This window comes from Miscanthus floridulus, chromosome 2, assembly GCF_019320115.1.
Source record: "Miscanthus floridulus cultivar M001 chromosome 2, ASM1932011v1, whole genome shotgun sequence".
NCBI lineage: Eukaryota > Viridiplantae > Streptophyta > Magnoliopsida > Poales > Poaceae > Miscanthus > Miscanthus floridulus.
Window position 1 is genome coordinate 72953897 of NC_089581.1, and position 72089 is coordinate 73025985.

General features: G+C 46.1%; 1 protein-coding gene and 1 long non-coding RNA gene across 2 annotated transcripts; both read left to right on the forward strand.

Annotated features, from left to right (window-relative positions):
* The first annotated feature begins 5288 nt into the window (after window positions 1-5288).
* LOC136539116 (uncharacterized) lies at window positions 5289-42327 on the forward strand. Its single transcript, XR_010779550.1, has 3 exons — window positions 5289-5495; window positions 6046-6122; window positions 42080-42327. It is a non-coding gene; the product is annotated as an uncharacterized lncRNA (long non-coding RNA).
* An 18230-nt stretch (window positions 42328-60557) lies between these two features.
* Window positions 60558-61611, forward strand: LOC136539117 (pathogenesis-related thaumatin-like protein 3.5). The gene has a single exon (XM_066531051.1). The coding sequence runs from the start codon at window positions 60605-60607 to the stop codon at window positions 61472-61474; it is 870 nt and encodes a 289-aa protein (XP_066387148.1). The 5' UTR covers window positions 60558-60604; the 3' UTR covers window positions 61475-61611.
* Window positions 61612-72089: the final 10478 nt, after the last annotated feature.

The following is a 72089-nucleotide window of genomic DNA, read 5'->3' on the forward strand; positions in this document are numbered from 1 at the left end:
ATATATATATGTATTCGCTTGGGCGCGCTGGTTGCTCCAAGTTGGTGCGCTCGTCGGCCTGGGTGCATTCTATATACAGGATGCACCCAGGTGTATTATAGCAAAACAGTATATATATATATATATATATATATATATATATATATATATATATATATATATATATATATATATATATATATATATATATATACTGTTTTGCTATAATACACCTGGGTGCATCCTGTATATAGAATGCACCCATACTATTTTGCTATAATACACCTGGGTGCATCCTGTATATAGAATGCACCCATACTGTTTTGCTATAATACACCTGGGTGCATCCTGTATATAGAATGCACCCAGGCCGGCGGGCGCACCAACTTGGAGCAACCAGCGCGCCCAAGCGAATACATGCATGCATGAAATTTTTTGTTGGTTTAAATCTTTGAAATAAATTTTCTCCTAAACCGTAACCCCGATTGACAAACCGTTTGTTGCATCCGACTCAAAAAAATATTCTGAGCAAAACTAGATCCAATATGGATATATTTTTTTATCCTTTAAGCGAGTTGTATGTCAATGTACTACCGATTGTAACTCTGTCTACCACCTAGTTGCAACTAGTTATAACACTGTGTATTATATGCATCTGGTCACTATAATCATGTCAAGTTGCAATTCTGAGTTACAATCATATCTGAGTAGCAACTGTGTTGCAATTGAGTAGTAACTAGTTACAATCAGTAGTAATTGGTTTTGCAATCGGGTAGTAACTTTATTGCAACCAGTAGTAATTGTGTAGTAACGAGTTTGCAACCAGTGCTAAATACATTATAGCTAAGTTGTAATTGTGTTGTAGAAATGCTTGTAACTCATAATACAACATATTGTAATTACGTATTTGAAAAAAAACTTCATCAAATACAACCTTCATTGTAACCAGTGCTAAATACGCTACAGCCAAGTTGCAATTATGTTGTAGAAGTGCTTACAACTCATAGTACAATATATTGCAATTACGTATTTGAAAAAGAAAACTTCATCAAATACAGCCTTCATTGCAACCAGTGCTAAATACGCTACAGCCAAGTTGTAATTGTGTTGTAGAAGTGCTTGCAACTTATAGTACAACATATTGCAATTACGTATTTGAAAAAGAAAACTTCATCAAATACAGCCTTCATTGCAACCAGTGCTAAATACGCTATAGCCAAGTTATAATTGTGTTGTAGAAGTGCTTGCAACTCATAGTACAACATATTGCAACTACGTATTTAAAAAAAACTTCATCAAATATAGCCTTCATGGATCTCGTTTTGTTAAGCATATTTTTTTCAACAACCTACTTCAAACAGAACTAAAATCGGATATATGATTTAGAAGACATCACATTTTTTCGTTTGGAATCAACAAAAGATTCCCTATATGCAGGAGCGTGTTAGGTGGCATCACGTAAGAATGGCTGGCTTGTTGTTTGCATGCAGGAGCGTGGACTCATCTTGTGCTTGCCGCTCGCGCTCACGTGTCGGATGCACTCGCCTCACAGAATGCACCCAGATGCATTTTAGCCTCGTCCTCTCTCTCTCTCTCTCTATATATATATATATATATATATATATATATATATATATAATTGATCTTTTTCTAGTCACACACTCACACATGACGGTTTTTTTATTACCATCCATAGAACTAACGTTTCTTTATTTCACTACCTATCCCTATCCTCTGTCACTAGAAGAGCCTTTTCGCACACATGTTAGCTGTGGGCGTTCACAAGAAAAACATGCCAGATGTTGGTATTCGCTAAAATGCAAGGACATGTTAGAGGTAGATGTTGCTGTTATTAGCTTAAATGCAAGAACATGTGAAATTTATGGTTTGTTAATTAGTGGACAAGGGAATCAAAGAATTCTATGGTCAAACATGAAGCTAAGTTTCTGTGATTGATCCTAAAACAATTTATGGTTGGAATAAATGAAATTTTATGGACAACAATTAATTTTGATATAAAGATTTGTGATCTAATTTTGGATTTTTACAATATTTATTCTAGCACTATTGTGCAGTGGTAGGGTCCGGTGGGCTGGTGGCTTGTGGCCCAGACCTTGGTGCCGCACCATTTAGCGCCAAGGTCGACGCCAAGACTCACGACATCGAGCTATGCCACGTAGCTGCCACGCTATAACCTGGCCACAAAGATTGGCGCCAAAGGCTGTGATGTTGAGACATGCAATCTCGACTGAGTAGTTGTGTCTGATCCGCCTTCCATCACGTGGTCTAATTAGTGTTTAGTGGACTAGATGCGTCACACACATATAGTGACGCTGCTGGATTCTAGATTCGGGAGGCTTCAAATTCTCATTTATTGTGGAGGAGGCACTTGACTCCATAGGATCTACTCCCTCTATCCCTTTATATTTGTCTCTATGGAAAACAGGCGGATCAAACTTTATCAACTTTGACTAGATTTGTATAAATATTAACAATATTTGTATTTTCAAATAAATTTATTATAAAAATATTCAACGATCTATCTAGTGATACTAATTATGTACCATAAATGTTAATATTTTTTATGTATATTTGGTTAAAGTTGAGTATATTTAACTTCTCGGTATATGAGAACGACAGATAAAAAGGAACGGATGCAATATGACATATCTCTAGTGCAATATCAACAAAGTCTTTATAACGTACCGTTAGCGAGTACTAGTAGCAAAGTTGCAGGCTGCAGGATATGGTTCAGCTGATGGAGCCAAGAACGCGCAATGTTTGGGAGCAATCAATTTGCATCCGGTCGAACCACTCCACTGAAAACTGCTGCTTATGCTCCCAATTTACTCAAGCTAGCCACAAATAAGTGGGCATTTTCCGTATAAAATGTGGTCTACAAATACAACTTTGTTGGCTTGTTATTCTTTTACAAAATATCAAGTGCAAGCAATGAATCGAAATTGTGGAGAAAGTGTGGATGCAGCACCTTAATTGTTTACACTCAACAAAAATTAGTCCGTCCCTAGCTGGTCTAGTTTTTCTCATATATCAATAAAAATAAAATTTGTAGCAAAGTTTTTGTTGTCTACTTGTAAAAATAAGTCATAAAAGAAATCTATATATCCATTATGGCCTACGAGATGAGAATGCATGCCACCTTCTAATTTGTTCTAAGGAGCCGGAGACGAGACGATCATCCGAGAGAGTGTTGTGTCTATGATGCATGGGAGCAGGGGTGGATCTAGCCTAATTTCGGGTAGTCCGGGTATTACCCTAGATTTTACCCAAAACTAGATTTAGAGAGTCCAAAAGTCTAGCATTCTTAAGTATTTCAATCCCCAGACTATCTCTCCTCTCGACTAGTGCTCCATTATGCTTGGTATCCGCTACGTTCAGATTATATCTTAGATTATACACCATATTAATTGAGAGGTATTTTTTTTGTTAGCCATACCGTAGGCACAAATTCTGGTTCTGCCGCTGCACTCCATCAGAGACGCGCGCATTTCCTCCTTTGGTTGCTTCATTCAGTCTGCAAGCTATCACGCCAGTCACCATGGATGACGCTTCTATCTCTTGGACTTGGTAGATTGATGGTTGCAATGAATGCAAGCGTGTAGCCAAAACGATGGCTTAGTGTCTCGGTCGTTTAGATCCTGTGGAACGAGCACCGGATCACCCGTGGCTCCGCCGCCCGGTTGCCCTCTCACACAAACTCAGCGTACTATTCCTAGTAGAGGAGAAAGAAACAGGTTAGTTGGTACTAACTATAACCAACCAACTGACTAACCAGCACTGGTGCCCTGGTGGTCGCTGGGAAAATATCAGTTCAAACTGCACATCAAGTCAACGGATCAGGAGGAGAAGAAGCAGCAGCAGCAGCATTGAGACGCTTCTTGTTCCGTTTGATTGATTTGATGAAAGAGGAGGAGGCAACTAGCTAGCGGCCATGCCGGTGGTTCAACTCCCGGTCTGGATGAGGGCACACCAACTCAGCGGCCTGTTCGCTGGTTGGTTTCCGAGCTGGTTTGGACTGGCTGGTGCTGATTTATTGTGAGAGAAAAACACTGTTGGCTGGCTGGTTTGGGCTGACTGAAACCAACAATCCAACGGGCTGCAGATGACGCCCGGGATTCCGACCGATTCCTTTCCATTCCATTCCTCTTTTGCTGTGCCCAGCATCCATCACGTCTCCTCACGTCCGGCCCGAATCCGACTCCCCTCTCCCTCTCCTCCGATCAGGCTTCAGGCCCTTGGCTCTCCGCTCTCGAACCTCAGCCAGCCATCCGTGAATTGAATTGAATGCACCGCCTCGGCCGGCCCTCCTTGGAGTCCTTGTCCTTTTGCTTCTGGCTTCTGGCTTCTGAGACGCACAGCACAGCACAGCCACACGCACGCATCATTTCTTTGGCGGCCTGGCGCTCTGCTGCCGTGCAGGTGCTCCTCTGCATCTGCGTGGATATGGAACCAGCTGCATCTGCATATGCCTTGCATGCATTCATCAGAGAGACCAGTAAACAAACGCTGGAAACGAGACACCAAATTACAGTACAACAGGGTAGGTACGGTTCCTCTGCAACTCGCTTGTTGGTTTCGGCCAGAGCTTATCAGTCAGTCAATAATATTTTTCTCTTATAACAAATCAATACCAACCAGGCTTATTAGCTCATAAACCAACCAGCGAATAACCTTCTCCCTCAGTCTCGGGTCGCCATCACCATGTCGTGCCTTAAATTCAGCCGCAAATATGTCTCCTCTACCTGTATGGGCGGGCAATGGCCAATTGGCCACAGCCCACAGGATATCCATCCACCCATCGCTTTTTCCAAGGATCACCGGTGATACCAGCGTTATGCCATGGACTATAGTATAGTATAACCCACAAACACACGACCGACTTATTATGGTCAATACATTGTCTATTTCAATCTATTTAATGCTTATGTTATAAAAAAAAAATCTATGTAATGCTTCCAAGCAATCATACTAATAAGTACGAATATGATTTCTATGAACCATTTTATTATTTTTTGATATAAAAACAGAGCAGACATAAATAATTTGAACTTAATTACAATATTTTTAGAACCATCAGCATAAATAAGTTTAATCTGAATTTTGTTCAGAGTTTTCAAAGTCTTCTGAAATTATTATAAACCAATAAAGATGACTTTTCCTCGGCTTTTCTTTGCAATCTCGTTTCTGGCCTGTCCCTCTGTTTCCCAGGCTCCAAGCCCAGTTTGCTCACGGGCAATATGTCCCTAACAGTGCAAGCAGAAGCACTAGACAGCCAGCCCAAGGCCCAAGCAACCGGCGGCCAGCTCTGCGGTCTGCAGCAGACAGACGACCTCGATCTGGAGTTCGAGTTGTTTCCGCCGCCGCTGCGCTTTGTCCCTAGCCGCCGTCCCGCGCCCTACTTTTGCAACTGCATCGGCCGAGCTCGCGACCCGCCGACGTCGATCCCGCCCGTCAGCACCGCTTCTTCGCCAACGACCTGCAGCCGCATACCGCCGGTGATTTTCTTAACTGGAACACCGACTGTTCTAACTCAGCTAGTTCAACTCTTTTGATATCAAGTTCATCCAGTGATATAGAACCCTTCGGTACCCGTGTTTATTTTGTATATAAGCCACCACAATTACTATGTACAGCTGCAAAATTAGTAAGATGTTTTTAGCTCTTAATAACTTCATATTGTTGCCAAAACATACACATTTAGTAATACTACTATTATTCTAAAGTCTAAACCAATATAGCACATCGTAGAGTTCAATGATTAAATTAAATTGAAATATTAATTTGAACAGTATACATGTTAGTTTTTCCTTTTATTTGAAAATACCTTCTTGCCATGCTAAATATATAACCTTGGAATAGTTTTACCTTTTATTAAGCCGTTACTTGGATTTTAATGATTCTTGTGCTCACACGATTGTAGCGAAGTGTTATGCAGTTTAGTATCCCTTTTGTGTTCTGTTTATACTACTTGGTATATATACCGTTCTAAATTTATGTTGTTTACTTCCTTGTATGTATTGCTTTGGACCATTGTTGTGCATGTAGACGGGGAGAGCAGTACTTGAATTTGCAAGGCCGAGAATTCAAATTCTTTGAGCATCAGCAGCAGAACTTGGAGGAAGGCAAGTGTTCTTTGATCATATTGGAATCCCGTTCACACTAATAATTCATTTATAAGCATGCATGTGTCATAACTTGAGAAAAATATAAGGATTTCCTAGGTTGTACAATCTTCCTTGTTACCTAGGATTTTTGAAAGGGTAGTAAACGCCTGTCTGCTTTACCTTTTTTATGATATATGATGACCTTATAACATGTTCAACACATTATTAATGTATATGGAATTGTTCTTGATAGCACATGATGAGTTTAATTTAAAAAACATGGAGTGACAACACAGAAAAACAGTGCAACCACAAGATTTTTTTTTGTCTTAGCTGATTAATTAGGGAATGACATTAGTCTCATAGTGACATGCGTACATAAGAAGGCTTTATGCAAGATAGGCTTGGTACGGGAGTTGTTCCTAGGCTTGCCTAGTCCTCCGTAATGGGATATTGTTTCTGTTGGGTTCATAAACCACCTGCTTCCCAATAAAAGCTTGGCCTAACAGACGATGTTACGAACGACGCACAACTCCTGAGCCTGCCCAAAAACCTAACGACAGGCTAGAAGGGTGATCCAATCTCCGATCGGAAGGCCTGGCCAGGGAGGAACGTCGCCCGCTTCCGACTCTGGCCTGCCTCTCCGACCGGAAGGCCTCGCTTCCGACTCTGGCCCGCCTCTCCAACCGGAAGGACTGGCCAACAACGCTTCCGACTTCGACCCGCGTCTTCGACCGGGGTTACACCGAACCTCTACTTACAGCTCTTCTCCGACTGGCACAGTCGGAGCCGACTGGAACCAACTGACTATGGACGCCCACTCGGTGAGGACCAGGAAACGGACGGAGCAAGTAAGGTAGGACGCTCAAGTCAAACCGTAAAACCAAGGACCATACCCTGTATACCTGCAAGACAGTACCGATAGGACATGTTAGAATGGTGCCCTGTAACCTTCCAGGCATGTCAGAACCCAAGCAGTGTTGTGGGCGCCGACGATTTGCCTTACAGTGTTGTGGGCGCCATCAATTCCCATACCAGGCAAACACGGTAAAAACCCCCACATGCCTCTGGGCATCGACAATGTTATGGGCGCCGTCTTTTGCCATACACAGTGAATACGGTAAAACCTCTCACATGCGCCTGACACAAACAGTGTTATGGGCGCCTACCATCATCCTATACCCGACGACGTGGGCAACAAGACTTAGTAGCATACGTACTCTCTCTCTCTCACTTGTAAAGGCCGTCCCCTTTATCTATAAAAGGGGATGCGCTCTCTCCCAACAGGGAGATCGATCAGTTCACAACTCAAGCAACACACACACGATCCGAACGACCTAAGGATCCCAATGAACAATAAATGTTCGAACACTTTACGCACAGCGAAGCTCCCGTCACTCTCGGCCCTTCAGACGGAAGTCCAACTAGACCTCTTGCACCCCCCATCTTTCTCCCTTCCGTTTATAACCCCATGGCAAACTTTGAGCACCTGGGCTCAGGAATAAAGTCACCGACCGACTCAAACTGGACATAGGGCACGTTGCCTGAACTAGTATAAACCCTATGTCATTGAGTGCTAGGCCACATCCGATCACAACATACGACAAAACTACAAATATTTATGTGTTGGTCACTTTCTGCACCGATAGTTGGCGCCGTCCATGGGGAAGACGATGTACGTTCATACTTTTGGTCATCGGATGGCCCACTTTTTCGCCACCTTCGCCATGGCGGGCTCGAGCGATACAACTCGCTTTGGCTCATTGTAGTTTCCCACATTCCCACCTGTTGGGATGTAGGTTCCACCCGTCTTCAAGCCGTCCCAGGCCTTCCTCTTTGGAAGCCTGGACTTCATCGCCGACCGGCTCGACATGCTGCACCTCCACGAGGAGGCACTTGTTCCGGCACCCGTCGGAGGAGACGCGTCCTCCATCGGCTCCGGGACACCCGACGACTTCAATAGCGAGGCACCTGCGCTTCGTTCCAAGCATATGCTCTGCTCAAACCCCACTGTAAGTAATGTACGCTTTGTTATTTACTCGCTATTTACTGTCTTTCGCCGATTCTCCGGAGGGACCCCGTTGTCCCTACCGCGACCGCCATGCAACCGGTTCCCCTATGGCCTGACATCCCCCGCGGACGCATACACTCGGGGGCTTCGAAGAATGCTGGCACCGCCCCCTCTCACATTTGAATTCGTGGGGATGGCGAGCTATGCTCCCGCCTCTTTTCACGACCTCCTGGATGACGATGTTGAGAGCGACGGCTCCAGCATCGGCGACGTCGTGGTGCATAGCCACCCTCTGTCCCGGGAGTGCGCTATGTCGGACGCCTCGGGATAGCTGCCTATGATAGTGGAGTCTCTTCAGACCCACACCCCTCCAGACCCTCGCACGGATGCCCTCGCATGTGCCTAGGCGAATGGCGAGGAGCTACGACAAAGGCGGTAGAACCAACCGCCACCTACGCCAGCGCGCTCGGCGCATCATGATGCGCCCCGTGCGTGTAACCCAACGAGCGGCGCCTAGGGTCATGCCCGCTAGATCTAGCGCGACATCATCCATGGGGGGGGGACGATCCCCCACAGTTCGCTCGGGCAAGCTAGAACATTGTTGTGGTGGTGATGCTCCTGCGTGGCCTCCCCGAGCCGGACAACCCCCTAGAACAGGCGATCCACCAGAACCTTCGGGCACTAGTGGAGACCGTCACCATTCAACAGGCGGAGAGCTCCGTGTTGTGACACAGACTCATGGCCTCTCCCCACTAGGGGGGTGGGGCCGCACCAAACGCATCGCTCCATCCGCTCGCCACTATAGCCACCAGGCGCAGAATAGGAGGGCGTAGCTGCGCCATAGCCTGATTCGGTACCCGCTCCATACCGACCGCCTGTGTGCAAATGCCTTGGGCCAAACCAAGATGCTCGTAGCATCATCAGCAACTGGTGTCGGGCCTGACATGATGATGACGTCCATTGAGCGGTAGTGAGAGCAGACGACATGGGCTCTGACCAGACCATCGAGGAGACTGAGGAGATGCACCCCTGGCATGGTCACCGATCAAATGACCAGAGTCCTAGCCCAGATGGCCTAGGACCACGGGCCTTTGGCCGACGCATCCAGAGAGCGTCGTTCCCACAGTGCTTCCGACCGCTGACCAACATCGCCAAATATACCAAGGAGACAAATCCCGGTATATGGCTCGAAGACTTTCGGCTCACCTATCGAGCTAGGGGAGTGGATGATGATCACTTCATTATTTAGTACCTCCCCATCTATGTGGGGGGACATGTTCAAGCTTTGCTCGAATTCTTCCCGCATGATAGCATCTGTGACTGGGCGGATCTCAAGAGGATCTTTGTCGGGAACTTATAGGGCTTATAGGGGACGTATGTTCACCCTAGGAACTCCTGGGACCTTAAGAGCTGCCTGTAGGAGCCCAACAAGTCCCTGTGGGATTACATCCACAAGTTCTCAAAGTGGTGCAACTCCCTTCCTGATGTCGTCGATGCGGACATCATTAGCACATTCCTCTCTGGGATGACCTGCGAGTCCCTAATCCATAAGCTTGGTTGCCTGAAGCCCCGAACCACCCATGACCTGCTTGACATCATCACGAACCACGCCTTCAGCAAGGTCTTCAATGGTGGCCGAAACAAGGGCAAGGCCAAGTGTGAGGACCAAGACAAGGGCCCCTCCACATAGAGGGGCAAGAAGAATAAGGAGGATCGGCGCCAACTGACCAACTCCATGTTGGTCACCGCAGCTGATCACGAGGGCAAGCAACCCTAGCAGGGCCTGCCTGACCACTTCGGCAAGCTCATGGATAGCCCCTACTCCAACCACGCTTACCCTATCAAACACCTCTATAAGGACTGCGAACTCCTCAAGCGCTTCCTACAATAGGCTGGCGGGCTGAAAGAAGGAAAGGGCAAGGAGGCAGCAGCCAAGAAGGGAGGCACAGCGGGCAAGGATGGGGACAACTTCCCTGACCCTAAGGAACACATCATGATCTTTGGGGGATCCGATGCTGTCTACTCCAAGCACCAGCACAAAGTGCGCTACCGAGAGGCGTGCGTCGCCAAAACGGTCGTCCCCTCCTTCCTTCACTGGTTGGAATCTCCGATCACTTTTGATCGGAGGGACCATCCATCCCACGTCGCCAGACCAGGACACTACCCACTTGTCGTCAACCCCATCGTCCACAAAAAGCACCTCACCAAGGTGCTGATGGACGGAGGCAGCGGCCTCAACATCCTCTACGTCGACACCCTCGACGCCATACGCATCCCTCGGTCAGAACTCTGACCAGCGAGCTCTTCCTTCCACGGCATGATCCTAGGAGCGCAGGCATACCTACTTGGGCGGATTGACTTGCCCGTCATGTTTGGCGACTGAGCCAACTTCCGCTCAGAGGTGCTTATCTTTGAGGTGGTGGACTTCCCGGGGTCTTACCATGCCATCTTGGGGCGGCCATGCTACACCAAGTTCATGGCGGTCCCCAACTACACCTACCTAAAGCTGAAGATGCCAGGACCGAACGGCGTCATCACTGTGGGTAGCACCTTCTCGCATGCCTTCACGTGCGACCATGATCATTATGAGCTCGCCACTACCGTCATCAACTCTTCCGAGCTCCCATGGCTCAGGGAGTTGCCAACCCTAGCAGTCCTGGACTGCAACAAGCCAACCCCTTCAACTGCCTTCTGCCCACTTGAGGAAACTGAGGCGGTGGGGATCGACCCTATACGGTGACCGAAGTGATCCGACCGGATGTCCGGACGCCTATCGACTGAAGGACGACAATGGCGACATTCTCACCAACACTTGGAACATTGAACAATTACGTCATTTCTTCCCTTAAAAATTTGGTCTTACTATTTTTTCATTCAACGTTCGCTCCTACAGAGCACCCCGGCCCAAACACTTTTGGCCCGGATCGCTCGGGGGCTCCATGGAGGTGCGTTACCACCTCTCTTCTTGTTTACTATCATATGGTAAATACATTTTTACCCGAACGAAAGGGTAGTCCGTTCCTTTAATCATCTTACGTAACTTTGCTTCAACATTCCGACCGCTCACACCCTGCCTCTACCTACGGTTATGAGCAGCTGAGCCTCATAGGCCATGCTCAGGCTCTTAAGGTTGCAACCTATGGGATGAACGGGCAGGTGTGAAAAAGAAAGAATAAAAACAAAGCTATGCTAAGGTAAAAATAAGGAACAGATGGGACAAGCTTCCTCGAACGAAGTAAATTCATCACAAAACAAAAATTGATGTATTCGTCAAAATGAACCGTTCACACGGGGGCTCCCCCATGAACTTAACTTTTACATTTTGTAACCTACTTTTACTCTAATTCCTACTGTGGCTACCTAGCAACATCGTCTGACGGCACGACCAGCGAAGGCAGGGGCTGCTCACTCTTCGGCTGGACGACACTCGGCTCGGTCGAAGGCAGGGCGACATATGCTTCCGACTCGGGCTCCACTCCATCCGTAGGCTGGGCGACGTCCTCCTAGTGCATGCCTTCAGCCATGTTTGCACAACAAGAATCCATCACCCACTACATGGAGATTTGCTCAATCACCAACTGTGCATGTGGCAGCAAGCTTTCCCCAAGTGAATGGATGGCCTCTAAGCTCCAACTGTCGGCGTACACGCTGTAGATGGTAGTGAAGTCTAGCTCTAGGGGGTGTGTCACCACCGATGTCAGCACCCCTAACGTTCCATAGAACATCCCATCGGTGATGAGCGCCCATACTTCGTCTGGGACCTTCACTAGTTGGACGACGGGCGTGTTGGTGCTAGGCGCTGACCCGAAGACCTCTGAGACGACGACCTTGGCGATGGTGCGAAGCTGGTTGAGCTCCCCCTTGAGAGCACATCACTTTTCAAGGGACTTGGCCAGTGCCTCTACATTCCAGCCAATCATCACCCTGACTATCTCTAGGTTCTGCTCCAGCGACCCAACCTTTCCACCCAGCTCTGAAAGAAGGATGACAAGCTTAGAAGCAGGCTAAAGGAAAAAACCAAGACACCAAAAGAAGAATGGTTACATACCGAGGTGGGTGTTCTAGAGGATGGAGAGTCCCTCCTCCCACCGAGTCACCTGCTCGTGCAACTGGGCGTTCAACTCCTCCATCGCAAGCACCCAGCCCTAGAGCGCGAGCACTTCCCGACCGACCTCCAACCAGGCCTTCTGCTTCATCTCTAGGGTCTCTAGGGTACTTTGGAGCACCACCTGGGTCTCTACTAGGGACTTCTACAACGCTGCCTCGGTCTTCGCCTAGCGGACCTTCGCCGCCTCAAGCCCCTGCTCGGCAGTGATCGCCCACTCCACCACGAGCAGCTCCGCTACCCACACCTTGGTCACCTCCACCGCCCAGTCTTAGGACTTACGGTGGGCAGACTCTAGCTCATGCTCGAGCTCGGTGATCCCTCGAGCTCGGTGATCCATCATGACATCTCGGCCTCCCAAGCATGCTCCATCTAGAGGAAATGAGACTTGCGGCTCGACATCTCTAGACCCTGCAAAACAAGAAGCAAGCATGCTAAGGCAACTGAGGAAAGACCAAGGAGTCAAGGACGAACACAGAAAACTCACCTCTGTGACACGGGGCAGGTCGACCACGACCGCCTATTGGATGGACTTGACCCGCTCCAGGGCCTCCTCTAGCTTCACCCTAGTCTGGGTGAGATCGGGCTCCATCGCATGTCCTCTCCCCCCAAGCATGTCCCAAAGCTGCTCATCCCAAAGGATGAACCGAACCTTCCTCGGATCCTTAGGGCAGGGCCACACTAGGTCGGTCACCCCCAGCCCACTAGAAGGCCCAGCCGACGATTGGACCACTACTAGCCCCTGCGATGGCACCGCCGACTCTACCCCATCACCCACTTTGCCATCAGAGGAGACCTCCACTACCTCCAGCTCTGGCCTAGCCACATCCCCTGACACCTCTAGCTCCAACCAGGAGGGTGAGCCGTGCGGCCCTCCGCCGGGCGAGGCAGGGAGCCCTGTCTCCCTCTCCTCTTCCACCGTAGCCAGTGTAGGAGGTCACAAGGGTCACCTCTGATGTGGCCTCTGCTATCACCACTGGGATCGCCGCCAACACCGTCGTCGCCGCTGCCGCTGTACTAGCAATTAACCTGGGGGGCGCCGCCCCCAGAAGGGAAGGTTGTACCGCCACCACCTTGCTCTCCCCATCGCTCATTGCGAAATTGATGCAAGGTGGGCCTCCACTCCTCTTGTCACAGAACCGACCAATTTATAAGAGCACAAGTACAAAAACAATCGCCGAAACGATCAAATTCTCGAACTTAAGCCCATATAAACCCGGTAGTCAACTAAAATCTCAAAGGATTTCAAACCAACTTGCATACAACCAAGATCACAGTAATTCAACATAACATATCGTACGTTACAACATTTTGCAGACATTTGCAAATAGATTACATCATCACAGAGTCGTCATTATTATAAAACAAGTCTTGTAAAGTACGCGAAAGCAAATAGTTTAACTTACACTCCTGAGTTCAAATACAAATACTAGTTCACTGATCACAACCCGCAAAAGCATTTAGATAAGAGAAACAGAGATCATGCCCATGATCTAGTCTTCGTCACCCGTCGGGTGGAGACAATACTTACAGAATCCCTGATATAGAAGGTCATCTGCAACAAGAGGGAAATAAACCCTGAGTATGAGAATGTACTCAGCTAGACTTACCCGTCGGAAACCAAAACCAATGACACCAAGGATTATGCATAGCTTAATTTAGTGGATCTGGCTGACACTTTCTTTTTGCAGAAAAGCATAAGTAATAAGATCAACTCTTAACCTGAACTAGCATTGACTTTTAGCCATTAACCTGTCATCTAGATTTGCACCTGTACTAAGCAATCATTTTATTAGTGTGCAAACATTAATAACCATATTAGGTATACTTTGTGGCAACCTTATCATCATCATCCATTTAACCATGTCGTTAAATTAATTGAATCTATGTTGCCGCTGCTCAGTCAAGTTCTCACTATCCGGGAGAGACGACGATTCGAATCGATTCCTATCTAGCTGGAGGGGTATTCCTAACACAAACCCTGCTTCCCCCGTCAGGGTCGCAAACAAGTCACCTTTGGTACAATTCAGGAGTCGCGAGTCCGAACAGATCGACATTCTCAGAGAACCACTCTGCCAAGGTTGTTCGGGACTCTAACCCGCCTTGGACTTATGCCAATGGCTCTCCGCACATCCTTACTACCTCTAGAATGCACGCCACTGCTCACGTCCCTAGCCTGAGTCGAGCTACTAGGCTTCACGGTCGGAATGACTTATCCAGCCAACTAAGTGTTAGGCTGCGTTCAACATGACATAAGGACGTACAGCGTATCAGTCCTTAAATGACTCAGACAGAGTCACTATGTCCAAACCTACACAAGACTCCGCCCGGTCTTAATTCATTATTAACATGGTTCTTTTCCATGATAGCAAATATAGCCAACTGTGATCCACCTCATCCTAAAGCTCGCAGGTGACAGGAAATCACCTGACTTCTACCGCACTAAGCATGACTAAGCATTTAACCCGTTCCTGAACTTAAATAGGATTCCAATGCGATATCTGGACAAGGAGGGATATATAATGCAGCAATTGGTTCCAACCAATTCCTATACTTAATGCATCATCAACGAATAAAAGATACTCAATGTATTTGTAAAAACATGGGAGGCTTAATATGCTCCAGGGCTTGCCTTTCAGGAAAGAGGAAGGCTGGTTGTCAGGGCACTCGGGCAACTCCTCCGTGGCGGCTACTTCATCGGTTTCCTGCACCTCGGGCTCCTCCTTATGGTTGGCTCCCTCGAACTCCAGCAACATCACTCCCTCCAGCACACCTATTGCATGAATGTGCAAGATAAATATCATGGATGCACATGAACAAAGTCAAGGATGCTCGGGGAATGCACATGTTCACTGTAGTCTGCATATTCCACTTAAGCTCTATTCAAATCACTTTACTTACCAAGTTTATACAACCTAATGTATAATTGCTCATCTTCTGTTAATGACCTAGCACCTGCATCTAAGCATGTTCTCAAGTTAGGCTAGCCCTTAAACAATCAACGAGGGCGTGGCAACGAAGCATACACTAAAGCATTTGTATTTCAGCAAAATGGAGACTATATAGCAGCACAGTAAACTGGCCATAACTAGAGATTTATAAATCCAAATGACATGCAACAAGACAATTTGGAAAGCTTATAAAATTGTCTACAGTTCATTTTCAGACCTCTAAGCATGATTCCAACCTTTACCAGGTCGAATTCCTCAATCAACAGAACTCTGTCTTCACAAGACAGAGAGTAGGCAAAACAGGAACCTAACTTTAAACAGCTGTAGTTCCTAAACTACTGGGCCAAATGCCATCAAATTTTGATAGGAGCTAGATACATAAATGATCTATAACTTTTGTATTCATCACATTCACAACAAACCAAACTATCATGGGGAACTTTATAAAGTCCCCAGATCTATCCAGAAAGACATAATGCCAACAAAATAATTATTAACTTATGATGTAAACACATAATTGAACAAAACTAATTCTACTCACTTATTACACATGCCACAAGAACACTAGAAAGTAGGGTGTTCCTCACCAAAACATTTCTTTTCATATCTTTCATAATTTATTTAATTAATTAGAGGAAATGGTAAACATATATGAAAACTACACCATTAAATCTACAAAAGTTACAGTAGATACTACATGCTCTAAGTAGACCCCATAAAAATTTCACACCATTTGAGCAAGTATCACAGCCTACACAAAAATGATAAGACATAACTTAAAATGACATAATTAGGAAACCTTAGTGAAAAGTGTCAAGCAACATATTTCATATTTTTTCTAGCATCCATAAGGTACTAGGATACTACCCACAAAGTTTCATGGTCATAGGATTCCTAGATAATTTACAAAAATTTACACAAGTATCCATCAATGATAAAAGAAAAATCTATAACTCAAAAACCATATATGCAATGATTCTCAAATTTTTACCAGAGCTTCTACTAAGCAAGAATAACTTACCCACAAAATTTCATAATTTTTGGATCACAGAAACTCAAGATATAATTTAAACAAATTTGCATGCATTTAAAAACACATTTCAAGTTCCTATTTAATTCATCCAAAATTTCTACATCATGTGCTCATGTCATATTTTTCTTACATACTAGACTTCACTGTGAGTCTACCAAAATTTGAATCACACCATTTGGATCTATACATTTAGAGTTACAAAATTCATAAAATAGCATCCAAACAGGAATTAAATGAACTAGCTTTTGAATCTGCAGTCACTGATGCGTGGGACCCGTGTGTCAGCTGACCCCACTCGTTAGTGACACAGAATAGGGGAGACGGCGTGCGACGGCGTGGCGGTGGTCTAGCTCGCCGACGTCGAGGACTCCGGCAACACCGAGGACACCTACGTGCTCTACGTGATGAGGTGAGTCGATTGGTGCTTCTGGCAAGACCTATGGTTCAACGGAGGTGGCTCGTCGCCGGTGAAGGCGGCACGGCAAAGCTCCGGCGTGAGGCGCCGATGATGGTGAGCCTTGGCTGCCTCATCCGAGCTCGGTATGAGCTCCACGAGGTCACTATGGTGCTACCCAAGCAGAGAGAGGAGGACGAGAAGGCCTCGGTGGTGGTTGGCCATGGTGAGCTCCACTCCGACGATGCACGGCCATGGAGATGGCGGCGAAAAAACAGCCAATGGCCCTCACCTAGGGCACGGACGGCTCGGCTAAGCGGCCGACGAGGTAGAGGACACGGCAGAGCTGTGGTCGAGCTGGGGTTCGCATTTTTGCGGCGGTGAGCGAGCTAGGCGACGACAGAGCTTGCTCGGCAATGGCGGAGTCGGCGCTGCTCTGTTGCTGCTTGCGGTGGAGGCGAAGGAAGTGAAAAATTGGACTGTGAGCCGGTCGGGTAGGCGCGTGGGAGGTTCAAGTCATGGCCTACGACGCTAGGATGGCCGCGGCACATGGCTGCATGGTTAGGCGGCCGGCGACGGGTGGCGCCACGCGGCGGTGGTTTTCTGAAATCGGACAGTCACTGTAGCTACATTTCAGATTTCCAATCAAGTCTGAGAGTGTTATTTGATGGTGCTTGATCTCTTAAACCGTGACGAATCAGCGAAAACCATATACATGAAAGTTGTAAAGCTATGATAGGGCTACAACTATGCTTTAGAAATCACCAGCTAAAACTCAAAGGATCATGAGTTATATCAAGCCAAAGTTAGCTCGATCAAACTGACATTGCAACTAAGACTTAGAAATTTTTCCAAGTTTTGAATCAGCCTTCAATGCTGACTTGTGGGACCTTTTTGAGCATGTTGTGCACATTTTCATGACTTGTCTTCTAAATAAAGTTTATTCCTTATAAAATTTGCTACAACATTGCTTTAGGTTGCTCAGACATGCAAACACTCTAAGCTACACTTTTTAAATAGTTAAACAAAAGGGTTTAGGAGTCAAAACAAGTCAAACCACTATTTGAAATCATAATTAGGCAACATGATCAATATGAACAATGTTCCAAATGACATTCTAGGTGTAACTAAGTTACTTAAGAGAATTATTAGCCACACCACACATTGGTCACACAAGAATCAAGCATTGTATGTACTAAAACAATGAAAACCAATGAAATGTTACATTTGTTTCATAGTCATGTTTCACATGTTTCATGGTCTTGTTGCATAATACTAACTAACCATGTTTCACTAAAGTGAGTTGCACATGTTGCACACTATTCATTTTATAAAAGAAACAACACACATGAAATATGCAACATGTTGCAATGTTTCGAAATCATGTTTCATGTGATATAAGCTTATGAATGGATGAACGATGCTCATGTTCATGAAATGCAAGTGCAAATGTGGAAGCCAAACACCTGGGTGTTATAGCCCTCCCCCCTTATAAAAATCTCATCCCAAGATTTGAAAAGCGTACCATTGTTGATAGAATTCCTTATAACTATCCCTCAAATAATCTTCTCTTTCCCACGTTGTATCGCATTCACTACCCTGATTACTCCACATGACTTTATAAAACTTGACCACCCGACTCTGAGTCTCTTGCTCACGAGTGTCAATCACTCGGACCAGTTTTTCTTCAATGGTCAAATCTGATTTTAACTCGATATCCCCCAATGAAACTCTCTCTTCCGGGACGTGAAGACATTTCTTCAATTGGGATACCTGAAAGACATTGAAGATAGCACTCATCTCAAGAGGTAATTGAATCTTGTACGCCACCTTACCACTTTGTCCAATGATTTCAAACGGACCAACATATCTCGGCGTAAGCTTTTGCTTCACACCAAAGCGTTGGACACTCTTCATGGGTGAGACTTTCAGATAAACGAAGTCTCCAACTTCAAACTCAATAGGTTTTCTACGTCGATCAGCATAACTTTTCTACCTAGCTTGAGCTGCGGCCATGTGGGTTTGGATAGTACGGACTTGTTCTTCGTCTTCTTGAACAAAATCAATTCCATAGTATCTCCTTTCACCAGCTTCTACCCAATTCAATGGGGTTCTACACTTTCGGCCATACAAAGCTTCAAACAGTGCCATCTTGATACTCTCTTGATAACTATTATTGTACGAGAATTCAGCTAGGGGCAACCATTTTTCCCATGAGCCCTTAGCCGAGATGACACATGCTCTCAACATATCTTCTAAGATTTGATTCACTCGTTCAGTTTGCCATTGGTTTGCGGATGATAGGCAGAACTTCTTACTAACTTAGTTCCTAATAATCCGTGTAAGTGCTCCCAAAAGCGAGTAGTGAACTGTGGTCCTCTATCCAAGACAATAGTATGAGGGATCTCATGAAGTCAGACTATCTGATTAAAATACAACTCCGCATAGTCGGTTGGACGGAAATCTATGTGGACATGAATGAAGTGTGCAGACTTGGTCAGTCGGTCTACAATCACCCAAATGGAGTTAAAATTCCTCTGAGTAGTAGGGAGTCCAACAAGAAAATCCATACTTATCTCCTCCCACTTCCAACTTGGAATAGAGAGTGGCTGAAGTAATCTAGCTTTCATGTGCACAGCCTTGACCTGACAACAGGTGTCATACCTAGCCACATAAGCGGCTATCTCTTTCTTCATTTTGGTCCACCAAACGCGAGGCTTCAAATCATGATACATTTTGCTACTACCAGGATGAATAGATAATTTAGAGGAATGAGCTTCGGATATGATTTGATTTCTAAGTTCTCTATCATTCGGAACCACCAACCTATCCTTGAACCATAACACACCATCCTCATCTACTCAAAAATGCTTGGTTTCTTGCTCTTTCATCTTGCGCTTGATGTGGAACACACCTGCATCTGTCTTCTGTAGCTCGATAATTTGACTCTATAGAGTACAACTGACAGTGATGTTGTATAGGACTATAGGATGAAGGAGTTTTGACAAATGGACATCACTCTCAATCAATGAGTGGCAATGAGATTTCCTGCTTAAGGCATCCGCTACGATGTTTGCCTTGCCAGGGTGATAGTGCACTTGGAGGTTATAATCCTTGATCAACTCGAGCCATCTTCTCTAACGCATATTCAACTCTGGTTGAGTGAAGATGTACTTGAGACTTTTATGATCATTGTAGATGTTGCACACATTGCCGAGTAAATAATGTCTCTAGGCCTTCAAAGCATGAACAACTGCAGCAAGTTCCAAGTCATGCGTTGGATAATTCACTTCATGCTTCCGAAGTTGGCGAGAGGTATAAGCAATGACTCTACCCTCTTGCATAAGAACACCTCCTAACCCAATACCTAATGCATCGTTGAACACATCAAAAGGTTTCTCGATATCCGGTTGTGCCAAAACCAGAGCCGAAGTTAGAAGAGTTCATAGGGTATGGAAAGCCGCATCACACTCAGGAGTCTAGATAAACTTCATGTCTTTTTGCAGCAACCGAGTCATAGGCTTGGCTATTTTAGAGAAATCTGGGATGAAGCAACGATAATAGCCAGCCAACCCTAGAAAACTCCAAACCTCGTGCACCGAGATTAGAGCCTTCTAGTTCAACACTTCTTGCACCTTGGTGGGATCAACCATAATTCCACCATCGGACAACATGTGTCCAAGAAAAGGTACCTCATAAAGCCAGAATTCACATTTGCTGAACTTTGCATATAGCTGGTGTTCCCGCAATCTAGTGAGAACCACCCGCAAATGTTCAACATGATCTTCTTCATTCTTAGAATAGACCAAGATATCATCTATAAATACTACCACAAATTTGTCCAACTCGGGCATAAACACCGAATTCATCAGATACATAAAATGTGCGGGGGCATTGGTCAATCCAAAAGACATAACTAGGTACTCATACAGACCATATCTTGTAGAGAATGCAGTTTTTGGGACATCCTCAGGCCGAATCTTGATTTGATGATAATCAGATCTCAAATCAATCTTGGAAAAGACTTTTTCTTTAGACAACTGATCGAATAAGATATCTATATGTGGCAGAGGGTACTTATTCTTGATTGTAACTACATTCAAGGGTCTATAATCTACACACATGCATAGTGATTGATCCTTCTTGTTTACAAAGATCGCTGGGCACCCCCATGGAGATGAACTTGGACGGATAAGGCCTTTCTTTAGAAGTTCATTCAACTAGGTCTTAAGTTCGGCGAGTTCATTGGGAGGCATCCTATATGGCCTTCTAGAGATGGGTGCTGTACCAGAAAGCAACTTTGTCTTGAACTCCACTTCTCGATCCAGGGGCAATCCAGACAAATCATCGAGAAAAACATCCGGAAAGTCACACACGATAGGGATATCTACCAGAGACTTTGCTTGCACCGCATTGGTCATGCAAGAAAGATTGATGTCTTGGGGTAATTGTACTAGAAAACCCTCATGATTACTAGGATCTCTGAGCATGACTACCCTAGTCGATGTATCAATAAGCACTCTATGATGGCTCATCCAGTTCATTCCCAATATCACATCGATACCTAGCCCTGGTAAAACTACTAGATCAACCTGATAACTTTGCCCCTCTATCTCAAATTGTACGTCCCCAACTACCAGCTTGGTTGGGATAATACCATTGGTAGCCCTAATGCAATAACCCTCACCCTCAATAGTGTATGTTTTCTGCATAAACTTGGATGCAAATACTGGACTAATAAAGGAATGCGAAGCACCTGAATCAAATAGTACAACTACGGGGTGTTGATCAATCAGAAACTTACCAGTAGTTACCACCTCTCTTGAAGGAATCTCAGTGATATTAGTGTGGTTCACTTGCCCCTGACGGCCACCTTGGTAGTTATTCTTCTTAGGGTAAGGGCACTCCCTTGCCCAGTGGCCTATCTTGTTGCAGTTCCAGCATGGCATGTTGCTTGGAGGGGCCTTGGAACTACCCTGACTGGTAGTGCCCTTGGGAAGAGCAACAGTAAAGGCCTTGCAAAATCCAGTTCTACCTGGATTCTTCTTTTGTGGTGGGCAGAATTTAGCAGCTAATGCTGGAGGGCGGACTAGAGCCCTTGGTGCGATAGGAGCCTTAGATTGTGAGGCGCCCGCCTCATAGGCCCTCTTACGACTTTTCAAAGCAGCATACACCGCATTGTTGTTCTCTTGCGATAAAGCATCACTCACAAACTCATTAAAATGAGCACACTTGTAATTCCCCATGGTCTTCATCAATTTGGGGCTAAGTCCCTGCTTGAAACTAGCAATCTTTTTGGCATCGGTGTCCACAAACTCGGTAGCATACCTTACAAGGTTGTTGAAAGCCTGCAGGTATTCATTCAAGCTCTTATTCCCCTGGGCCAGCTTCATGAACTCTGTATGTTTGATCGCCATGAGACTAGGAGGAATGTAATTTCCCTTGAAAGCAGACTTAAACTGATCCCAAGTGATTTGGGCATTAGTGGGCATAGTGGACCGATGATGACTCCACCAAATGCCAGCTGGTCCATGCAGTTGGTGAGATGCATACTCAGTCTTCAGCATCTTAGTCAAGCGGAGCAGACGGAACTTCTGCTCGAGAGTATTCAACCACTCATCAGCTTGTAGGGGCTCCTCAGCCTCCTTAAAGATCGGGGGTTTCGTGTCAAGGAAATCCTTGAAGTCACTGTATTGATTTGGTTTTGGTCCTTGGCGTGGACCACGACCATCATGATTCGCAATTGTACTGAGAGCCTCAGCCATAGTGCATTGTCCTTCCGCAAGAATTGCCATCAATTCTGTTGGTGTGGGTGGTGGTGGCGGTGGAAGATCATCATCATCACCCGCACCGGTGGAATGAGTACGAGGCATCTGCAACAATGCGCAACCAGTAATTATTGATGATGTTAGCACATTGGAGAGGAACAATGTAATTATGCCAAACTGAATTTACTAATGAGAATGAAAACTTCATACAATAAATAGAGGCAATAATTCATTCTCCAATCACCACATCATCAATTAGATTACTAGCGCTATACGCAGTGCATTCCAACATGATAAGTTTTAAACTTAACCATCAAGGTACGCATCCTGAAGGAAGCGAATTAAAGTACATTACAAGGCGAGTTCAAATTAAAAAGGTACATCCAACATCAGTCTTCGTACTTCAGTTCATTACATCAATGACTGCAAAAGCTTAACTAGTGAGACTTGCTAACTAACTACTCATCAAAGTGATCGCTGTCCACATCGAAGACACCTTGGACTTCTTCTGGGTGTTCCTCTTCTTCATCTGTAGGCTCAGCTGCATTGTCATCCATCTGCATGTCTTCTTCTTCATCATCGGCCTTAATCACTTGAGGTCCACCCACATTTGGATACCTTGGTATGGGGTGAGGAATAGGAAACAGACGGTTGTGCAGTTGATGGTGCTCAACCTGAAGTTCTTCACGCCGTTCTTGGAGTTCTTGCTCCCTATGGAAAGCATTTTGGTTAGCCATAATCCAACCCTGATGTCTTTCTTCTGCTAACTCCAAAGCTACTTCTCTGTGATGGGTCACACAATCCAACTCTTGTGCAGCCTCATCTCTCTCAATAGTGAGGTTCATCAGCTGGTTATGAAGCTCGTCTCTCTCGCGTGCGGTTTGACCCCACTGTTGCAGATGATAATTTGCAATATCGCGAATCTCCTCAACTTCTTGCTGAGCTCTCCCACAAGCATCCTCTCTACGGCGATACTTGCGGGCACGTAACCTAAACTTATGCTGGGCTGCCATTGCCTTGCCAGCTTCATCTAGCGCACTAGAAAGGTTGTTTTGCCTGACTCAACAAAGCTTCAAGACTACCATCATAGCACTCATTCCAGCATTGTCGCTCTGCACACGTTCGCCATGGCCTCAAACCAAGGCCTGGCCAACGTCCTAAGTCCACTCAGCCTCAGTAGGAGACACTCGGGGAATGGATGAAGCTGGTCCACCCACTAACTCGTCCTCGAAGCTCTGTGCTATATCCATCAGCACATCAAGGGCAGCAACCTGAGCGGCTTCTCATGGGCTTTGCCCATCAGTCTCAATGCTCCACCTACTGGGCTCGATTTGAAATTGATTTTCTTTATTTGTTTTCACATATTTGAATGCAAACATCAAAAATTTATATCTTGAGTTAGGAGTATCCAAATGAGGTGATCCAAATTTTGTTGGATTCATCAAAAAATGTACTATTTGATAAAAATATGAAACCTACTATTTGGGGTATTTTTCCTAAGGGAATTAAATTGAGCTAGATAAGTGCTTTTAAATTTGTTTCTATCTTGTAAAATGCATAACTTGAGCTAGGGAAGTGCTAAAATTGTGATTCCAATTTTGTTGGTCCTGTGTTGGCATGATCTAGCTAAAAAAATACTAAACCTAAAGAATACATACTTGAAATATGGTCTTTCTATTTAACCTTGATTATTTGCTAGTTTCTAGTGAAAATAAATGGGGTGAAAAAATATATAACATATGATCATGCAAATTTTTACATAATGTTCTTATGCTAGGATGAAAGTAAAAAAAATATTAAATCTGTTGTTTGACATTTTTCACTAGGCTAAACTATTTTTGCTAAAATAAGCCTATGCAACTTGTCATTTTTGTAGAGGTTGCTATACTTATCCAAATGGCATGAAATTTGTACAGTAGACTATTGGAGTTATATGTAACCTATTGTAATTGTCTTAGAATTTATTGAGTACTAGAAATATTTATCCTCTAAATCACCCTATTATATAAGAAAAATTAATAAATGAATATAAATAAATTATTTGGGCTTAACCATGATGTTTTCTAGGGTGTTTGTGATGCATATGATCTGTTGATGTTAGTAGTGGTGCTCAGAAATAATTGGTTATAGGCAACTAGTTAATTATAGCTCTATAATTCAATTGGATGACTACATGTATAGTTTCTGTTGTCATGGTGTTTTCATAATGAAGATGAAGTTTGCTGTGAATCTTGTTAATAAAAAAGTTTTAGATAACTTACTCATTTGTCTTGTCCTAAAATTTTATGGCTGTAGGCCTGATGGTTTGAGAGCTATAGCTGTTAGAAGTCTACTATCAGATTTGCTTATCCTCAGAACGGATCTAGAAGATTGAATTGTTTGACATAGTGTTGGGTATCATAGAACGGGGTACCCCGAGTGTACACCAAAAGAGTCACTTAAACCCCATCAACAACAAAGCCAGAGGGTAGGCCATGGGTTCACCCCCGGCCCCGTCCGAACCCATCGGCTCTCCACCTCGCCTGAAGCCTCGCATGGGAGGTCTCGACGCCCTGACGAATCTCTGCCTCGCGTGAGGCCTCTCGCGGGAGGTCTCGGCAAGGAGCCCAATCTCCGTCCCACCCGAGGCCCCGCGCGCATAGCCTCGAACAAGACAGCGATTCTCCGTATCGCTCGAGGCCGGCTTGTTAATAGCCCGTCGCTCCTGCCTCGACCAGTCTTCCTAACAGTGTGTCACGTCCCATTACTGCGCCAACCACTCCCGTGATCTCAGCCGGACGATGGCTCGACACCATGGAGTGGCCGACGGGACAAGGAGTCGCATCAACACCATACCGGCTAAGACAAGGCATGGCGAGGATTACCGGCCACTGTGTTCTGGCGCTATGCCCACGATCAGCACCGGCACTATGCTATGCCCCATAACACCCGCCCCAAAGACAATGCGGCATGGGAAGTCTGGCCTGGGTCATCATCGCCTCCGAACCAGCGTACCAGACCGACCGCTCCCTCCGAGCCTCGGCACCCTACATCAGGGCCTCGGCCATCTCGAGATTCACGTCTGCCGAGACCCCCACCATGGTTCGACCTCGGCACCAACCGAGCCTTGGCACCAACCTAGCCTCAATTTCACGCGCCGACAATCTACAACGACCCGCACGTCGACTATCGCACTCGCTTTGAGGTAGCCTTGGAGCTCCCATGACGCATAGGATCAGATGTGACCAGCATGTCGCTCCAGCGCTTCAAGGACAAACCACTCCGACAACCACACCGCCACAGGAACAGGCTACAGGGCTTGAACACACCGCCTCCATTCGCATGACACCATATAGTTAGCACACATACTACCCTTGTCCTCCCTTCAACTATAAAAGGAAAGGACTTGGGCCATTTCTGGGGAGAGGGCACACGCACCCACCGAAGGAACACCCTGTAACACACACACACTCCCCTACTGCTTGAGAGCAACATCTCAAGCAGTCCACATCACTCCACGCTGAGACCTAGGACTAGCTCCCTCCCTCACCCAGCTTGTAACCCCCTACTATAAGCACTTCGGTGCAAGGAATACAAGATCGATCTCTCAAACTAGATGTAGGGCACTGATTGCCCAAACTAGTATAAACCTTGTGTCTCTTTGCATCACCATCCGAGATCGAGAACATGTAGTACAAATTTACTAGTTGGTTGAGGATCCCCAGTCCAAAATAGCGATAGTTGGCGTGCCAGGTAGGGGGCTCTGCGTGTTAGTTTTGTCATCCCAACAGGTTCTGGATGGCACACCTCGTACAATTGCTGCGTCTCGGCACGGTGGTCTGGTTTGGGAGCCTAGAGTTCATGTCTCTAGGGCATGAGTACGACATGGTACTCCTCACACCCCGAGCCTCGCCTGCCGACGATGACGTCACGCACCGGCAGCCCAGGCGTAGGCGGCGCCCGGGCGGCCGCTCTCGCCGCGCTCGTCGAGCACGACACGAGCAGGATCACCCCGATGCTACGCGAACCCAGGGTGACTTGCCGCTCTCCGCCGGTATCCTACGACCAGCTGTTGGCGCAAGGTCCCTAGTTGGAGACCTGTCTAGCCTAAGCCTGGACAAGGGAAAAACGCTGGTGGCACCCGACGACGCCCCGGCATCAAGTTCCGCTCCACCACTCCCTGAGGAGCCAACTCTGGCGGAGCAGAGCCAGGCAATGACACCATCTCCATACCCCTTCGGGTCGAGAAATGTCGCCGCCTCTTATGCTTACGCCTGCGCTTCCGCTCATGCGGATCTCTCAGGGCGCCGCCAGCGCTTTGCTCTCGACTTCGACACCACCGCATCGACCCACACCCACACCAACTCCTTGGAGGAGGATGAGGCATGGGCCGGAGCGGATTTCTCCGACCTCCATGACCATGAAACCATACGCCGCTTCTTGGCCGCAAGTGACTATTGCTTCGGCTACTCCGACTTCAACGATGAAGGTACTTACGATCCCACTCGTGAGTGCTTCCATGTTAGACTTGGGATGCCAAGCACGGGCGATGAGGATGAGGGGGTAGGCAACTGTACTCTGCTTCATCAGGGAACGGGCGATGCCACACCTTCATGAACTATCCCACCGGTAGCACGGAACGAGAACTTTGCCCTTGGACAATTTTGACGCCTGGACCTAGAGCAGCTCCGTGAGCTTTAGGCCAAGGTCGAGCAAGATCGACTCCTTCTGCAACAGCTCCGAAACACTCTCGAGTAGGAGCAGTAGGGCCACGGTGACGGCGGAGCAGCCCAGCAGCGGGCTCGCGACGTGCACCACCGCATCAACGATGATGAAGGGGATGATTGTCCCCCAATCTTCAATCACGCTAGCCAGAATGTCGTGGCTGTAGCGATGCTAGTGCACGCGATGCCCGAGCCCTCTACCATAGAAGGGTGACGGGTTCGCAGCGAGCTCTAGGACCTCCTCGAGACCACCGCGGTGCAGCAGGCCGAGAGTTCTGCCTCCCGACGGCGTGGAGCCGCCTCGGACCTCCCCTTGGCACTGCCTCGACAGGATAGGGAGGCCTTGGTTCGTCCCAAGCCCCCTCGGGCGCCAATAGCCTACGGGTCCCCGTGCGGCTCGATCGCCTCAGCAACCAACACAAGGTGCAGGCAGACCATGAGGTGGTCAGCAGGCGACGATGCCATGACAATGAGGGGCCCGCCTGAGGCTACCATCCACACCGAGGTGGCCGTTATGACAGTGAGGAGGATCGCAGTCCTTCTCCTGAATCGCCTGGTCCTCGGGTCTTTAGCAGGGCCATCCGTAGCGCTCAGTTTCCAGCCCGATTTTGACAACCAACCAACCTCATGAAGTATAGCGGCGAGACCAATCCCGAACTCTGGCTCGCCGATTATCATCTGGCTTGTCAGCTAGGTGGTGCAGACGACGACCTGCTCATCATCCGCAACCTCCCCTTGCTCTTGTTAGACTCGGCATGAGCCTGGCTCGAGCACCTTCCTCCCTCTCAGATCCACGACTGGCGCGACTTGGTTAGGATCTTCATCAGGAATTTCTAGGGCACATACATGCGCCCTAGAAACTCTTGGGACCTTAAGAGCTGTCGCCAGAAACCAGACGAGTCCCTCCGAGACTTCATCCGGCGCTTCTCTAAATAGTGCACCGAGTTGCCCAGCGTTGGCGACTCAGAAATTGTCCAGGCTTTCCTCTCTGGCACCACCTGCTGAGACTTGGTCTGAGAGTTAGGCCAGAACATGCCGCGCTCAGCTGCCGCACTCCTCGACATCACCACCAACTTCACATTGGGCAAAGAGGCTATAGGGGCCATCTTCCCCGAGAATGATGCCAAGGAGAAGCAGAGGGATGAGGCCCCCGAGGCCTCGGTTCCCCACCTCCCCAAAAGAAAGAAAAAGGATCGCTAGGGGAAGCGGGCCATCCTCGAGGTCGATCTGGTCATGGCCATAGAACGTAGGAATCCCCGAGGCCCCAGGGGCCCCAGGCCCTTCGATGACATGCTTAAGAAACCCTGCCCTTACCACCAGGGCCCGGTAAAGCATGCCCTCGAGGATTGCTCCATGCTGTGGCGTTACTACGCCAGGCTCGGACTCCCCGACGATGACACCAAGCAGAAAGGCACCGGCGACCGGGACGATGACAAGGACGACGGGTTCCCCAAGGTGCACAATGCCTTCATGATCTTTGGCAGACCCTCGGCATGCCTTACGACATGGCAGCGAAAGAGGGAACGTCGAGAGGTCTTCTCGGTCAAGGTGGCCACTCCCTAGTACCTCGATTGGTCTCAGGAGGCAATCACCTTTGATCGAGATGACCACCCTAACCATGTCCTGAATTCCAGGTAGTACCCGCTCGTCCTTGACCCAATCATGGGCAATACCCGGCTCACTAAGGTGTTGATGGACGGAGGCAGCGGCCTCAACATCCTCTATGCCAGCACCCTAGAGCTCTTGGAGATCGACCAGTCGAGGCTCCGAGGTGACGCCACACCTTTCCACGGCATCGTGCCAGGGAAACACACATGACCCCTAGGGCGCATCGACCTTCCCGTTTGCTTCGGCACCCCCTCCAACTACCGCAAGGAGGTCCTTACCTTCGAGGTGGTTGGGTTCAGGGAACCTACCATGCCATCCTGGGGCGGCCGTGCTACGCCAAGTTCATGGCAGTCCCCAACTATACCTACCTTAAGCTCAAGATGCTGGGTCCCAACGGTGTCATCACGATTGAGTCCACATACGAACATGCATACGACTACGACGTCGAGTGCATCGAGTACGCCGAGGCTCTCGCGGAGGCCGAGACCCTCATCGCCAACCTCGACCAACTCAATGGCGAGGCGCCTGACTCCAAGCATCGTGCAGGGGCATTCGAGCCCGCGGAGGCCATCAAGCTTGTCTCGGTCGACCCTGCCTGCCCCGACGACCGGGCACTAACGATCAGCGCCACCCTCGACATCAAATAGGAGGCCGTGCTCGTCGACTTCCTCCATGTGAATGCTGACATGTTTGCATGGAGTCCCTTGGACATGTTGGGCATACCGAGGGAGGTCACCGAGCATGCCTTGGACATCTGGGCCAGCTCTAGACCAGTGAAGCAACGCCTGCGCCGATTCGACAAGGAAAAGCGTAGGGCCATCGGTGAGGAGGTGCAGAAACTCTTGGTGGCCGAGTTCATCAAGGATGTGTCCCACCTAGAGTGGTTGGCTAACCCCATGTTAGTTAGGAAGAAAAATGGGAAATGGAGGATGTGTGTAGACTACACCGGTTTGAATAAAGCCTGTCCAAAAGTCCCCTTTCCATTACCTCGAATCGATCAGATCGTTGACTCCACTGCTAGGTGCGAGACCCTATCTTTCCTTGATGTGTATTCTGGTTACCATCAAATCAAGATGAAAAAGTCTGACCAGCTTGTGACTTCTTTCATCACCCCATTTGGCATGTACTGCTACGTGACTATGCCTTTTGGCCTCAGAAACGTAGGGGCCATGTACCAGCGGTGCATGACCCAGGTCTTTGGCAACCACATTGGGCGAACCGTTGAGGCCTATGTGGACAACATCATGGTCAAGACTGGAAAGGCCGAGGATCTCGTCGACGACTTGAAGATAGACTTCAAATGCCTTAGAGAGAAGGGCATCAAGCTCAATCCCAAGAAGTGTGTGTTCGGGGTCCCCCGAGGCATGCTCTTGGGATTCATAGTCTTGGAACATGGCATCGAAGCCAACCCAGAGAAGGTCTCGGCCGTAACCAGCATGGGACCAATCAGAGACCTCAAGGGAGTGCAGAGGGTCATGTGATGCCTTGTGGCCCTGAGCCGCTTCATCTCGCGCCTCGGCAAAAAAGGCTTGCCTCTGTACCGACTCTTGAGAAAATCCGAGTGCTTTTCTTGGACTCCCGAGGCCGAAGAAGCCCTCGACAGGCTCAAAGCGCTGCTCACCAATCCTCCCATCCTAGTACCGTCGGCCAGGGGTGAGGCCCTCTTACTTTACATCGCCACAACGACCCAAGTGGTCAGCGCTGCCGTAGTAGTAGAAAGGCAGGAAGAGGGGCATGATCTACCCACCCAACGACCTGTTTACTTCATCAGCGAAGTGCTCTTCGAGACCAAAACATGCTACCCCCACATCCAGAAGCTAGTCTACGCCGTAATCCTGGCCCGGCACAAGCTACGTCACTACTTTGAGTCCCACCCAGTGACCGTGGTATCGTCTTTCCCCTTGGGAGAGATAGTCCATAACTGGGAAGCCTCAGGCAGGATAGCCAAGTGGGCCATCGAGCTTATGGGGGAAGCCTTGACTTTTGCGCCTCAGAAAGCGATTAAGTCTTAGGTCTTGGCCGATTTTGTGGCTGAGTGGACCGACACCCAATTGCCACCTGCTCAAATCCAGATAGAATGCTGGACCATGTACTTCGATGGGTCTCTGATGAAGACCAGGGTAGGCGCGGGTCTGCTCTTCATCTCGCCCCTCGGAGTACACATGCACTACATGGTTTGGCTCCATTTTGCCGCCTCCAACAACGTAGCTGAATATGAGGCCCTCGTCAACGGCCTACTGATTGCCATCGAACTTGGAGTATGGCGTCTCGACATCCTGGGCAACTCATAGCTCATCGTCGATCAAGTCATGAAGGAGTCAAACTGCCTCGACCCCAAAATGGAGGCGTACTACAAGCTGGTATGCCGCCTGGAAGACAAGTTTGACGGTCTTGAGCTCAACCACATCACGCGGAAATACAATGAGGCCGTGGATGAACTGGCAAAGATGGCCTCAGCACGGGCTCCAATCCCCCCGAACGTCTTTGCCAAAGACCTCCACAAGCCTTCCATCGACTACGCCTCAGTAGCAGAAGGGGGCCCACCTACCGAAACCACCACGAGGCTTGATGCCTCCTCCGCTACCGACACTCTCTCAACCAAGCTCAAGGTCATGGGAGTCAACACCGAGCCTCCCTAGGCTGACTAGGGCGTGGACTGGCGAATCTCGTTCCTTGATTGGCTTGCTCGAGGAGAGCTTCCTAGTGACAGGATCAAAGCCCGACAGCTTGCATGGTGAGCCAAGACTTACGTCCTCTGCAATGGCGAATTATACAGGCGAAGTCCCTCCGGTGTCCTTCAACGATGCATCACCACTGAGGCAGGCCAAGCCCTGCTTTGGGACTTGCACGCAGGGGCCTGCGGGCACCATGCGGCGCCTCGGACGCTCGTCGGAAATGCTTTCCACCAAGGGTTCTACTGGCCGACAGCGGTTGCCGACGCCACCAAGCTAGTACGCTCCTGCGAAGGATGCCAGTACTATGCTCAGTAGATGCACCTCCTAGCCCTGGCCCTCCAAACCATCCCCATTACGTGGTCGTTCGCCGTGTGGGGGCTCGACATGGTCGGGCCTCTACAAAAGGCCCTCGGGGGCTACACCCATCTACTAGTAGCAATCGATAAGTTCTCCAAATGGATCGAGGCTCGTCCAATCAATTGAATCAAATCCGAGCAAGCAGTGTTGTTCTTCACTAACATTATCCACAGGTTCGGGGTCCCTAACACCATCATCACTGACAACGGGACACGGTTCACCGCCAAAAAATTATTGATGTTCTATGATGACCACCACATCCGTGTGGCCTGGTCGGCCGTAGGACACCCAAGGACCAACGACCAAGTAGAGCGTGCCAACGGCATGATCCTACAAGGCCTCAAGCCAAGAATTTACAATCGGTTGAGGAAGCTTGGCAAGAAATGGCTCGCCGAACTCCCATTGGTCATCTGGAGCCTGAGGAACACTCCAAGCCGAGCCACGAGGTTCACGCCTTTCTTCCTGGTCTATGGGGCCAAGGCCATCCTCCCCACTGACTTAGAATATGGTTCCCCAAGGCTATAGGCCTATAATGAACAAAGCAACCGCACCACCCGAGAGGACGCCCTTGACCAACTGGAGGAAGCCCGAGATGTCACGCTGCTACACTCGGCTAAATACCAGCAAACCCTATGGCGCTATCAGGTCCGGTGCATCCGAAGACGAGACTTGAAGGTAGGCGAGCTGGTGTTGAGGCTGGCGCAGAGCAACAAGGGTCGCCACAAGCTGACCCCGCCATGGGAAGGACCATACATCATCGCCCAAGTGCTGAAGCTCAGAACCTACAAGCTAGCCAATGAGAAGGGCAAAATCTTCACCAACACTTGGAATATAGAACAACTACATCGCTTTTACCCTTAAAATTCCAAGCATTGTATATATTGTTTCTCGGAATACAATTGAAAAGCATTCTTTAGTTCTAATTTTTTGAGAATCCCCCCGAGCCTATCGTTGGTCTTGACAATACGATGACACTATAAGGGAGACTCAGCTCTGCCTCTGTAGAACCAAATCTCCCTCAGGGGCTAGATGGGGGATTCCCCCTAAGTCCCACGCACCATTTTTTAGTCATTTTTTGAAAAAATTCCTATGCCAAACCCTCTAGCACGCTCTGACGAATCGGTTGTGGAAAACCCAAGGACCAAAAGCCCATCTCTGGGCCAGAAGGCCGGTAGAGTCGCGAGATGGCCTAAGCCTCCAGGCTACGACACTCCCTCACCACCTTTCGCCTAGGGGACGGCTTAGGCTCCAAGGAGGTTTTTTGCAAAGAAACCAGATCAGAGACAACAAGAGGGTAGAGGCTCAGAAATACAAGACAAATGATTAAAGAAACATGAGTACTTTAAAAGAAAGGCCTCGATGGCCACAAGCGTTACGATACAAAGTTAATTCCTACTCTATTTACATGGCCGCTTAGGCCCAGGTCAAGGCTCAGGACCTCCGGCATCGACAGACGGCGGGGGAGGGACCACCTCCTCTTCAAACAATGTTGCCAGTGCCATGCCAGGGCCTTTTGTCGCCTCCAACAGCTTCGTCACCACCTCGTCGGCCTCATCATCATCATCGGGCAAGACATAGCCATCGCTGATGGCTTGGAGGTCAACACCGACGTAGTGCGAGGCGATGACGGCCAGTGCGCGCTTGACGCCCGTATGTAGCGCTCCTCAGAGCCGCTCACGCACTTGACCGCTTAGTGCAATCAGATAGCTCCCAAGGGAGCTACCTGACTGAACCCCCTCGACCACCAGGGCATCACAGGTGGCACGAATGGCACCCTTTAGCGTGTCGTGCTCCTTGATCTTGGTCTCGAGCACCGTTTGCACCGCGACAGAAGCCTCGGCGGCCCGGGTGACCTCCGCCTCTGACTCTACACCATAGGAAATGGAATGGGGTTGAGCGAGAGGAAAAACAAGCCAAATAAGGACGGAAGCCTACGGAACTCACCCTTGGCCTTCTGCTCCCAGTGTCAGGCCTCAACCCAAGAGGCCTCGACTTCCTCCTTCCATCGTAGGGCTTTGGCCTGGGAAATGATGGCCTCCTCCTTTAGGCGCTGGGCCTCGACCTGAGAAGCCTTGGCTGCCCTAGAAGCTTCACTCCCCAGCTCTATGTCACATCAGGAAGTTAGGGAGCGAACATAAGAAAAAGAGAATAAAACAAGGGGACTAGGACTCACCCTCAGCCTTTCCCCTCCAAACCACAGCCTCGGTTTGCGAGGCCTCAGCCGCTGCAAGGGCCTCATCCAAAGCACTTTTTGTCAGCTGGTGCGCACTCTGTTCTGCTCCTAGCTGCCCAGCAAGAGCCTTGCCCGAGGCCGTGGCTTCTTTGGCTCGAGACTTGAAGGCATCCCGATCACTGGCCATGCAGGTGAGTTCCTCCTCCAACTCCTTGACCCATGCCGCCAGAGGGGCAACCTGCTCCTGGGTCGTGACCACCTCGACCTTCGCATTGGCACAACGAAGCCGGAGGTCCTCCACCTCTACGCTCTGCACCGATAGGAGCTCATTCGCGCCAGCAAGAAGGCCTTTCTGCCGCTGAAGCTGGTCCCAGACGTCCCTCTCCCACCAAAGAAAGACTGACTTCCCAAGGGACCGGGTCTCGAGCTCCTGGGAGAAATAGAACAAGGGTCAATCCCTAAAAAGAAAACTCGGGAAAAGACCACCACGTAAGAAAAGAAAGCACAAACCTAGGCGACTCCGGGCAGATCATTGGCCACCATAGACAGCGCCGTCCGTAGTGACCGCTCCACCAGCTGGAGGTACTGCTCGAACGTGTCCCAGCGACTACCCTTGGTCGCGTTCTTGAGGGCAAATAGAGGCTCTGCCTCAGGATCATCCTGGCTTTGCCACAGGACATGCGGGTGATTCCACCCGTGGAGCTCGGGTCGCACCCGCGCGAGGGCCGAGCTTCCCTCGCCTGGGGTCAGAACTGGCTATTCCACGGCCCTAGCCACCTCGGCGTCCGCCATCTCCTATGCCCGGGAAGTATCATCAGAGGAGATCGGAAGGACCTCAATCTCCTGGGCGCTCTCCCACAACGACGGCGGGCCTTGAACCAAGGGTGCCACCGAGGCCACCGCTGCCTTTGTCTCCACTTCCTGGACCAACGGCCTCACCGCGATCATGTCAGCCTTGGTGGTCCTAGGGGCTCCGGCCTCCGCCATCGTGGCCTCGGTGGTCCCAGGGGCTCTGGCCTCCACCATCATGGCCTTGGTGGTCCTGGGGGCTCTGGCCCCTACCACCGTGGCCTCGGTGGTCGCGGGGGCTCCAGTGCCCACCATAGCGGCCTCGATGGTCCTAGGCGCCTCGGCCTCCGTCGCCCCGGCATGCAAAACCTTGGGGACCTCAATCCCGGTGGCCTCGGCGGCCAAAGGAACCTCGGCCTCATCTGACCCATGGGCCTCGCCATCGCGGGGCAGAGGCGCTCCCTCCCCCTCCTGTGTTAGGGCCGCCTCGGCAGCCCCTCCTTGGGTGGCTGGCTCCTTCGGGTTGGCCCTCGCCGATGCCGCACCACGTTGTAGGGCGGCTTGCGCCTCTGCCACCCAGTGGGCGGTAGAGCCGGGGTTAACCTTGAGCGCTTTTAGGGGCGCCAAGGTAGGCACCTCCATAGGTCACTTTTGGCTAAGGACAAAAAGTTTACAGGGTTAGCACAAGACAAAAGAACAAACGGAAAGCACTGCGACTCCACCAAAAATACACCTACCTCGAGCAGGGCGACAACCGCTTCGGCACGATGACCCTTGTCTGCAAAGGCGATGGCAGTGGCAGAGGCACGACCTCCATGTTCATCGGCGCCGGTTGGTCCTTAATGGACCCCGGTGCCCCCTCAGTCCTCTGCGGGGGTAGTTGCGTCGCCACCGCCGTCACCTACTCCACCGCAGCCGCCGAGCCCACCGGGCTGACGGCATGTTTGCCCAACGCCCATGCCTCGGGCATGTCGGCCTCAGCCCTAGAGCGGGCAATTGCCAACCCTGAGTCGGCTCCTCCTCCTCCTCTTAGGAGCGCCGAGATGCTGGCCGACGCCCCGGGCACTGTCTCCCCTATGTTAGGGAGATGGTCCAGGGGACCCCGCCCCATCTCGCCCTCGCCATCCCCATCTGAGGCATCCGTCGATATCGACAGCGATAGGGACTCCTCCAACGGGAGGCCATCCTTCCTTTGCTGCCAGCGGCGCTTATCCAGTTCCTCGCGCACGAGGATCTTCTTCGTGCGCTTCACCGCCTTGATGTCCTTCTGCTTTTTCTGTGCCTCGGCGTGCACCCGGTTGATCGCCCGCCGCCTCGCGTCCTTGGGAACGGGCGGCGGAGAGGCACGCACGTCCCTCATCCCCTGCGGGAACGGTGAATGTGCATAAGGGAACGAGAAGTAAGGAGAAACGGAGGAGGCTTGGGGGCTGCAGCGGCGTGCGACTTACCAGCGAAAGGAACCCTCGCGATGGGCGCATTGTGATGGGGGTCAGGTTGCCACCCCTCAGCTTTGCCTCCACCGTCTCCCCCACCTGGCGAAGAATTTCTTCATCGGAAAGGGCGGAGGACATCTAGATGCCCTCGTTTGGCTCGCCCGACCTCATCTCGAACAGGCGCCGCCGCTGAGTCATCAGCGGCAGCACCCTCCGGTGGTGGAAGGCAGCCACGACCATGGCCATAGTAAGGACACGGCCTAGTAGCCTCTCCAGCCCCTCTAGAAGCGGCTGTAGCTTGGGCTAATCCTCCCTCAGGACGCCATACTTCCACCTCTCTGGGCAGCTCCCCACAATCCGCCCAGTGTAGGGGGGAAGTCCTCTGTCGTTGTTGCGAAGATAGAACCAGCTCGTGTACCATCGATGATTAGATGACACGAGCTAGGTCGGGATGTAGAGGTGCTGGCGGTCCTGACACACTTGGAGAGTGCAGCCGCCAGCCCTCACCACTTTCCTCATGCCCGACGTGCCTGTTGGCTTAGTGGTGTGCCCCACCCGAAAGAGATTGAGCCACAACTCCCAATGGGGAGCAATCCCCAAGTACCCCTCGCAGACAGCGATGAAGATGGCCGCCTGCGCGATGGAGTTGGGGTTGAAGTTGTGGAGCTCCATGCCATAGTAGTGCGGGAGCGCCCGCATGAACCAATCTGCCGGAACGCTAAGGCCGCGCTCGTGAAAGGAGACGAAGCTCACGATGTAACCGTCACAAGGCCTCGGCTCTGGCTCGCCTGATGGAGCGATCCACTCTGGCCTATTGGGGTCCGTCACCGGACGAAGGAGTCCGCCATCGATGAGCAACTGAAGCATCTCCATGGTGACATCAGATGGATCCCAAGGGTCCGCCTCGATGACAATGATGTCGCCAGCCATGAGTGCGGTGGAGGGTTCAAATGCGGTGGTGAGTTTCTCTCTCTCTCCCTGGCTCACCCTTCTCCCTTCTTCCCGACTCCCGCTGCTCTAGCGACGGCTCGATGGGGGCAGAACTAACGCAGGCAAGGTGAGGTGAGGAAGGGCGGGGCTCGTTGCGTATTTATGCAGGGTAAAGGCGAAATGGACGGGCGATGAAATTGGGGAAGTTTCCCTCGGATCTGGTGTGGTTAACCGCGATCTGATTTTACCGCCCACGTGCCCACCTTTTTCTCATTAATTGCGGGAACATTTATGTCCCATCCACCACGTCACGCCCAACCGCTGTGGCAGCCGGCGTCATTCTATCTCCCCAGAAAACCGCCTCAAAAGGCGCACCAGCCGTTGCTGAGCCGATGGGGAAGATATTCCCCCCGCCCTATTCCTTTCAGATGAAGGAACCGAGCGCTGAGCCTATTATGGTCCAGGGGTTCGAAGGCTGGGCCCCTAGGGGTTTCGATAGCTGCCCCAGGGCAATAGAGTCAGGGACAACCACGGGTGAGCCCACATGGGGCTAAGGCCCAAGCAAGCAAAATGCTTGGGACGCCCTAAGTCGTGTCCGAGATCGATAGGGAGGTCTTCGAATGGGATCCCATCATAGGGAGGCGCCGAGCCACCAAGGCCCAGCAAACGGCCTCGGCACCCACTAGAGAAACCCTCTGGTACTCTTGGAGTGCGTCTCTAGACCACTAGCTATCCCCTAGCGAATGGGGCATGGGCCTCCACTCGGACTTACCCGATAACAGCTCACCGAAAGTGCCATCGCTCGTGCCCCCCGAGGGTAGCCTAGCACATTCCACCCCTCCTTCCGAGCAAAAAGGAAGCGTGAGGGTCATACAAAAAGCTAGGGGAACCCCTGATGGACCTCTTGCTCCATGCAGAGGCTAGGGGGCTCTTCCTACAACTTTGTCGAGACCTAGCGACCCTGGCTCGTACTCGAGGGGTCTCGACAAAACAACCCCTCCTTCTGAGCGAAAAGGAAGCGCGAGGGTCATACAAAAAGCTAGGGGAGCTCCTGATGGCCCTCTCGCTCCATGCAGAGGCTAGGGAGCCCTTCCTGTAGATATGCCAAGACCCTGCGACCCAGGCTCGCACCCAAAGGGACCTCGACAAACAAACCCTCACGCGCGAGGGGCGTACAAAAAGCCAGGGGAACTCCCGATGGCCCTCTCGCTCCATGCAAAGGCTAGGGGGCTGTTCCTACAACCTTGCTGAGACCTAGCGGCCCAGGCTCATGCCTGAATGGGCTCGGCAAACAACCCCTCCGTCCGAACGAAAAGGATATGTGAGGGTCAAATGAAAAAGCCAGGGGGACCCCTGACCGCCCTCTCACTCTGGGCAGAGGCTCGGGGGCTCCTCCTGCACCCAAGACAAAGACAAACGACCTAAGCCCACGCTGGAAGTTTCGTTACAAACACGATAAAGGGCACTGAGCCCGTTACAGTCTAGGGGTTCGAAGGCTGGGCCCCCTAAGGTTTCAACAGCCGCCCCAAGGCAATAGAGTCAGGGACGACTATGGGCGAGCCCACATATGGCCAAGGCCTGAGCAAACAATCGCTCGGGACATCCTAAGTCATGTCTGAGACTGGCAGGGAGGTCTCCGAATGGGATCCCACCGTAGGGAGGCACCAAGCCACCAGGGCCCAGCGAACGACCTCAGCACCCACTAGAGAAACCCTTCGGTACTCTTGGAGCATGTCTCTGGACCACTAGCCGTCCCCTAGCGAACAGGGCATGGGCCTCTACTCGGACTTACCCGATAACAGCTCACCAGAAGTGCCACCACTCATGCCCACCGAGGGTAGCCTAACACATTTCACCCCTCCTTCCGAGCGAAAAGGAAGCATGAGGGCCACACAAAAAGTCAGGGGCACCCTTGATTGCCCTCTTGCTTCATGCACAGGCTAGGGGGCTCTCCCTTCAACCTTGTCGAAACCCCGCGACCCAAACTCATACTTGTGGGCTCGGCAAATACGATAAAAACTTCTCACTCAAACATGAAAAAAGCCCCTAGAGGAGTAAATCCACTCCTCTAGGGCCTCGGGGGCTACACCCGGCGGGTGCGCTCATGCGCACCCATCAAAACCTCAAAAAGCAAAACACAATCCCAACAGGAGTGGCTGCAAGCCAAGTCTCGACAAACCCTCAGGAAGAGTGCTCGCACTCCCCCTAAGGCTCGGGGGCTACTGTCGGGTACTATAGAACGAGGTACCCCGAGCGTACACCAAAAGAGTCACTTAAACCCTATCAACAACAAAGCCAGAGGGTAGGCCGTGGGTTCACCCCCGGCCCTGTTCGAACCCATTGGCTCTCCGCCTTGCCTGAAGCCTCGCACGGGAGGTCTCTACGCCCTGACAAATCTCCACCTCACGCGAGGCCTCTCGCGGGAGGTCTCGGCAAGGAGCCCAATCTTCGTCCTGCCCGAGGCCCCGCGCGCACAGCCTCGAACAAGATAGCGATTCTCCATATCGCTCGAGGATGGCTTGTTAATAGCCCATCGCTCCCGCCTTGACCAGTCTTCCCAATAGCGTGTCACGTCCCATTAATGCGCCAACCACTCCTGCGATCTCAGCCGGATGACGGCTCGACACCACGGGGTGGCCAATGGGATAAGGAGTCACATCAACACCATACCGGCTAAGACAAGGCATGGTGGGGATTACCGGCCACTGTGTTCTAGCGCTGTGCCCACGATCAGCGCTAGCGCTACGCTATGCCCTGTAACACCCACCCCGAAGACAACATGGCCAGACCGACCGCTCCCTACGAGCCTCGGCACCCTACATCAGGGCCTCGGCCATCTCGAGATTCATGTCTGCCAAGACCCCCACCATGGTTCGGCCTCGGCACCAACCTAGCCTAGGTTTCGTGCGCCGACAATCTACAGCGACCCGCACGTCGACCGCCGCACTCGCTTCGAGGTAGCCCTAGAGCTCCCATGATGCATAGGATCAGATGTGACTAGCACGTCGCTCCAGCGCTTTAAGGATAGACCACTCCGACAACCACGCAGCCATAGGAACAGGCTACAGGGCTTGGACAGGCCGCCTCCATTCGCACAACACCGTATAGTTAGCACATGTACTACCCTTGTCCTCTCTTCAACTATAAAAGGAAAGGACTTGGGCCATTTCTGGGGAGAGGGCACACGCACCCACTGAAGTAACACGCACACTCCCCTGCTGCTTGAGAGCAATGTCTCAAGCAGTCCGCATCACTCCACGTCGAGACCTGGGACTAGCTCCCTCTCTCACCCAGCTTGTAACCCCCTACTACAAGCACTTCGGTGCAAGGAATACAAGATCAATCTCTTGAACTGGATGTCAAGCACTGATTGCCCGAACTAGTATAAACCTTGTGTCTCTTTACATCACCATCCGGGATCGGGAACACGTAGTACAAATTTACGAGTTGGTTGAGGATCCCCCAGTCCAAAACAGTGACACATAGATAGCTACTGAATCACCTTGAGATGATTACAATAAAGTTGTAGACAATTTTATAAGGTTTCCATAAAGTCCAATACCATGTTATTTGGGTGTATAAAACTCCAGTTATGGTGAAAATAAGTAGTTGGTGTCTTGTAGCCCAGAAAATACTAAATAGGTGTTTGTTAAATTACTAGAGATGACATATGCACCTACTCAGTCAAAGAATGTTAATCTTGTAATCACCCAAATACCTTGTTGTGAAGGACATTTATGTTTATGAATCATATCATATCATCCATATCATTACCATGCATTCTTGTATCTTATTTTGCGCTCATGCATATAGGATCGCTAGACGGAATCACACTATTGGAGTTTGAGGTAGAGGAGGAGGAGAATCAGGAGGCACCATAGTAGGTAGCCGTGAAAGCAAGGAGTAGGATCCTAAGGAATTAACGGAGTGCCCCGATCACAGGCCTACCTCCTTTCTGAAAGGCAAGCCCTGGAGCATTCTAAGCCTCCTATGTTTTTACAAATATCACTTGAGTCATTTATGTTTGATGCATTAGGTTATAAGAGTTGGTTGGAAACACTTGATGCATAGAACTACCTTGTCTAGAAATATACCTTGAACCCTATGTAGGTCCAGGATCGAACATATGCTTAGACATGCTTAGACCGGTAGAAGTCGGGTGATTTCCTATCACCTGCGAGATATAGGTGGATACCAAAGCACAGTTGGCTATATTTGCTATCATGGAAAATAACCATGGGGTGTTATTAAGTGGTGACCAGGTGGGAACTTATATGCAATGGTGTTGGTTTGGTTATGTTGGTCCTGTTAGTGTCTATTAAGGATCGTATTGTTGTTGGCGCTTCTATCAAGATTGAACGCATGTCTCTCACTTAGCTGGTCGAATAACTCATTCCGACCACGAAGCCGAGTAGCTCAACTCAGGCCGGGCCTCATTCTATTAGAGTGCGCACTCTAGATGGTAGTAAGGATATGTGGGAAGCCAGAAATGAGATCAAGGGAGGCCGGGCCTGAATGTCCTGGCAACTAGTAGTCCCTAGTTGTGCGGCGCTGATTGAACCCATGAAATGTGTACCTGAGTTGTACCAAAGGTGACCCAACATGGCCCCGATGGGGGAAGTGTGGGTTTGCGTTAGGAATAACTGCCTAGCTGGTTGCAACCGATTCAAATCGCCGTCTCTCCCAGATAGTGAGAAACTCAACTAGTCCCAGCATCATAGTAACTGGACTATGGAATTTGATGGTTATATTGGACAGGGGAATGCTACACTGGCTATGGTTATTATTGTGATGCTACATAATGATATATCACATGTTTGGCATATGTTAGTTGTTAATCTATAGGTGAATAGCTATAATTAACTTGATACCTGAATTATAAAATGTATAGTTGAACTAGTGGCTTTTTATGCAAAATATTGTCAAACTAGCTTCACTTATAAAGCCTTGCATGATCCTTGGAGTCACATTATTTTTGGTTTATGATGGATATGTCTAGCTGAGTACCTTCTTATACTAAGGGTTTATTTCCCCACTTGTTGCAGATAAAACAGACTATCATGGATATTGTAAGAACTGCTTCTGTCCTGCCGTGGATGAGGAGTAGGCCCTGGGTAGGGCACTTCTCATTAAATCCTTTATGATGCTTTTATGGGTTGTGATCATAAACTGGCAAAGTATCTAAATGATGGTGTGAGATGTTTGTTTCAAACTATATTTGCTTCTGCTATTGCTTCATTTGAACTTGGTTTGTAATAACTTTAATTATACTCTGATGTATGGTGAGGTAATTGTGAACTTTATGTAATATGTGATAGGTATGTTGAATCATGTACGATCTTGGTTGTATGTTGGAGATGAATAAGACCCTTCATGGTACTCAATAGACTACCGGGTTTATATGGGCTCAAGTATGACAGTGCGATCATTTCGGTGGTTGCCATTGTGCTTGTGCTCTTATAAATTTGTCGGTTCTGTCACAGCTGGTATTAGAGCAAGATTTAACATTATTTGCCACATGTGTATTTAAAACAAAGGTTTTTGTTTTCTAAAACTAGTTTTTGGCAACTTATAGTTATATATATAGGTGCGCCCAGTTAAGGATTTCATGTGTCTAAATAAGTACTAACATGGGGGTTTTTATTTTCGTCGTCCATATGATGTGCTATTGTATGGATGCATTCACTTGAGTAGTAATGTATGGATCAAATACCTCTACGCCCAAGGTAAGATGATGAGTGGCATGATAGCAAGATGTGAGCGTGCGGTCTAAGGGGAGAGGTAGTTTTGATACTAAAGTATATATATGTCGCATATATATACGGAGGTATTTAATTGTGGGTTAGCTTTGATACGCTATATATGCATACTTATATGTATATATAGGACATATTTACTTTTGGGTAGCTTTGATACAAAAGTATATATATATGAGTATATATATATGGTAGTACTTAGCTTACAACCTACAGCCCAGATGTTCATTTCTGTAGATATAATTGTGGGGCTAGGCTGAAATGAAATTCTTGTGCAGGTACGCTAAAAACGAAATGTGTAGCCCGACTAGTTATGTTATTTATGAGAGAACGTATGTATGCCACCATGTATGCCGCTAGAAGTTTCAATTTTCCTAAATTTGTGAGGACGTATGGAACGTGCATGCATCATGATAAATCATTCATTACATACTTGCATTGTTCCTCCCCTTATAAGTTTCTTATTTGGTTAAGTAACTCTTTTTCTATTATAATGTTGTTTTTATGAGAGTTGCACCATTTTTGCTGCAGATGGCAGCCTATTACCCACTAGAAGGGAATGAGGCATTCTTGGGTATCTTTGGCACACCTGCCTTGCTCTGGAGAGTGTTGCACTTTGTGGGGTACACAGAGCCACCCTAATACTTTTGGACATAGAGGCATGTGTAGGAGGAACCATGGTTTGAGGTGCAAGTGTCCATCCTAGCTTGTACATGGGCACCGTAATACCTGGGCTAGAAAGCAGAGTCTGAGAGAAGAACCCCTTGGGAAGGCAATCAAGTGGCAGCCTTTGAGTTCTTGAGCACACTTTGTCAGCAGCATGGTGATTCACTCACCAATAGTGCAGCGGGATCTATTCCTCAGGTGGATCTAGCTACAGCAGTTTGGAGGCAGCATGACCGTGTTTCTATGGTGTAGGACCGTGACAAGTGGGCATAGAGCTTGAGTCCTGCTATGAATGCCATGTTTGCTGTCATGCAAATCTTTTATGCCTAAGAAGACACCCGCTATGTCTGGCAAGAGTCTTATAACATCTGTGTGAACAAGCTCATGGAAGCTAGGGAAATACAATGAAGGATGAAGAAGCATGTGCATAAGCACAAGAAGACAACTAGGGAGGCTCTTTGGGACACTGCTGATGCTCATACAGCATTGGGAGCCCTTTAGACTCAGATGGAAAATGTTGTTGCAGATAGGAACGCAGCATAGGAAAGACACGGGTCACTCATGCTCAGAGGGTGCAGGCCATCCTATAGAGGGATGAGGCCTACCATCTTGTAGAGGCTAGAGAGGAGGCTAGGACTATGACTATGGTTCTAGCTGGGCGGCGAGAGAATGACTACCGTCAGAGGGACGTGGAGTATCAGCATCAGATTTAGGAGCACTAGATCACCATTGCGGAGCTTCAGCATGATGTTCATCGCCTCAACAACATCATTATTCCTATTCCTCCACCAGTAGCCATGGAAGAAGAAGAGGAAGATCTAGAAATGTTCGTGGAAGATGATGGTTGGGAAGAGGAAGAGGAAGAACAACTTGTGCCTATGGACAATGACAAGGCAAATGCTATGTTCGGTGCTGATAGTGACCACTCCGAGGCATAACTCAGCTATAGTGCTTAGCTGGATGTGGTAGCTCCTTATCTTTTTTGATTTTTTATGGAATGGACATGTGATTTAAGTTTCGGTCTTCAGATGTATCGTTAATGTAATATTGGAATCTTGTATGTTGGTCCACTATGGGTAGAACTCTAATGAAATTCTAGTTTTGTTTTACTGTAAAAATGTGCCATGCATGCAAACATATTGCGAGTATGATAAGTGATCAAATTGGTGATGTCATGTTGTGAGAATGAATTATTGTGCCTCTATTTTATTGTATGAACTTAGATTCTCTCCAGCAAATTCAGTTTGGCATGATTACATAATTCTTCTGCAATTTCTTGACATCAGCTAATAATCACTTATTGTTACAATTTTGTAGATGACTCGCACTCGCGCTAGGACAGGTACTAGCCAAGGTGGCAATGATGGTGACCTACCACCACCACCACCACCCTCCACAAATGAGTTTTTCATGCAATTCTTGGGGAATCAGCGAGCAATGAAAGAAATGTTGCGCCTCATTGCGTAGAATACTGCCTGTGCCCACTAGCAAAATCAGGGGCCAGAACTCAATCAATACAGTACATTTAAGGACTTTTTGGAGACTAAGCCTCCTATCTTTAAAGAGGCAGAAGAACCACTCCAAGCTGATGAGTGGTTGAACACTATTGAATAGAAGTTCTGTCTATTGAGGGTCACCGAAATGATGAAGGCCAAGTATGCATCGCATCAACTGTAGGGGCCTGCAGGTATTTGGTGGACTCATTATTTATCTATGATACCTGCTAGAGCAAATGTTACCTAGGAGCAATTCAAGATAGCCTTTAGGGGCATCATATACCCTTAGGGTAGATTTGGATGAAGGCCGCTGAGTTTATGAAGCTGACACAGAGGACAAAGACTCTCACTGAGTATATGCATGCATTCAACAACTTATCCAGATATGCACCAGCATTTGTGGATACTAAAGAGAAAAAAGATAGAAAGCTTCAAGAGAGGCCTTAGCACTAAGTTGATGAAAACCATGGCCAACTCTAGATATGCTACATATAATGAATTTGTCAGCGATGCCCTCACGCAAGAGAACCAGAACAACTTACATGTGGCAACAAAAGGCCGCAAGCAAGCCGCTAAGGCGAGTGCCTCAGGCTCATCTCAGTCAAGGGCTTCCATGGTAGCAAGGCCACAATTCCATCCCCTAGCACCTAAGTTTAGGCCTCCCCAGCAAAAAGCTCGGGCCAATCACCCTCAGAAGACATTTTGTAGGGCATTCACCATTGCCATGCCCAAGGGTAATGTAGGCCAAGGAAGGTCAATAGGGCCTAGAAGTAACCAACCATGCTTCAATTGCAATCAGATGGGCCACTGGGCCAAAGAGTGCCCCTATCCTAAATAGGGCAGTAATCAGAATTAAGGCAACCAAAAGCAAGCCAATCCTAAAGCACGTCCTGGGTATGTGTAATATATAGCCATGGAGGAGATCATCACGAGAGAAGTTGTTACCGCTGGTATGTTTCTTGTAAACAAACACCCCGCAATTATTTTATTAGATTCTGGAGCTTCGCATTCATTTATGAGTCAGACTTTTGCATCTAAGCATGATTAGAAGATAGTGGTTGTAGACAAGGGTGGTTATAGTATAAGTTCATCTGAGGCTACTATCTCTATAAACCAATTAGTTAGAGATGTGCTTATCTCCATACAAGAGAGGGAGTATACTATGGATCTCATAGTATTGCTAGGATTAGCCATAGATGTGATATTGGGCATGAGTTGGATGAGTGGTCTTGGAGTTCTCATTGACACTACCACTAGAACAATTATGTTGAAAGAACCAAAGGAGGGTAATGCTTTTCTAATACCACTTTCCCAAAGTTTTGATCTTCAAAACTTGTCATGTGCCATCCAAGCCACTACTCTGTGATATTCTAGTAGTTTGTGAGTTTCCTGATGTATTCCTAGATGAGTTGCCAAGTTTGCCGCCTAATAGGGATGTGGAATTTAAGATTGAGTTAGTGCCAGGTACAGCACCTATCTCAAGAAGATCCTATAGGATGCCACCCAATGAGTTAGCCGAACTTAAAATTCAGCTACAGGAACTTTTAGACAAAGGTCTCATTCGACCTAGTTCATCTCCCTAGGGTTGTCCAACCTTGTCTGTGAAGAAAAGGACAAATCATTATGAATGTGTGTTGACTATAAGCTTCTCAATGCCGTAACCATTAAGAACAAGTACCCTTTGCCTCATATTGATATTTTGTTTGATCAATTGGCAAGAGTAAAAGTATTCTCTAAGATTGATTTGAGATTAGGCTACCACCAGATCAACATCAGACCAGAAGATCTACCTAAGATAACTTTCTCAACTAGGTATGGCTTGTATGAGTATTTAGTCATGTCTTTTGGACTGACAAATGCCCCTGCCTATTTCATGTATTTAATGAATTCAATATTCATGCCCAAGCTCGATAAGTTTGTGGTTGTGTTTATTGATGATATCCTAATTTACTCTAAAAATGAGGTAGACCAAGCAAAGCATTTGAGGATTGTCTTATCTAGGCTAAGAGAGCATAAATTGTAAGCAAATTTAGCAAGTGTGAATTCTGGTTGTGGAAAGTACCTTTCTTGGGTCATATATTATCTGAAAATGGAATTTTTGTAGACCCATCTAAAGTGCAAGAGGTCATGGATTAGAAGGCCCTGACTTCGGTTCATGAAGTTTAGAGTTTTCTAAGGCTGGCAGGCTATTATCATTATTTCATTCTAGATTTTTCCAAAATAGCTAAGCCCATGATCAGATTACTTTAGAAGGATGAAAAGTTTAATTGGACTCCAGAGTGTGAGGTTGCTTTTCACACTCTACGAACCTTACTAACCACTACTCCTATTCTAGTACAACTCAACATTGAAAAGCCTTTTGATGTGTTCTGTGATGCATCAGGTACATGTTTAGGGTGTGTGCTTATGCAAGAAGGTCGAGTTATTGCATATGCTTCTCGACAATTCAGAATGCATGAAGTCAACTATCCTACCCATCATTTAGAGCTTGCCATAGTTGTTCATGCATTGAAGATATGGAGACATTATTTGTTGGGGAATGTATGTCACATATACACTGATCACAAAAGTCTCAAATACATCTTCACTCAAGCTAAACTAAACATGAGATAATGTAGATGGTTAGAGCTGATTAAGGACTATAATTTGGAAGTGCACTATCATCCGGGAAAAGCCAATGTAGTAGCAGATGCACTTAGTCAGAAATCTCATTGTAACACCTTAGAAGCCTTGTTGGAAGATGGGTTTAATCTATTGCATCCTATTGTGCTACACAACATTACTGTTAGTTGCTCACTTGAGAGCAAGATCATCGAACTACAGAAGACAGATGTAGGTGTGTTTCATATCAAGAGAAAGATGAAGGAACAGGAACCCAAGCATTTTAGGTTGGATGAAAAGGGTGTGTTATGGTTTAAGGACCGACTAGCGGTATCAAAGGACCGTGAACTTAGAAATCAAATTTTAGATGAAGCTCATTCATCTAAGTTGTCTATCCATCTAGGTAGTAGCAAAATGTATCAAGATTTTAAAACCTATTTTTGGTGGACCAAGATGAAAAAAGAAATCGCCGCCTATGTTGCTAGATGTGATACTTGTAGTAGGGTCATACTAGATCATCTGAAACCTACTGGACCACTTCAACCATTGTCCATTCTGGGCTAGAAATGGGAGAAAATAAGTATAGACTTTATTATAGGTCTCCCACAAACGCAGTAGGGTCATGATTCCATATGGGTCATTGTGGACCGCCTCACTAAGTTAGCATATTTCATACCGGTCAACATAAAGTATCCCACTAGGAAGTATGTCGAGCTATATGTTTCTCAGATCATGAGGTTACATGGGGTACCAAGGACCATAATCTCAGATCGAGGACCATAGTTTATAGCTCGCTTTTGGGAACATTTGCATAAGGCCTTGGGAACTAAACTAATTAGAAGTTCAGCATACCATCTGTAAACCTCTAGGCAGACTAAGCGAGTAAATCAAATCTTAGAAGATATGTTGAGAGCATGTGTTATATCCTCTAAGGTATCATGGGAGAAGTGGTTACCTCTCACAAAATTCTCTTACAATAATAGTTACCAAGAGAGTATCAAGATGTCTCTTTTTGAAGCACTTTATGGACGAAAATATAGGACCCCCTTGAACTAGGTTGAGCCTAGAGAAAGGATGTACTATGGTATTGATTTTGTCAAGGAAGCCGAACAATAGGTTTGAGCTATACAAGGCCATATTGAAGCAGCCCAAGCATGACAAAAAGAGTTATGCTGATAAAAAGAAGAAGGCCACTAACCTTTGAAGTGGGAGATTATGTGTACTTAAAAGTTTTGCCCATGAGGGGTATATAGAGATTTAGAGTAAAGAAGAAGCTTGCACCCAGATATGTAGGGCCATATCAGATTATTGAACGGAAGGGAAAGGTAGCCTACAAGTTATAACTTACACCAGAGATGAGTGCTATCTTCAATGTCTTCCATGTTTCTCAGCTGAGGAAATGTCTTCGCATGCCTGATGAGGCGATTGAACCCACCAATATTAAGCTCCAATCAGATTTGACTTATGAAGAGAAACCAATCCGAGTGCTAGAAGAGATAGAAAGAGTAACCCAGAGCAAAGTCATTAAGTTCTACAAGGTGGTGTGGAATAACCACCATGAACAAGATGCCACATGGAAACGAGAAGATTATCTACGTGAGGTTTATCCCTCCTTTTATGAAAAATGGTAGGTCATCCAAATCTCAGGATGAGATTTCTATAAGGGGGAGGGGCTATAACACCCTAGTGTTAAGCATTGCATTTGGCACTTGCATTCATGAGCACAAGCATCATCCAAGCATTCATGAGCATTAGCATATGGAATTTCATCTTAATCTTTACATATTATCACATGTGATGTTGATTATATACATGCATATGCTTGTGATCATGTGTGACCAATGCAAGGGATGGTTGTGGGGTCACAAAAACACCTTAGACATATCTAGGACGGTAAATGGAACAATGTTCATATTCATGACATGGGCCAATTTTGCTTCTAAGTCCTAGTTTACTCATAATGTCATTTTTCATGACCCTACTTGGACCAAAGTTGAACTATAGAATAGAGTATTTGCATGGCAGTGCACCCTTAATAAAATTTGTAGTTCTTGACATGGGTAACAAACTTTGTTTTAGGGTCATGATCTAATTCAGTGCCTAACATAGTCAAAAATAGCTCCAAAGTAGCAATGAAATGTTGTTTAATTACTTAGAAATTTTGCTATCTAAAGCTAGTTTTTAGTTTCATAGTAGCCTACTTTGGAGCATTGTAGTTTGAAAACCATTGTGAATTAGACAAAAACTCATTTAAGCAATCTTGTAGTACTCATGTAGCTCTACACTTTGTATTACTAAAGTTTTCATAAATTTGCCATAGATTAGGAGACAGAGGAGAGGGATGATGGCAATTTCAGTCGATTGAATCAGCTTCACTGATTCAAATTGGCCGAGCTCAATGGCCGACCACGTGTAGGCTAGGCGCGTCATCTGGCGGCCGTACGCCAACGCTGGCTAGCCCTGCCGCACCACAACAGCGAGCACTTGACCAATCACGCCCTCACTTTCACTCTTGCCCTCTCCACCTCGCTCATGCGTGGCTCTAGAGCAGAGCAAAGCATCACTGCCGCTGCCGCTGCCGCTGCCACATCATCACTGGCAGCGCTCGCCACCACTACCGCACCATAACCCAATCCACCTCGCACGTAGCCCCATCGTGATCTACTCCACCTCCTTGAGCAGCTAGCATGACTAGACAAGCATAGGTAAAGCCACATTTCACATTATCATCACTACCATGGCTGTGGAGTGCCATCGAGCTCCAGCTCGCCCGTGGCCAGCCACAACCCATCCACCTCTGACCTCTCCCCCTTATCTGGCCGTCGTCGTAGGGTCTAGATGCTAAGGCCAAAGCCGATTTAACTATTACCACGACCACCACACCAGAATGCTTGACCGCACCGTGCACGTTTGCCATGGCAATGCGCACGAGCTCGCCACCACCGACCTCACCGGTCACCTTTAGCTCCCTCTAGTACCCATTGCCATGTTGTCTAGAACTTCCGCATCTTCCCCAAAGACGAAGACCCATCACCAACCACCGTCTCATCAAAGTGGCAAGCACCACCGCGTGCATTGTGTGCTACCGTGCTACCATGCACATGGCTAGAGCTCACCGTCGCTTCACCGTGGCTTGATCCGCACCGTAGAGCTTTGCTAGGGTCTGTAGAAGCTATAGCCGTGCTCACCTGGTTGTGCCATCACCAGAGACACTGAGTCCACCACCACGCGCCGCCACCAAGCCACCATGCTCGCCGGCGAGGCTGCTGTCAGTCACCGTGGGTGCATAGGCCGGGTGTACCTAGCTGCTGGGCCCGATTTGAAATTGATTTTCTTTATTTGTTTTCATAGATTTGAATGCAAACTTTAAAAATTTATATCTTGAGTTAGGAGTGTCCAAATGAGGTGATCCAAATTTTGTTAGATTCATCATGAAGTGCATTATTTGATAAAAATATGAAACCTACTGTTTAAGGTATTTTTCCAAAGGGAATTAAATGGAGCTAGATAAGTGCTTTTAAATTTGTTTCTATCTTGTAAAATGCATAACTTGAGCTAGGAAAGTGCAAAAATTGTCATTCTAATTTTATGGGTCTTGTGTTGGCATGATCTAGCTAGGAAAAATAGTAAACCTATAGAAGACATACTTGAAATATGGTCTTTCTATTTAACCTTGATTATTTGCTAGTTTCTAGTGAAAATAAATGGGATAAAAAATATATAACATATGATCATGAAATTTTTACACAGTGTTCTTATGCTAGGATGAAAGTAAGAAAAATATTAAATCTGTTGTTTGACACTTTTCACTAGGCTAAACTATTTTTGTTAAAATAAGCCTATGCAACTTGTTATTTTTGTAGAGGTTGCTATAATTATCCAAATGGCATGAAATTTCTGTTAGAGTGCGCACTCTGGATGGTAGTAAGGATGTGTGGGAAGCAAGATGTGAGCCCAAGGGTAGGTCGGGCTTGAACGTCCTGGCAGCTGGTTGTCCCTGGTTGTGCGGCGCTGATCGAACCTATGAAATATGTACCTAAGTTGTACCAAAGGTGACCCGACGCGGCCCCAACGGGGGAAGTGTGGGGTTGTGTTAGGAATAACTACCCAGCTGGTTGCAACCGATTCAAATCGTTGTCTCTCCCGGATAGTGGGAAACTTGACTAGTCCTAGCATCGTAGTAACTGGACTACTGAATTTGATGGTTATATTGGACATGAGAATGCTACACCGGCTATGATTATTATTGTGATGCTACATAATGATATATCACATGTTTGTCACAAGTTAGTTGTTAATCTAGAGGTGAATAGCTATAATTAACTTGATACCCAAATTATAAAATGCATAGTTAAACTAGTGGCTTTTTATGCAAAATATTGTCAAACTAGCTTCACTTATAAAGCCTTGTATGATCCTTGGAGTCACATTATTTTTGGTTTATGATGGATATGTCTAGCTGAGTACCTTCTTGTACTTAGGGTTTATTTCCCCACTTGTTGCAGATAATACAGACTATCATGAATATTGTAAGAACTGCTTCTGTGCCACCGTGGACAAGGAGTAGGCCCTAGGCAAGGCACTTCTCATTAACTCCTTTATGATGCTTTTGTGGTTGTGATCGTAAACTGGCAAAGTATTTGAACGATGGTGTGAGATGTTCATTTCAAACTATATTTGCTTCCGCTACTACTTCATTTGAACTTGGTTTATAATAACTTTAATTGTACTCCGATGTATGGTGAGGTAATTGTGAACTTTATGTAATATGTGGTAGGTATGTTCAATCATGTATGATCTTGGTTGTATGTTGGTGATGAATTGAGAGCCTTCGTATTACTCAATGGACTACCGAGTTTATATAGGCTCAAGTATGACAATGCATCATTTTAGTGGTTGCCATTGTACTTGTGCTCTTATAAATTGGTCGGTTCTATCATAAAAGACACACCAAAAACTACTATTGGGAGTTCTAGTTTGGAAAATCCAAAGGTAATAAATTAGTATTTTCTTCTTCTCGCCGCCACTGTAGTTACTCCATCCTGGCGTCTGTGTGCAACGACATTCGGGAGAGCAGGCCTCTGGAACCCTCATCCTTGTGATCATGCACTGGGAGAGGATGAATAAAGTTTTTGGGATGCGCTTGTCATGCGACTGCTCTCGACTTTTACGATGGGTCATCTTCCATCCAAGTCAAGCGGCGCTACGTCCTAGCGTATTCGTCTTTAGCTACTCTGAGCTCTTCCTTCACTATTCATTGAGGACTTGGTACCACCACTAGCAGCATCTCCCTCTGCATCATCTTCACTAGCGACACCATTTTCTTCTGCAAACAAAAGGTACACACCATGTGACCAATCTATTATTGTTGTTCGTCTACTGTGTTGATCATGATGATCTTAGCTATGTTGCTAGCTATATTGCTATTAATGTTGCCTGATTTAACTAGTATGTTAGAGATCTGCATGCTAGTTTATGAGATTGTCATGATTTGTATTTTGCTATTAATCTAAAAATTAATCAGGAAATTGCCTAATTATTCAACAATCCAAAAACCTTATTGTAGGCCTTTTCCTGGATTATCTATGGCTAGTTTCACTAACGCGCTGAGGCCAGAGAAGTTTTCTGATGCACACTTTAAGAGATGGCAAGTAAAGGTCACCAATTGGTTAACAACCATGAAAGTGTTTGGGGTGAGCGCTGGCATGCCTGAGGGAAATCTCTCTAAAGAAGATCTGAGAAGATTTTAGGATGCCAATGAGATCTTTGTGGGAGCTATGCAGAATGTACTTTTTGATCATCTATTTGATTCAACTCTGCACATAAAAGATGCAAAGACATTGTGGGATCATCTGAATGCTACTTATGGTGCATCAGATGCTGGCAGTGAGTTGTACATCATGGAAAGCTTTCATGACTATAAGATGGTTGCTAATTGATCTATAGTCTAACAAGCTCATGAGGCTTAGCGTCTGACTAAGGAACTTGAACTCCTTAAGTGTGCCATACCCGATGAATTTGTGGTCGGGTGCATTATTGCTAAGTTGCCTCCTTCATGGAGGGGCTTTGCCACAAGCCTTAAACATAAGAGACATAAAATATCAGTTGAAAACCTGATAGCATCTCTTGATGTTGAGGAGAAGGCTCGGGCTAAGGACAACATTGAGAAGGGGAACGAGGGGCATCTGAGTGCCAATTTGTCTAGAGAAACCCACATGGCAAGAACAAAGGAAAGAATAATCCTTTCAATGTTAAGTCTACTACTACCTTCAAGAAGAAGAACAAAGATAAAGTAGAGTTGCCTTGCTTCACTTGTGGAGAGCTTGGCCACTTTTGCAAAGAGTGTCCAGAGCAAGCGGACCGCAAAGGGAAAAAGAAGAATGTCAATCTCGTGACTACTAGCAATGCTGATGACTGGTATGGTAATCTTCCTACTATACTATCAATGTTTCAATCTCCAAGTTGGTGGGTTGATACAGGTGCTAATATTCATGTGTGTGCTGACATCTCTATGTTTTCTTCTTATTAGGGGCTCCAAGGTGTCTCCGTCCTAATGGGGAATGGGTCGCATGCTTCTGTTCGTGGTGTTGGCATGGTGGATCTGAAGTTTACTTTGGGAAAGATCGTACAGCTGAGGAACATGAAGCATGTCCCAACTATATGGAAGAACCTAGTTAGCATCTCCCTTCTTTTGAGAGATGGGTTTAAGGTAGTGTTAGAGTCTAATAAAGTAGTAATGTCTAAGCATGGACAATTTATTGGTAAAGGCTATGATTGCGGAGTCTGATTCTGCCTATCTTTGGTAGATTTTTGTAATAAGTTAGTGAATCACATTTGTGTCATAATTAATGATATTTCAAGTGTTTGGCATTCTTGTTTATGCCATGTCAATTTTGGGTTGATGTCACGTTTGTCTAGCATGAGTTTAATTCCATATTTCACTATTGCCAAAGGTTCTAAGTGCCATAGTTGTGTGCAATCAAAACAACCTCGAAAGCCTCACAAGGCAGTGAAGGAGAGAAACTTGGCACCTCTAGAACTCATACATTGTGATCTATGTGAGATGAATAGTGTGTTGACAGAAGGTGGAAAGAGAAATTTCATGACTTTAATTGATGATGCAACTAGATTTTGCTATGTTTACTTGCTGAAAACTAAGGATGAAATGCTAGACTACTTTAAACTCTATAAGGCTAAAGTTGAGAATCAACTAGAAAGAAAGATTAAGCATCTAAGGTTAGATTGTGGTGGTGAATATTTTTCTAGATTATTTGATGAATTCTGTGAGGAACATGGTATTATTCATGAGAGGACGCCTCCCTATTTGCCCAAATCAAACGGGGTTGCCGAGAGGAAGAACCACACGCTAACTGACTTGGTGAATGCCATGTTAGACACTATAGGTTTATCTAAGGCATGGTGGGGGAGGCTTTATTGACTACAAGTCATGTCCTGAATAGAATTCCAAACAGAAATAAAGAGACAACCCAATATGAGAATTGGGTTGGGAGGAAACCATCACTTTCATACTTGCGCATGTGGGGATGCTTGGCGAAGGTCAACATACCAATTTCTAAGAAGCATAAGCTTGGACCAAAGACTATAGACTATGTCTTTCTAGGATATGTTCATCAGAGCATTGCCTATAGGTTTTTAGTAGTAAAATCTAAAGTTCCTGATATGCATGTTGATACAATTATGGAATCTCATGATGCTACATTTTTTGAGAACATATTTCCTATGAAAGATATGCATACCAATACTAGATTTTCTTTTGAGATAGCTCCTAATTTTACTACACCTATTAAGTCTCCTATTGAGTCATTTGAACAACCACTTGAAGAAGTCCTTGAGAAGGATGACAATGAAGTTCCTACGAGGAACAAGAGACAAAGGATTGCAAAATCTTTTTGTGATGATTTCATTGTGTACCTTATGGACGATACTCCCACCTCTATTGCAGAAATGTATGCATCTCTAGACACAGATGATTGGAAAGAAGCTGTTCATAGTGAGATGGACTCGATTCTTTCTAATGGAACTTGGGAATTATCTGAGTTATCATTTGGTTGTAAACCTGTGGGCTGTAAGTGGGTGTTCAAGAAGAAGCTTAGACCTGATGATACTATTGACAAGTACAAGGCTTGGCTTATGGCCAAGGGTTATACATAGAAGGAAGGTGAGGATTTCTTTGATACTTATTCACCTATTGCTAGAATGACCACTATTCGAGTGCTACATTCCCTAACTGCCTCATATGGTCTTCTCATTCATCAAATAGATGTGAAGACAACTTTCCTTAATGGAGAGTTGGATGAGGAAATTTATATGGATCCGCTTGATGGGTTTGTAGTAAAAGGTGAAGAGCGCAAGGTGTGCAAGTTACTAAAATCTTTGTATCACTTGAAACAAGCGCCTAAACAATGGTATGAGAAGTTTGACACAACTTTAATGAGTGCGGGCTTTACCATAATTGAGGCCGATAGGTGTGTGCACTATCGAAATGGTGGGGCAATTCTATTATATTATGCTTATATGTCGATGATATTCTAATCTTTGGCACAAACATTGATGCAATTAATGAGGTCAAGTCTTTTTTTGTCTAAGAGCTTTGACATGAAAGATCTAGGAGAAGCTAATGTGATTCTAAACATTAAGCTGATTAAGAATAAGAGTGGGATTACTTTGTTGCAATCTCACTATGTTGAGAAGGTCTTGAGCTGGTTTGGCTTTATGGATAGCAAGCCTTCTCCAACACCTTATGATCCTAGCGTGACTTTGAGAAAGAACAAAAAGATAGGTAGAGACCATTTGAGATACTCTCAGATCATTGGTTCACTCATGTATTTAGCTAGCATAACAAGACCAAATATTTCTTTTGCTGTGAGCAAGTTGAGTAGGTACACGTCCAACCCAGGTAATGATCATTGGCATGCACTTGAAAGGGTCTTGCATTATCTTAAAGGTACAATGAGTTTTGGGATTCAGTATTCTGGGCACCCAGTTGGGCTTGAGGGATATAGTGATTCGAACTGGATATCTGATATTGACCAAATCTATGCCACTAGTGGGTATGTGTTTACTCTTGGAGGTGACGCGGTGTCATGGAGGTCATGCAAACAGACTATTTTGAAAAAATCAACCATGGAAGCAGAACTTACTACTTTAGATACAACTTCTACAGAGGTAGAATGGCTGTGTGAGCTCTTGTTGGACTTGTCGGTGGTTGAAAAACCAATATCAGCTATCCTTATGAATTGTGATAATTAAACTATGATTACTAAAGTGAACAGTGCTAAGGATAATGCGAAGTCAGCAAGACATGTTAAAAGATGTTTGAAGACTGTCAGGAAGTTGAGAAACTCTAGAGTAATAGCTATGGCTTATGCGCAAACAAACAAAAACCTGGCAGATCCCTTTACAAAAGGGCTGTCATGGAATGTGATAGAAATTGCATCAAGGGAGATGGGTATGAGACCCATGTGAATTTACAATAGTAGTAACCCAACCTTTTTGATCAGAGATCTCGTGACTAAGGATCTAGGAAGAAAAAGCTATTGGTAAACTGAGGAGAGTAAACTATAACCCTATCTATGTGAAGATGCAATACTCTCAAAGTAATAAGGCACTGTATGGTAGGTTCGCCAATGTCTTAATGTGTTTTATTGGCTTTAACAAGCGAAGATGCTGTCCTACAGAGCATTCTTGAAAGAACATACCTATATGAGCCCGACTGTATAATGTCACAGTCTATGAGACTTGGGTAATCTCTAGTAAGCTCATGAAGAGACCAGGGAGTACGACATATATGCTCCACCCATGGGGAAGGCTACTGGCAGCCAGGTACTAGTTTGACTTTGAGTGAAACTCGTTCGCACAAAACTTGCAATTCAAGGCATAGTCTATTGTTCAAGTTGTGGATGGGTGTAACTTAAAGCTCTAGGCAGATGTTCAACTTAACAGTCTCTGCTGAAGCACTAGTATATAAACAATAGTGGAAGAATGAAAATATCTATACTAGGTAGTTGAGATCTGGTGGGAGATTGTTAGAATTTATATGGATAGTTCCCCTAAATCCATATGAAAAAATTCTAATAAATCTCAAAGGCCCAATACTTGTGTTCCCTAATGGGCTTTAATGTTTAAGCCCATAAGTAGAGGTGGGAGGCACAACATCAATTAGTATCATATTGCTAGTTGATGTGGAGGTAGGGGTTCTCATCCCTATATATATGTACCAAACCTCCTGGGAAAAGACACACCAAAAACTACTATTGGGAGTTCTAGTTTGGAAAATTCAAACGTAGTAAATTAGTATTTTCCTCTTCTGGCTGTTGCGCTGCCGCCGTAGTCTCTCCATCCCGGCGTCTGCGTGCACTGACGTTCGGGGGAGCAGGTCTCCGGAACCCTCGTACTTGTGATCCTGCACTAGGAGAGGACGAATAAGGTTTTTATGAAGCGCTTGTCGCGCAACTGCTCCTGACTTTCACGACGAGTCGTCTTCCATCCAAGTTAGGCGGCGCTATATCCCGGCGTATTGGTCGTCAACTGTTCCGAGCTCTTCCTTCACTACTCATCGACGACTTAGTACCACCACCAGCACCATCTCCCTCTACATCATCTTCACCAGCGACACCATTTTCTTCTGCAAACAAAAGATACACACCACGTGACCAATCTATTATTGTCGTTCGTTTACTGTGTTGATCATGATGATCTTAGCTATATTGCTATTAATGTTGCCTGATTTAACTAGTATGTTAGAGATCTGCATACTAGTTTATGAGATTGTCATGATTTGTATTATGCTATTAATCTGGAAATTAATCAAGAAATTGCCTAATTATTCAACACTAAGCACTCTCGAAATCAAAAAAATGGTGCATGACGTCAAAAGAAAAAGTGATCATGCACTGCATATATTCATTCATGTCGTTGTTGCTAATTTAGTTAGCGTTGCATGGGTCATCAACACTTGTCTCATCTATCTGCTGCACTATATAAATTCTAGTGCAATCAAAACAAAGGAAGTTTCATGGTAGCTGCCTGCATATAAAAAGGAAAAAGCTTGTTAGTTCGTTACTGCCCGCTAGTGACAGAGGATAGACTAGTAGGCCAAATCAATCTTGCATTTAATTAAATGGCGCCCACGAAAAAGCATGCTACACCCCTGCCAAGATCACCGGCTACCATGCAAAACCAATCGACATCTGCATATTTCCCGGCCATGATCTGTGTCAATGGATTATGTCATAATCAATTGATAAACAAAAAAGAAAGCTCTGCATATCATGTCCTGTGTCTAGGTGTATGTGCATCCCTCTCGCAGAAGTGCAAACTAGCCTCTCCGTCTTGCACGAGAGGCAGCATGGTCAAACCATTTGTACAAGATAACCACAAAAGTACCAAATTAATTTTGTAGAGACAAAATAAAATCAAATGGTCACTCTGATGGTTGCTGTCCTAGACAATGTTAATAAATAAAATAATGTTCCCTTTATGCGTTTTAGGTGGTGGTAATCCAATCCCATGTCTTGCTAAACCATATATATAATAAACTAAACAAAATTAGTTTATTCAAAATGCTAAATCCAAGCCATGACCAAGATTTACCGTGCAACCCTAAGCTATATGGCTCTGACTTAGCGTAGTAGCAGACCTTCTACTAGCAGTGTGACATCTTACCGGGTAGGTAGGCACAAAAGGGGGTCTGGTTATTAAGTATGATAGTTCGGGCTTTGGAGGCTTTGGGTCTATTACTTGGGCTACCTACGGATATGACTAACCATGCACCTAGCACCCTGTTCGCTTGTACTTATCAGCACTACTTTTCAGCTATGGAATAATATTTTTCTCTCACAACAAATCAGAATTAGCATCAGCGAGTTGTTGCCTACTAGTAGAAAATATGAAAAGTCTTGTATTGAAACCTGCCGACTTACCTTGGAAGTGGGTAAGAGGCTACCTACCCCGAGCAAAAGGGAATCACTTCTTTGGGGTAAAGTTGTACAGCTCGATCAAACTGTTATAACAGTCGTGTTCAAGGCTATGAGCGGCCTGGACCCTCACATGATTAGAAATGGATCTGGTTGGAAAATGGTTATTTATGATGATGTCTTTATGCAATCTAATTAATGGTTTGGGCTCTTTTACTCACTTTAGTAATTTAGTAATTCAGGTTGTTCTAATAAAATTTTGCCAATTAAAAATGCTAACCTACAATAATCCTGTGTCAGCTTTATCTTGTTATCAGCCTTGCATGTCATATTTTCTTGCACTTACGACACAGCCCCAATCTTTAGTAAAAGCTGCTCAGAATATCAATGAAGATGCTGAGTTTTCATAAGTTTATCAGAAGTGCTTGGCGGACGAAGCCCTCAATCGACCTTCCTATGTAGTGGAGTTCAGCTATGAGTTTAGACGTTCCGCTTGTGTTTTTGTAAGACCTTTGTGTCTCTTTCGTATTTAAAGTTACCGCTTATTATGTAATAAATATGGTTTTGTTATACGCTGATGATGTCACAATACATATAAAAATTGATCCTGACATAAATATAGGTCTTGGTTTTACGAGCCATACTATTTCAGCAGTGTTTTTTCTCATAATAAATTAGCAAATAATACTTTTAGCTATGGCTTTTTAACAAAGCGAACATGACCTTTTTAAAATCGGTTGTGACAGTGGGCTCTCGAACTGGGCAACAGCCTGCAGACTTCCGGTTCTCGGCCCGACAACTGTGGTAACAAAAAGCGCTGACAGTTCCTGAACCATGTTGTACTTTATTGAACGCGTGTCGTTAATCGGTGGCCGCCTGATGGCCGGCCTCATCACCTCGCTCCACCGTTCTCTTTCTCCAATCATGGCTGCCTTTGCTTCCATTGCGATGCAAGTCACACTGACAAAAAGCCCATCCTAAGCCTAAAGCTTGGGCCTTCGTTAAGACAAAGAAAAGAAGCCTGTTTGGCACTCTTCACGTATAAATCTCCGCCCCGTCGTCGTCATATCTCGCGGGCTTCCCCGCAGCAACATCAAGACGACCGAGGCTAAGAGATGGCGGATCACTACTCGGCGTGGACGACCTCCGGTGCCGCTCGTCATCCGCTCCTCTCCTGTGCGCTCATGGCTCTCGTTAGTTTTGTGGCTGCAGGACCCATGGTGCTGGCCGACGCCATCGTCTTCCACGTGGCGAACAAATGCCCGTTCCCGGTGTGGCCGGCGTCCGCCCCCAACACCGGCCACCCGGTGCTCGCGGGCGGCGGCTTCTACGTCCCTCCGGGCAAGTCGAGGCGCGTCGTCGCGCCGGCCACCTGGAACGGCCGCTTCTGGGCCCGCACCGGGTGCAACTTCACCGCGAACGGCATGGGCGCCGTGGGCTGCCTCACCGGCGACTGCGAGGGCCGGCTCGCCTGCAACGGGTCCGTGGGCACCCCGCCCGCCACGCTCGTCGAGGTGAGCCTGCACGAGGACCCCGCCAAGGGGAGCTCCTACGACGTGAGCCTGGTGGACGGGTACAACCTCCCCGTGGCCGTCTCCGCCAAGCCCGGCACGGGCGGCGCCGACCCGAACAAGTGCGCCATCGCCGGCTGCGCCAAGAACGTGAACGCGGTGTGCCCGCCGGAGCTGCAGGTGACCGCTACCGGCAGCGGCGGCGGCAAGACGGTGGTGGCGTGCAAGAGCGCGTGCCTCGAGTTCGGGCTCGACGCCTTCTGCTGCCGCGGCGCGTACGCGACGCCGGCGACGTGCCGAGGCACCGTCTACTCGCGCCTCTTCAAGGACGCCTGCCCGGCATACTACAGCTACGCGTACGACACCACCGCCGCAACGGCGAGCGGGTGCTACGCCCAGGAGTACGTCATCACCTTCTGCCCGTCCAGATGGGGCGACGAGCCCGGTGATCGTGCTGGTGCTGCTCAGATTTGATGTCGTCAATCGTCGGTCCGACGGTCGCCATGCGTCGACCTTTTCGCACATCTTCTGTATGCGTTATGTGCTTCTGGCGGGGTTTTCACATAGTATTTCTACATACATATACGTAAATACAACAATAAAATTTCTCATGCTTCCGACTATAATAATTCGGCTGTGCTAGCCGCGCTCCGACCAGCACGCGCCCGCTCGAGCCTATATTTCGCGCGCCCACCTAGAGCCTGCACCGCCCGGATGATGCCCGCGTGCAGGGACTGCTCACGCCCCCTCCACTTCTCACGTGTATTTGCAACATGTGCAACACCTGATTTACTTTTACAACATTTAAATGAAACACCTGCAACATAGCTCCAAAACAATTGAAATATTTACAACATACGTCTGAAACACTTATAAAACACCAGAAAAAACTTGAAAATTTGTACGTAGTCATTGCAAACATCAAGATGAAACACCAACATACGTATGAAAACACATGAAACACTTGCATATATATGCAGCATCCCGATCTAGTTTTACAACATCTAATTAAAACAATTCCAACATACGTCTAAAACAGATAAAACATTTAAAACATATATATATATATATATATATATATATATATATATATATATATTCTGTAGCCACTTTGAGTTACGATAATTACTATGTTATTTTACGAGATTATAGTAACTCCTTACTAAGTGATTTAATATAACGTTATGGTAAATATCCCCATATATTATAGTAACCCAACTATCGTAAATATGTATTTATATTATGGTAAATTAGTATATAAAATTATAGTAAATGGAGGTGGCTACAGAATAACTTATTTTGTAGCCGGTTACTGAATAGCCTCTCCCTATATATATATATATATATAACCCATTGCAACGTACGCGTAGAGTACGTCATCACCTTCTGCGCGTCCAGATGGGGCGACGAGCCAGGCGATCGTGCTGGTGCTGGTGCTGGTGCTGCTCAGATTTGATGTCGTCATCGTCAGTCCGACTGTCGCCATGCGTCGAGCTTTTCGAACATGATAACATCTTCTGTATGCGTTGTGTGCTTGTAGCGGGGTTTTCAGTTTTTAACATAGTATTTCTACTTCTACATACATATACGTAAATATAACAATAAAATTTCTCTTGCTTCCAAATATAATAATTTCTTGTTGTAGGCAGAGACGACATTGAATTAAGGAATGCCTTTATACCTAATTAAAGAATGCTTAAAACAACAGTGAAGCACAGAGTAAGCAACGGAAACTTTTATAACTTCCTGGGTTTCTCTCTCCCTAGCTTCCTGTATCACATATGTCAAAAACGAGTGAATTTATACTCCAAAAACGAAGTAGTATGTAAGTGAGCTGCAAGCATGTACCTCTGCTAGCTTTATGAGAAATCACATCTATTGTATTTTTTTTCAGAAAACACATTTGTTTTATTCAGTAGCAAGTTTGCGAGTTATTCGCTACTTTTTGGATGCCACCGATTTTTTTTATCAAACTAGAGGGGTTTGCACCCCAGCTGGAAATTTATTTAAAAACAGATGTAAAAAAAAAGTACAACACACAAAATTAAGAGACAAAGAAAGACATAAAGAAAATAAGAAGAAGAACAGAAATTACAATAAATTTTGGATCCATAAATCAAAAGTGCTTGCGTCCTTGCTTTTTGCTCTTGCTGTCAGAAGATTTAGTTCTCTGTAAAAAAAATTCCTTCAGTGCATTGACTGAGGTCTGTACGCACATGAAAATGAGATCATTTCTAGCTGTCGAGATTGCCCAGCACTGGATTGTTAAGATCATGAAAAAATGACTGTGAACTTGTGCCCTTATTTCTAACAAAGCTTCTGGGAAATCGGAATCCTTGCTGAATGTAATGTTAAACATGTTCCAGCAGCTTTTAGCAAAAGGGCACTCTAAGAACAGGTGCTGTACTGTTTCCTCCAAGGTGAGTTGACAGAGCATGCAGTTATAAGACTCTAGTTGCATGTTTTTCCTTTTGAGGACGTTTCTTGCGAGGACTCCATCGATGAAATCGTACCCATCCTCGGCTGTAAGGTGCAGCAGTTCCCCATCAGATACCTGGGACTCCTACTGAGTACAAAGCCAATACCGAAATCCCATTTCCAATCTGTGCTGGAGGGAGTGGCTAGAAAGATGCCGCCATGCCACGGCAACCTCATGGCTAGAAGCGGGAGACTCGTATGGATCAAATCAGTACCACGTGCAGTGCCGATTTATGCGATGATGGCGGAGAATTTGTCACCATGGGCAAGGAAGGAGATTGATGGCATCTGCAGGAGGTTCTTCTGGGCTGGAACGGATGCTTCGGTCCAAGAAAAATGCATGGTGGCATGGCCAACCGTCTGCAGGCCGACAGAGCTGGGAGGGCTGGGGATCAGCGACCTCAAACTCGCCGGATTTGCCCTACAAACACGGTGGCTGTGGCTCCAGAAAACAGATCACGACCGGGCGTGGAGCCAACTACCGATCAAGACATCACCAGAAGTGCTGGCATTTTTCAAGGCATCAACTTACACGCTGGTTGGGGACGGATGCCAGGCTCTTCTGGGAGGACAAATGGAAACATGGCGAATCCATCTCGGAGATAGCACCATGCTTGTACCAGTTCGTGCCATCAAGAACGCGCAGAAGACAATATGCGCGGCAAGGGCTGTCCAACAGATCATGGGTGCGATGCATATCCAGTGGAGTATCTCTGCAAGCTATTCAAGAATACCCGACCCTATCACTAGCAGAGAAATGATCTTTCATCCGCTTCAATTTTGGGCTTTAGTCTCGGTATTTTTTTTTACGTCCGAGAGTAAAGAAAGAATTAGTCCTGGTTGGAGCTACCAACAGGGACTAATGGCTCCTGTCCTGGCACGCTTTCACAGCAGGCCACCTTTAGTCCCGGTTGGTGACACCAACCGAGACTAAAAGGTCACCCTTTAGTCCCGATTGGTATTACCAACCCGGACTAAAGATCCTTCAACCTTTAGTCCCGGTTGGTAATACCAATCGGGACTAAAGGGTGACCTTTTAGTCCTGGTTAGTGTCACCAACCCGGATTAAAGGTCTTCCACCCGAGACTAAAGATACCCCACAGGTTAATTCAAAAGGAGAGTGTCCAGGACCCTATCACATGTGGTGTACAGCTGAATTGGTAAAGAGTTTATGCGCGATGAAAGAGGTCCTGAGTTCGAATCTTATACATTGCAAGAGAGGTCTTCCTACAATTTTGTTTATTTTTCTTCTAAGGATGGACCTTTAGTCCTGGTTATGTGATCCGGGAATAAAGGTCAGAACCTTTAGTCCCGAATTCATAGTCCCGGTTGAAAAACCAAGACTAAAGCCAATTCTCAACCAGAACTACAACCCATTTCTCTACTAGTGTATGGGACACCTTACATGACATTCACCCCAACGAACAGCCAGACAAAACAATATGGCGATGGTCCAATGACGGGGTTTACTCAGCTAAGTCTGCATACTCCATGATGCACTCAGCGTCTACACCGTTCATGGGTCACAAACTCATTTGGAAGTCCTGGGCACTGCTGCGGATAAATTTTTTCCTTTGTTTGGCATTCAGACGCCGGCATTGCACTGGGGACAGGAGAGCTAGGCACGGGCTGGAAGTCAGGAAGCAGTGCTACCTCTGCGACCAAGGGCGAGAAACCATCGATCACATCCTGGCTGAATGTCCTTTCACTAGAGAGGTCTGGTTCTTCATCTTCCAAGCCCTGCAACGCCAACTACCGCAACCAACAGCAGCTACAACTCTACGGTGGTGGCGCCGGCTGCGTGCAGTCTACAATGGTGACCAACGTCGAGGCATCGACTCCCTGTTCGCGCTGGTTTGTTGGCTCATCTGGAAAGAGCGCAACGCACGGTGCTTCAGGGACTCCACCTCATCTGTGAACGAGGTCCTGCAGTTGGTGAAGGCCGAGGCTGATCGATGGATTGAAGCCGGCGCAAGGGGGCTGGAAGCTTTGGCTCGCCTGTGACATGGAGGATCCTCCAACACAGAATGTCGTTTACTCTCATAATGTAGCGATATCAAAACACTAACGCGGCCGTGGAACTGACATCTTGTAATGACCAAACTTTATTCTACCTAATACAATGATACACATTGCTTGTGCGTATTCGAGAAGAAAAAAAGATGTTTCTTGTGCTCAGTCTATCTCTAATATTAGGAGCCAGAAGAAGACGTTTGGGTTTACAAAAGCATCTCCACAGCCAAGTGAAACACTCATGAATCTGTCTGTGCCCAATTAGGTGAGCGTATTGCTCTTGATGCTGTGAAATCTTGACCCCAGCTATATCTCCAAATGTGATTTTGATCATTCAGTTGTAACTGCTGCAGAATGGACTGAACTGTGTTGAGTTGATGAAATGCCTCTGCAGAAAGAGGCAAGTTGAATTCACTTGTTATAGGATCTTTGGCATAGAAGCTGTGCACTGAAATATTTGTATGCCACTGAATTTTCATTACTAGATGGTGGTAGCTGTCCCCTTCTGATTATTGTTTGAATAATACTTGCGGTAGCTGTTTCCTATTGATTACTGTTACAATGCTTGTAGATCGGTAGTTTAGATTAGTATTGTGTGAAAAAAGGGACGATGGGAAGCAGCAACATGCACGCTGGAAGCTTGGAATGTCCATCGCCATGTTGACAACCCCAGTGTTAATGTTGACGGGAAAAAAAAGTGATTTTTAAGTGTAAAATGATGATGTATTTTTACCCATTATTGTTACAGAAGTAAACAATGTATTTTCGTTTTTGTGTCTTTATATTTTCACTACTACAGAATTGGACATCACTGCCCGCCTCATCACTGCTGGATTTTGAGAAACCGACAGTGATAGTCCATCACTATCGGTTTTTTATTAAAACCGGCAGTGATAGGACATTGATAGCCTAACCGACACTGATATTCGGGTCTTCACTGTCGATTCATATCACTGTCGGTTTTAGCCAAGAACCGATAGTGATATTGGGTCCTCACTGTCAGTTTTAGCTAAAAACCAATACTGATACTATCACTGTCAGTTCGTGGCTTGAACCGACAGTGATATGCTGCAAGAAAACTTCATAAGTTTCTCATATGATGTCCAATGAAGACGAACTTTATATCAAAGCTGTAGTACTCGACGAGATCTACAACTTTGTAGTTCAAACTTTTTACATTTGAGATCGTTGGATGTCCAAATATTTTTATTTAAAATCATCTATCTAACAAAAATTACATTTGATTTTTAAAATTTAAAATTTCAATTTTTCAAACGACCTTAGATGGAGAAACGCCCAAAACAAAAGTTGTAGATCTCGAAAAGTTATGAAACTTTATAGTTGACAACTTTTTCATTTAAAATTATTTACTACTTCAAAATACTGATTGAAATTAAATTTTGAAATTTTTGAAGAACTCTGATTTCTCTTTTTAATCTCTGACTAAAACTTGTGACTAGTCTTTCCGTCTCATACTAACATTAAATTTGATGATTTTTTTATCTAAAATTTTCTAAAATCATGCTCTATCAATTTATTGTTTTGTTATAGCTATTATTTTATTCATGTTTTCATGTGACTATTTTTTATATATTTGAATTTTGAATTTCAAAAAATGGTAATTTCAAACGTTATTTTGGAACACTAAATGATTTCAACTGAAAAAGTCATGAACATAGAAGTTGTAGAACTTATCAAGATTTATAACTTTTATTTTGGTCATTTCTTCATCCTATAAAGTAGTAGTAACATTGTTCACAAATATTACATATCCCTTTTATAGTTTTTCATTGTGAACAATGTTACTATTACTATGTTGGATGAGTAAATGATCAAATGACCAAAATAGAAGTTGTAGATCTCGGAAAGTTATAAAACTTTGTAGTTGACAACTTTTTTATTTGAAATTATCTTGTCAAGGAAAACTACGTTTGAATTTCTAATATTTAAAATTCAAATTTTATAAATGACCTTGAACGGAGAAACTACCAAATTGAAAGTTGTAGATCCCAAAACGTTATGAAACATTGTAGTTGACAACTTTTTGATTTGAAATCATCTTGTCAAGAAAAACTATGTTTGAATTTCTAAAAAATTTAAATTTAAATTTTTTAAACGATCATGGATGGACACACAGCGAAAACAAAAGTTGTAGATTTTGAAAAGTTACGAAACTTTGTAGTTGACAACTTTTTAATTTAAAATAATCTTGTCATGGAAAACTACATTTGAATTTCTTAAATTTAAAATTCAAATTTTGTAAACGACCTCGGATGAAGAAACTATCAAAATAAAAGTTGTAGATCTCGAAAAGTTATAAAACTTTGTAGTTGACAAGTTTGTCATTTGAATTCGTTTAGAGTCCCAAAAACTCATTTCAAAATTAGATAAATATAAAATGGCTAGGACGAAAATCTTATTTGGACACAAACAGCTTTCAGGTGGAGTAGTTAGGGGCCAAATACGCGAAGCAGGAGGTCAGGGGTTCGATCGCTGGTGGCCGCGAAGCGCGCATTTTTCACACGAAAAATCGCGTGACTTGTGACTTGCGACATGGTGGCGAGACCTCTCCCGGTATTAATTTTTTTTTTCTATTTTTCAGTGTATTTTTTTGCTTTCCATATCACTGCCGGTTTCACATCAGTGTCGGTTTATAAGAACTGACAGTGATGTCAACCCCCATCACTACCGGTATGTCACTGTCGGTTCAAAATCCGGTAGTGAAGGGGGTTTTTGAACCGATAATAATGTCTAAGATCTGGAGTAGTGTTTATTCAAGTACTTAACATCAGTTCAAGAACTCACGGACAATACTAACAATAATATATCATCTTGTGAACTAGATCCCCAAATTTGAAGTACCCCTACTTTGAAATTGATTGTTCAAATAGTAATTCTATGATTATAGACTGTATCATAGACATTACTACAAATGTTACAAATTTACGACGCTATATGATGGTACCATATTTTTACTCTCCTATAATAGGCTGCTGACCTGTCAACTGTTCATAAATTTGCTGTTGCCTACAAGTTGTGACCACAGTTTTACTACCAAAATGGCAAACCTACCAACAAAGCGAGTGGGTAACCTGACAATAAAGCACCACATCTTTCTAGGATTTCTGTTTGTGAGTAGAAGTTACTACCATGACACATGCCGGAAAATTTTAGCACCGCACATGGGTAACATGACAACAAAGCAACACATCTTTTTAGGAGCTGGAATTGGGTGGTCGAGCAATGCCAAACAGATCCTAACACTAAAATAACCATAACAAACGACATATATTCATGCGACAAAGGTAGCAGATCTCATCACTATGCCTGCACTGATGAACCGAGGACCCTGTGCTTGGCCTTGATAGCCTAAATTTGGGACCATGAGAACACATCAGTTAAGCTGAACGCTCATACGAATAGTAAAAACCTTGCAGCTGAATTTTTACTTACTTCGTTCTCCCAATCTATGTGCAGTGTAATCCACAGGAGCAACGCTAGTTTGCTGATGCTTCCACACACAATGCCAAGCCAAAGACCCTGTGAAGAAACAGAACAATAATTCAGATCGGGAGGCTTCAGAGTAAGACAACTATCACTGTCATGAGTAAGTGAAAGCGACTGTTACACAACAATTGGTAGGGCAGAGGAGAAAGGTACTAGAGACATTGTACCATTCCATTTAGATGGAACACAAACGCAAGCAACACCCCTGTTGGAATGCCAACCAGGTAAAAGGCGCCGAGGTTAACGCGAGCTCCAATTTTCTGTTTGCCACATCCTATGATTACCCCTGGAAAGTTACCAAAAAATACACATCAAATTATATGTCTCTAAAGTGCCAAATTAAATAATCTTACTGTTACTATACCTTCACGTTAATTCTTATTCGACATGCTAAAAAAACAGATAGAACATAGAATCGTCTCACAAAAATTTTAAAAAAAATCTTGCCTTCAATTCTGTAGGCTCAGATCATGAAAAATAGGCACTAAATCTATCTTGCTTTCTAAAAAGTTATACACTTTTTAATTACAAAAGTAATATGAAATGATCACTAAGATCCTCTTTGCAACTGCTCCAAATAACTCTGGTTCCTTGCTATATTCCGCGGAGTAGTCAAAGCAAGTAAAGCTAAAATAGTGGCCGGATTCAGCGGCTCTATGAAAAACATGAGCACATGAGCACGGAAACAACTATTTATGTAGGTAAGAGTGTGTCTAGGACCTAAAATTTAATATTAGTAAAATAAAGAATAAGTGTTTCAAATAAGAAGTAAAATAGTACTATAGTTTCAACTTAAAACGGTTTTAACTGAATGATGTAGTACTAGTAATTGATGTTTGTGGTTTTTATGATTTGAGCAAATTGTGTCCTAGTAAATGATAATTTTTCTTCTTCAATTTTAATCGAGGAAGTACAGTATTATTAGACGAGATGTCTCCAAAACATATCAACCATTGAATTCGTTTTCAGACCTGAAAGAGAACCATTAAGGCCATCGACGAAGAAGGAAACAGCAAGGATGGGAAGCATCCTGGCGATTCATGCCACCACATCCTTGTCGCTACTGGTTGCATATCCCCAAATGTTGCGCAGGAGAATCATGATGCTTGCCAACACCACCCCTCCACACAAGGTCATACACACCACAACTCGCACGGCTAGCCTTGCTGATTCAGGCTGCCCTGCACCGAGTCCATTAAAGGGTGGCTTTTAGTCCTAGTTGGTGTTACCAACCGGGATAAAAGGGCTTTTGGTGCATATGAAATTTAGACCCGGGACTAATGCTCAGATTAGTCCCGAACCTCAACACAAGAGACACTAAAAGTGCGAAACGAAAGTCGTTTCTCTACTGATGATCTTTCCTTTTGAGAAAGCTTATTAAAAGTCATACTAGCTAGGGACTCCAGCTACCTATTCGGAACAGCAGAGACACCACGCCAGGTCTGCTAGCCACTCTCATCACTGGAGCACATGACTGCTGGAGTACAAAAGAAGCTACATGATCATGATGTTAGAGCAAGGCTGGTTCACCGACTCCTTTAGTCCTTGATAACAAAGCCACTGAATCAAGTAATGAACTCTCTGCTTCATGTTGTCTCTGTCCTTTAAGCAAATCTGTGTCTATCTACATGTGCAGAAATTTGATAGTCGTTCTGAATCACCACACATCTGGATTAGAGAGAAAGTGCTTTTCGATCGCCATCTTGTTCATGTTCTTTCACATAGCACAACCTACAAAAAATAAAGAATATACGCCATCCTTCTAAAAAAAATCCAAATCTAAGTTTAGAATCAGTAGGATTTTCTTAACTTTAACCAAATATATAGAAAATAATGTTAGTATGTATTTCTTTAAATAGGTTTATTAATAAAATATATTTCATAATTAATCTAATAAGTATTTATTTGGTATCATAAATATTTGTATTTTTTATATAGATTTGATTAAATTTAAAATTATCTGACATATTGAAAAGTGAGAATTATATTCATTTTAGTATAGAAAGAATACTTAAGTGTTAACACTCAAAATTGTCCACGAATAAAGTTGTATAGTCTACTAAAAGCACAGTAAAGACCCGCAAAAAAAAGCACAATAAAGATGAAGCAATAAATGGTGGTCCCCAGAGAATTTATACGAGGAGTGCAATAGACTGAACGTGCAAAGTATATAAAACAAGATGGATATACTGTCTATCTCTAGGAGTTCAAGCTAATCAGGAATATAGGCCCCGTTCATTTTGCTGAAAAAAAAAACAAACCGAAACACTGTACCGACTGATTTGTTGTGAGAGAAAAACACTGTTTCGGCTGAAAAAACAAGCTAAAAAATACGGATTATAAGAGAAGCGATCAGTGCCATAATCTGAAGCTGATGGTACAAGCATTACGTCGCGGTAATCCTTATTTCTTTGATCAAATCATTTAACCAGTGTTCGGTAAGGACATGCACGTTACGTTGTCAGCATCAAGACTACTCCGTAGTATGAAGCAGCATGAACTCGTCAATCGGCAAAACTATGAGGTTGCTTCAGTTGATAGTTGCTGACGATTCCAATGATGAACCAGAGGGATGACAGGGGCAGGCTGCCCCTGTCGGGCAGATATATACACACGATGCGTGTTATGCAGGTCAAAATGCAAATGAAAGGGTGCGGGTCGGTGCAAACCTCTTCCTGCCCCTCTGCCCCCATTTGATTTTTTTATCGGTATGAATTGGGCGTCGTGGATGCTCCTTTGCTGGGCCACGATATCAACCCAACAACTCATGCTCCTTCATTTCTCAAAAAAAAAAAAAAACTGTCTATCCACTTATTCCTATCCACTTGTTCCTCTTTGAATCGCTCTTATCCACTCGCCTGCCGTCTTTGAGCGAACGGCCGCTAGCCCTCCGAGGCGCACCGCTTGGCCACTGGCCTTGCCAGGCACAGAGCGCAGCCGCCTCTAAGTCGCGGCGCTCGGCGGCCGTCCCTACCAGGCACGGCGCACTGCTGCCCTCTCCAAGTCGCGCGGCCGCAGCCTCCCCGCCGCTCGTGCGGCCGATGCCTCCCTTCCATAACGTGCAGCCACTGCCATTGGCTCGCCGCCTACA

Excerpts from the sequence above, each read along its gene's own strand:
- LOC136539117 (XM_066531051.1), top strand. The coding sequence starts at position 60,605 with ATGGCGGATCACTACTCGGCGTGGACGACCTCCGGTGCCGCTCGTCAT.